The following is a 72,089-nucleotide window of genomic DNA, read 5'->3' on the forward strand; positions in this document are numbered from 1 at the left end:
GTTGTACTCCCCCTAGTATGTATGATGCATATTCTTAGCCCCCAAGTGCATAACTGTACATTTATCAACATTAAACCTAATTTAAACCTCAATTAGACAGAGCATTGAGGTTGGCTTGTAAGGTGGAGACATCCTGTAAGGAGATTATTCCACTGCATAGCTTAGTGTCATCTGTAAAGAATGAAATGGTACTTTTAATCCCAAAAAGTTGCAGTCATTTTTAAAAAGTTTCCTGCGGTAATTCGATGTGACTTAGAGTCCCATGAAAGTTGCAAGCAATTTGCACAACAATGGGGTCACAGTCCTGTGAACCAAGACTTAAGGTGCTCTGTTTCTAAAGCAAGTTAGTTTTCCTCTCTAAGATGGTCTGGTCCACCAGTGGTTGAGTTGCTGTTTGTGTTCCAGTAAATGCCAAACTCACCCAAAACATTCATTCTGATTCAGTCCTGAAAAGCTGGAAATGAACATCTGGGATGTTTGAGACAACTGAATTTGGTGCAAGAAGTGTTCTTCAAAGCTGCACAAAATGCATAATTATATGCGCACAACTTCTTATACACCAGTACAGGGCTGGTTTGTAACTGGGCAATGACATAGAAAGTGATTACAGCATGTGGGGGTTATGTAGTAGTGATTAATATTTTTTTTTTTAAATGGTGTGAATTTTCCCTTAATATTCCTACCAGACCACAAAGGATGGCCAGAAAAGTTCAGCTAGCTTTCAGCCCCCTTTCCTGTAGTATGCATCCCCCTTCCCATAGCGTGCAGCCTGCTTCCTGTAATGTGCACCCCTCCTTCCTGTACCATGCAGCCCCCCTTCCTGTAGCGTGCAGCCCCCCTTCCTGTAACGTGCAGCCCCCTTTCTGTAGCATGTAGCCCTCTTCCTGTAGCATACAGCCCCCTTTCTGTAGTATGCACCCCCATTCCCTGTAGTATGCAGCCCCCCTTCCTTTAGTGTGCACCCCCTTCCTGTAATGTGCGCCCCTCCTTCCTGTAGCGTGCATCCCCCTTCCTGTACCATGCAGCCCCCCTTCCTGTAGCGTGCAGCCCCCTTTCTGTAGCATGTAGCCCTCTTCCTGTAGCATACAGCCCCCTTTCTGTAGTATGCACCCCCCCTCCCTGTAGGATGCAGCCCCCTTCCTGTACCATGCAGCTCCCTTTCCTGTAGCGTGCATCCCTCCTTCCTGTTGTCTGCAGCCCCCTTCCTGTAGCATGCATCTCCCCTTCCTGTAGTGTGCAGATCCCTTCCTGTAGCATGCAACCCCCCTTCCTTTAGCATACAGCCCTCCTTCCTGTAGCATACAGCCCCCTTTCTGTAGTGTGCACCCCCCTTTCCTATAATGTGCACCCCTCTTTCCTGCACCGTACAGCCCTCCTTCCTGTACTGTGCATCCTCCCTTCCTGTAGCATACAGTCCCTTTCCTATAGTGTGCACCCCTCCTTCCTGTAGTATGCAGCCCCTTTTCTTATACAGTGCATATACTACATTCTGTAGTGTGCACACCCTTCTGTAGCCTGAAGCCCCCTGTCTATATTGTGCAGCCCCCTCCCCCCTTCCTGTAGCATGCAGCCCCCTTCCTGTAGTGTGCGCCCCTCCTTCCTGTATCTTGCAGCACCCTTCCTTTAGTGTGACCCCCTTCCTGTAATGTGCGCCCCTCCTTCCTGTAGCGTGCAGCCCCCCTTCCTATAGTGTGCAGCCCCTCTTCCTGTAGTGTGTACCCCCTTCCTGTAGCGTGGAGCCCCCTTCCTGTTGCGTGCAGCCCCCCTTTCTGTAGCGTGTACCCCCTTCCTGTAATGTGCGCCCCTCCTTCCTGTAGCATGCAGCCCCTTCCTGTAGCATGCACCCCCTTCCTATACCATGCAGCCCCCCTTCCTGTACCATGCAGCTCCCTTTTCTGTAGCGTGCCTCCCTCCCTCCTGTTGTCTGCAGCCCCTGTCCTGTACCATGCACCCCTCCTTCCTGTAGTATGCAGCCCCTTTTCCTATACAGTGCAGCCGCCCCCCCCCCCATTCTGTAGTGTGTACACCCTTCTGTAGCCTGAAGCCCCCCTGCCTATATTGTGAAGCCCCCTCCCCCTTCCTGTAGCATGCAGCCCTCTTCCTGTAGTGTGCGCCCCTCCTTCCTGTATCGTGCAGCCCCCTTCCTTTAGTGTGCACCTCCTTCCTTTAATGTGCGCCCCTCCTTCCTGTAGCGTGCAGCCCCCCTTCCTATAGCATTCAGCCCCCCTTCCTGTAGTGTGCACCCCCTTCCTGTAGCATGCAGTCCCCCTTCCTGTAGCATACACCCCCTTTCTGTAATGTGCGGCCCTCCTTCCTGTACCATGCAGCCCCCCCTTCCTGTAGCGTGCAGCCCCCTCTTCCTGTAGCATGCACCCCCCTTCCTGTAGTATGCACCCCCTTCCTGTTGCGTGCACCCCCCTTCCTATACCATGCAGCCCCCCTTCCTGTACCATGCAGCTCCCTTTCCTGTAGCGTGCCTCCCTCCTTCCTGTTGTCTGCAGCCCCCTTCCTGTAGCATGAATCTCCCCTTCCTGTAGCATGCAGTCCCTTTCCTATAGTGTGCACCCCCCTTTCCTGTAAAGTACACCCCTCCTTACTGCACCAAAAAGCACTCCTTTCTGTAACCTCCCTTCCTGTAGCATGCAGCCCTGTCCTGTACCATGCACCACTCCTTCCTGTAATATGCAGCCCCTTTTCCTATACAGTGCAGCTGCCCCCCCATTCTGTAGTGTGCACACCCTTCTGTAGCCTGAATCCCCCCTGCCTATATTGTGCAGCCCCCTCCCCCCTTCCTGTAGCATGCAGCCCCCTTCCTGTATTGTGCGCCCCTCCTTCCTGTATCGTGCAGCTCCCTTCCTTTAGTGTGCACCCCCTTCCTGTAATGTGCGCCCCTCCTTCCTGTAGCATGCAGCCCCCCTTCCTATAGCATGCAGCCCCCTTCCTGTAGTGTGCACCCCCTTCCTGTAGCGTGGAGCCCCCTTCCTGTTGCGTGCAGCCCCCCTTTCTGTAGCGTGCACCCCCTTCCTGTAATGTGCGCCCCTCCTTCCTGTACCGTGCAGCCCCCCTTCCCGTAGCGTGCAGCCCCCCTTCCTGTAGCATGCACCCCCCTTCCAGTAGTATGCACCCCCTTCCTGTAGCGTGCACCCCCTTCCTATACCATGCAGCCCCCCCTTCCTGTACCATGCAGCTCCCTTTTCTGTAGCGTGCCTCCCTCCCTCCTGTTGTCTGCAGCCCTCTTCCTGTAGCATGAATCTCCCCTTCCTGTAGCATACAGTCCCTTTCCTATAGTGTGCACCCCCCTTTCCTGTAAAGTGCACCCCTCCTTACTGCACCAAAAAGCACTCCTTTCTGTAACCTCCCTTCCTGTAGCATGCAGCCCCTGTCCTGTACCATGCACCCCTCCTTCCTGTAGTATGCAGCCCCTTTTCCTATACAGTGCAGCCGCCCCCCCCCCCATTCTGTAGTGTGCACACCCTTCTGTAGCCTGAAGCCCCCCTGCCTATATTGTGAAGCCCCCTCCCCCTTCCTGTAGCATGCAGCCCCCTTCCTGTAGTGTGCGCCCCTCCTTCCTGTATCGTGCAGCCCCCTTCCTTTAGTGTGCACCTCCTTCCTTTAATGTGCGCCCCTCCTTCCTGTAGCGTGCAGCCCCCCTTCCTATAGCGTTCAGCTCCCCTTCCTGTAGTGTGCACCCCCTTCCTGTAGCGTGGAGCCCCCCTTCCTGTAGCATGCAGTCCCCCTTCCTGTAGCATGCACCCCCTTCCTGTAGCGTGCACCCCCTTCCTGTAATGTGCAGCCCTACTTCCTGTACCATGCAGCCCCCCTTCCTGTAGCGTGCAGCCCCCTCTTCCTGTAGCATGCACCCCCCTTCCTGTAGTATGCACCCCCTTCCTGTTGCGTGCACCCCCCTTCCTATACCATGCAGCTCCCTTTCCTGTAGCGTACCTCCCTCCTTCCTGTTGTCTGCAGCCCCCTTCCTGTAGCATGAATCTCCCCTTCCTGTAGCATACAGTCCCTTTCCTATAGTGTGCACCCCCTTTCCTGTAAAGTGCACCCCTCCTTACTGCACCAAAAAGCACTCCTTTCTGTAACCTCCCTTCCTGTAGCATGCAGCCCCTGTCCTGTACCGTGCACCCCCCCTTCCTGTAGTATGCAGCCCCTTTTCCTATACAGTGCATCTGTCCCCCCCCCCCATTCTGTAGTGTGCACACCCTTCTGTAGCCTGAAGCCCCCTGCCTATTTTGGGCAGCCCCCTCCCCCCTTCCTGTAGCATGCAGCCCCCTTCCTGTAGTGTGTGCCCCTCCTTCCTCTATCGTACAGCCCCCTTCCTTTAGTGTGCACCCCCTTCCTGTAATGTGCGCCCCTCCTTCCTGTAGCGTGCAGCCCCCTTCCTGTAGTGTGCACCCCCTTCCTGTAGTGTGGAGCCCCCCTTCCTGTAGCATGCAGCCCCCCTTTCTGTAGCGTGCACCCCCTTCCTGTAATGTGCACCCCCCTTCCTGTACCATGCAGCCCCCCTTCCTGTAGCGTGCAGCCCCCCTTCCTGTAGCATGCACCCCCCTTCCTGTAGTATGCACCCCCCTTCCTTTAGCGTGCACCCCCCTTCCTATACCATGCAGCCCCCCTTCCTGTAGCATGCCTCCCTCCTTCCTGTTGTCTGCAGCCCCCTTCCTGTAGCATGAATCTCCCCTTCCTGTAGTGTGCAGATCCCTACCTGTAGCATGCAACCCCCCTTCCTTTAGCATGCAGCCCTCCTTCCTGTAGCATACAGCCCCCTTTCTGTAGTGTGCACCCGTCTTTCCTGCACCGTACAGCCCTCCTTCCTGTACTGTGCATCCTCCCTTCTTGAAAAAAACAATGCAGCGCTAAACATAAAGGTCAGGATTGGGTAATCCACACATATGTGACTATCAACCGTGCAGCGTGATAGTGTAATAACCAAATATAGAAAAATAAAAACAATATTGTGGTAAGTCCATGTCCATATAAATGTCCAATTACGTGAACATTCTGGTCATATAAATGTCCAACAAAAGTGAACGGTATAGGTGTTGGATGGGTGAAAGGTTTCTCAGGGGTGCTAAGTGGTTCACAGAGGTGGTGTTCCAGTACTCAGTATCCACAGAAAAAGATATATGGAGCAAATACGCTTACCGGAACAGATGGACACGTTTGCCGTACGGCTAGGTGTCATACAGGCTTATGGATCAATTGATCCAGATAGGTGCTCAATAAAGAGGCTTATGTGGCAGGTTCCACTGGTTCCTTTGCGGCAATGGTAAACGGCCTGAGGACGGCAGATGTTCCAAGTCCAATTGTAGACACTTCTCCGACAGGTGTATATAAAGGAGATACACCCTTCACATAGCCACCATAGGGACATGAAAAAGGAAGAAAAGGCCCCACATAGTGCTTAAATCCGAGTAAAACAGGTTCCTTTCCTATAGTGTGCACCCCCCTTTCCTGTAAAGTGCACCCCTCCTTACTGCATCAAAAAGCACTCCTTTCTGTAACCTCCCTTCCTGTAGCCTGCAGCCCCTGTCCTGTACCGTGCACCCCTCCTTCCTGTAGCAGGCAGCCCCTTTTCCTATACAGTGCAGCCGCCCCCCCCCCCCCCCATTCTGTAGTGTGCACACCGTTCTGTAGCCTGAAGCCCCCCTGCCTATATTGTGCAGCCCCCTCCCCCCTTCCTGTAGTGTGCACCCCCTTCCTGTAATGTGTTCCCCTCCTTCCTGTACCGTGCAGCCCCCCTTCCTGTAATGTGTGCCCCTCCTTCCTGTACCGTGCAGCCCCCCTTCCTGTAATGTGTGCCCCTCCTTCCTGTACCGTGCAGCCCCCCTTCCTGTAATGTGTGCCCCTCCTTCCTGTACCGTGCAGCCCCCCTTCCTGTAATGTGTGCCCCTCCTTCCTGTACCGTGCAGCCCCCCTTCCTGTACCGTGCAGCCCCCCTTCCTGTAATGTGTGCCCCTCCTTCCTGTACCATGCAGCCCCCCTTCCTGTAATGTGCGCCCCTCCTTCCTGTACCGTGCAGCCCCCCTTCCTGTACCGTGCAGCCCCCCTTCCTGTAATGTGTGCCCCTCCTTCCTGTACCGTGCAGCCCCCCTTCCTGTAATGTGCGCCCCTCCTTCCTGTACCGTGCAGCCCCCCTTCCTGTACCAGACTAGGCTACATGACATATCTCACACTGAGACCTCCTGCTACAGCTCCTCCAAAATGTATATAACATTATTTTATTTTTGAAAAAAAGTGTACAATGAATCAAAAACAGAAACCAGTAAATTTAGTTTATATATTTCAGTCCAGGAATTAGATTGTGATCCTGGATGATTCCTGAACAGATATAGTGCCGTCCTTTTGGGAAGAAAAACAGATGAAATCATTGTCAAGGGGGGCTACTGTGATCTGTGAGCGGTAATAAAGACCGCAAAATGTACATTTATATATTACTTACGATGCATTTAACATGAAAAAATATGCTAGGTCTGCTTTAAGAACACAATGTAACATAGCAGCAATACATTTACAGGTGCCATGCTTTATATTTAACATGTTATAATAAATCATAAATCCGTTATTAAAAAAAAAAAATTATGTAATAAAGTTAATCCCCATTACAGATCACTGAGGATATTCAGTTTGAGTCTTGGTCTTGTATCCCATTGAAGTATTTGTTCTGATCGGGTGAAGTGTCTCCATGTATCATGTGAGATTTTTAGCTTGTCTTCTGTATTTAAAATACGTCCACATTAGTGGTTCATATTACAAAATATTGCTACATTCACTATAATATAACAGATGATGATTCATATCATTGTATATCATTGTTTGCTCTGTTGTCCCACCACCTCTCCTCTTGCATCAGCCACGTCTCTAGGCACACGAACCGTCAGCCCATCAATGGCTTTTGTCATACAGACCTGGCAGCCAAGACGAGACCTGTAAAGTTATAACACACACCACAGAATCAATTTTGGGGAAAACATTTTTTTTTTTTTATTCATTTGACCACCAATGTACGGAGCATTCTTCCCACTGGCCACCAATGTAAGGAGCATTCTTCCCACTGATCACCAATGTAAGGAGCATTCTTCCCACTGTTTACCAAGGATCATTCTTCCCACTGACCACCAATGTAAGGAACATTCTTCTCACTGACCACCAATGAAAGGAACATTCTTCTCACCAGTGGCGTTGCTAGGGGGTGGCTTTTGGGGCTATAGCCCCGAATCTGGGGCCCATTGCCCCGAGTCTCTGCAGGGGTCCCCAAGGGGAGGGGAGGCTCTCTGGGACCCTGATGTAAGTGGGGGGCTCTCTGGGGACCCTAATGCAAGGGGGAGGCTCTCTGGGGACCCTGATGCAAGGGGGAGGCTCTCTGGGGACTCTGATGTAAGGAGGAGGCTCTCTGGGGACCCTGATGCAAGGGGGAGGCTCTCTGGGGACCCTGATGTAAGGGGGGGCTCTCTGGTGACTCTGATGTAAGGGGGGCTCTCTGGGGATATATATACACACACGTATATTACTGTATATACATGTGTATGCCCGCTCAAGCGTATGACTTTCTTTACTACGTTGGTATGGGCTCTAGCCCCAGATCTTATGTAGACCTAGTAACACCCCTGCTTCTCACTGACCACCAATGTAAGGAGCATTCTTCCCACTGATCACCAATGTAAGGAGCATTCTTCCCACTGATCACCAATGTAAGGAACATTCTTCCCACTGATCACCAATGTAAGGAACATTCTTCCCACTGATCACCAATGTAATTTTCACAAAAAATAAATCCACAGAGGTGATCAAATACCACCAAAAAGCTCTATTTGTGGGGAAAAAAAAGGACACAAATTTTGTTTGGGTACAGCGTCGTACTTAAATTGTCAGATTTGTTAAATTGTTTAATTGTCAGTTAAAGTGATGCAGTGCAAGCCCATATACTCACCAATCGGACTCTGTCGCCTCCCTTCTCCTTAGGGAGGGGAACCTGGCAGGGATGTCCTTTGTCCCCGGCCCTATTTGCCCTCACCCTGGAACCCCTCGCTGCCCATATTAGGAGGGATCCTGAAACCAAAGGCATAAAGGTAGGCCCATTGGAAGAAAAATTGTCCTTATATGCGGATGACTCTTTGCTATACCTGGCTGATGCCTCAGCTTCCTTGAAAGCCGCCTTGGTCCAGTTTGATACCTTCAGCTGTTACTCTGGAATCCGTATCAACTGGGACAAATCGGTACTATTCCCGCTCCACCCGTCACTGCCCCGGGCTGACACTCATACTCCTCTTCGTTGGGTGGAGGAGTTTACATATTTAGGAGTTAAAGTTGGCCCCACGACGGGAGGCTACCTGGATAGGAATGTTCTCCCGGTGTTGGACCAATTAACTAAAAGATGCACTACCTGGTGCAGTCTCGCCCTCACTCCAGTGGGCAGGGGGAATGATATATCTGCCCAAACTACTATACTTTTTCCGACAAACCCCCACCCCTATTCCCCATTCCTTTTTCCGGAAACTTGACAGTATTGTGGCAAACTTTGTTTGGGGGGGCAGGCCCCCCGAGTGGCAAGGCGTACTTTTTAACGTCCCCTTTCCCGTGGGGGCTTGGTCCTTCCAAATTTCCTCATATACTACTGGGCGGCGGTTTTGGTGACGGTCAGGGGGTGGTTCTCCCAGCCTAGACAGAATCCGGCAGTCACCCTAGAGGCGTCAATCCTCAGATCATATGCAGCTCTTTCCAAACTGGTTTTCAGGGGCTGTAGGGTGCATCCCTGTGTAACGGGACCCATGAGGACTACTATAGGGGTGTGGCAGTCGCCCAGGGCAAAAGGAAGTAATCTGGACAGCTGTCTCCCCCCATACTCCGTTATGGGGCAACCCCCACTTCCTTAATTGGACACAGTGCCTGACCCTGCGGTCTGGGCTAAACGGGGAATACTGACACTGAAACAGGTGATGCCAGATATCGTGACAATCCAGGAATTGAGACGAACCTATGACCTCCCCCGCCCCTTCCAGTTCAGATACTGTCAACTCCGACATGCCCTTACCTCACAATTTCCTAACCCAGTCACCCTAGAGTCGGACTCGATTGAGAGACTCCTCATCTCGGGAGTGATGGGGAAACCTTTATCCTCCCTCTATTTATACCTCATGGTAGCTCATGATACAGACACCTCGGTCACTCTGGGAAAATGGAGGGAGGGCATTCCTAATCTGGATGAGGACATTTGGGAGGAAATTGTCTCAGCATATATTCCCTCTATGATTGCCTCTAGAGACCACTTCTTACAATTGAATAGGGCATACTATACCCCACAGAGACTTTTCAAAATATACCCCTCCCTCAGCCCGCTGTGTACAAGATGTTCCCTCGACCGAGGCTCGTTCTTCCATATGGTTTGGTCTTGCCATAAGATTCGCCCCTACTGGCAGTCAGTGGCGGAAGCCCTGACAGAGATATGTGGAACTGACATATCACTGGACCCCCTCCTTTTCCTGCTTAGCTACCTGGGTGACGTGGAGGGGGATAGGTATACCAAATTGTGCATGACCTTCACCCTTTTTTATGCTAGGCGAGAGATCCTCCTGAGATGGAGGAGAGTGGAACTTCCTACAAGATCCTCATGGCAAAACACAATACACAAGGTCCTACCACTCTACAAAATAACGTATGAAAGCAGAAACTGCCCAGCTAAATACGTCAAAATCTGGTCAAACTGGGTTGACGCATGCGGTTGGCATTTATTGGATGGTATAATAATGACTGATTACACTAAGAATCAGCGGAGGTTGACTGATCCTGGGCCTTCTTTCCCTCTCTCCCTCCTTTTCTCCCCCCCCCCCCCCCCGACTCACTCTAACCCCCTCCTTCCCTCCCCTCTTACTCCCCCGGATTTGGAGGATGGGGCCACAGTAGGGTAGCTGTTGGTATGTATTTTCCACAGTCTCCTCCTTGAATTATTAAATGACTTTAAAGAATGTACATTTATCTATATGAACCCTGAATACACTTTGTTTATTCATATACCAAATACTACCATGTGACGTGTAATGATGTGCAAATCTGTACTTAATATTCTGTAATTGCATTGTTGGTACATTTATTTTCTAAACAAAATAAAAACTTTTTTCTGTTAAAAAAAAAGTGATGCAGTGCCGTATCGCAAAAAAATGGCCCAGTCATTAAGGGGGAAAATCCTTCCGGGGCTGAAGTGGTTAATGAATTCTTGTTCTATGAGCTCCAATAGTCAGTGAAGACAGTGCAAGGCCTTGCATTTAGAACATTGCTGTTTATTACTCTTAAAGGGGACACGTTTCTGGTATCTATAGTACATTATCTCTCATTAGGATCAAAGGTATTATAGGCCGACCCGGGGGCCCTCTTTAAGCAGAAATATTCCCTTTATCCACCAATAGCTTCCTTAAGAGACTCATTTTGTTACTGTGTATATTGTTACCATTCACTAGTCATTACTAAGACCCCTTTCACACTGAGGCAGTTTTCAGGTGTTTTAGCGCTAGAAATAGCGCCTGAAAACTGCCTCTCATTCAGTGCAATGAGTGCTTTCACACTGGGGCTGTGCACTTGCAGGACGTTAGGAAAAGTCCTGCGAGCAGCATCTTTGAGGCGGGTTGGGAGCGCTGTAAATAGTGCTCCCAAAAGGCCCATGCCCATTGCAGTGAATGGGCAGCGCTTCCAAAACGCCTGAAAAGCGATTCGGAAGCGGCTGTAACCTGCTCTTGGCTGACGAATCTCCATTTAAATCTCTCCTCTTGAGTAAGTAAAATCTGAGAGAGTTAAAAACTACTTGCATTGTGTCTGAGTGTTATTTAAAAGGTATACACAATATGTCTGAACCTAGAGTGTCAGAAGGGCTGGAAAGTTTACAGGGTCAAAGCTGCACAGAAGAACATGCTGCTACAAGCAACTCCCTAGGGGGTAGTGCTACATAAGCAACATTCTTCCCACTAACCACCAATATAAGGAGCATTCTTCCCACTGACCACCAATGTAAGGAGCATTCTTCCCACTGACCACCAATATAAGGAGCATTCTTCCCACTGACCACCAATTTAAGGGAAAGGGGGGCTTCTTTGCTGACTAACATTATAAGGGTCCTTCTTCTGTAAGATGGGCACATCTTAACTGACCACTAATATAAGTGGGTACTTCATAATTGGTCCCCAATGTAAGGGGGCACTTCTCCACTGACAACCAATGTAAGGGGGTACTTCACTGATTACCAATATACTGTATAGGCACACTTCTCCACCAACCACCAAGGTAAGAGTACCCTTCTCCTCCCTTTTTCCAATGACCACCAATGTAGAAGGCATTTCACCACTGACTGCCCCCCCTCCTTTCCCCCCCATGTAAGGGGATATTTTTTTTATTGGCCACCAATGTAAGAGGGCCCTTCACCAATGACCACCAGTATAGAGGTATTCTTCTCCACTGACCATAAAGGTAGGAGGGCCCCCTCCTCTGAGCACAAATGTAAGAGGACACTACTGCACTGACCACCAATGTAAGAGGGATCCTTCTTCACTGACCACCAATGTAAGGGGACCCTTCTCCTATGACTACCAATGTAGTGGGGATCCTTCCTCACTGACCACCAACTTAGGGGATTCTTCTCCACTTACCACCAATGTAAGGGATCATGTCTCTGCTGACCACCGATAAAGGAGTCACTTCATCACTTACCACCAATGTAATAAAGCCTTTTTCCAATGACTATCAATGAAGAAGGCATTTTACCACTGACCCCTCCCAATGTAAGGGGACACTTTTCTATTGATCACCAATGTAAGTGGGCCCTATACTCATGACCCCCAGTATAGGGGGATTCTTCTCCACTGACCCTAAATGTATAGGGACCCTCCTCCATTGAGCACAAATATAAAAGGGCACTTCTGCACTGACCACCGGTGTAAGAGGGCATTTCTTCACTGACCACCAATAAAAAGGACCCCTTTCCACTGACCACCAATGTAAAGGGACTCTCCTTAACTGACCACAAATGTAATCTGGCACTTTAAAGACCCACAATGTAATGGGGCCCTTGTCTACTTACCACCAATGAAGGAGGCATGTTTCCACTGACCACCAATAAGTGGACCCTTCTTCACTGATCACCAACATAGGTCTTCTCCAATGACCACCAATGTAAGGGGCTCTACTCCGCTCACCACAAATGTGATCTGCCAATGACCACCAATGTAAAGAGACATTACAATATTCAATGTCCACATTTTTTTCTGGCCACTATTTGTTTAATTTTATGATTACAACTGAAAATGATAGAGTTGGGGGTTTTAACACATGACCCACAAAGATGTAAAATAAGCTAGGCCTACATTTGCACAGTGGATTGTCTTCATAGTAGAGGTTGCCTCCACTTAAGGCTCTGAAAAGGAAAATAGCAGAAGTGGTGCAGATAGTTACCTGTCTGTCAGTCCAAAAGCTAAATCCAGCATGTCCATCTCCTCATCTGATATGGGACTCAACTGGTCAAAATGCTTCTGGTCGAATATCAAGTGACAAGTAGAACAGGCGAGAGTTCCTTCGCAGGCCCCTTATGGAACAGAGCAGGAATCATCACTAGTTAATAAATTGGTAATTAAATGCAATAAAATAAAACATCTTGTGTTCTAGAGCAGGGGTCTCCAAACTTTCTAAACAAAGAGCCAGTTCACTGTCCTTCAGGCTTTAGGGGGGCCAGACTGTGGCCATTGGGCATAAACAATGCCCCATCATTGGTTTTAGTTGGAGGAATAGTGCCGCGCTGTTGGTATGAGTGAAAGGAATAATGTCCCATCTATTAACCCTATCAATATCGGATTGACATCGATGGTGTCAGTGGGAGGAATAGTGCTCCATCATTGGTGTTAGCTGGGGGAAAAGTGTCCCAAGGCCCAGGTAAATTAAAGCGAAGGGCCGAATCTGGCCCATGGGCTACAGTTTGGAGACCCCTGTTCTAGATGTGCAACCTGTGACCTCATTGTTGTAGTGAAGCCACAAGTGTCATCATGTCCTGTAGGCCTTTTGCTGCAAGTCAACTATTTGTTCAAACACAGCGGTTGGGCCACCGATGGCCTGATGCATTTTTTTTTTAATACCCCATTGTGCGATTTCCTACAGCTCTGTATAGCCACCCATAGGCATGGATAAGTGAAGACAGCTGTACACTGCTATGCAAGGCTGTTAGCTTAAAGTAGCGCACCGACGCAATGCCCCCAAGCGCAGGCACTTACTAAAGAGGGGTATTGTAATTACAAAATTTGTTGCCCACATATTGTAATTGCCCATTTTTTGCCCACATAATGTAATGGCCCATTTGTTGCCTACATATTGTAATTACCCATTTGTTGCCCTCCTGTCTTGATTACTCATTCTACGGTGAATGGATTCCCAATGTTCGCAAACACCACCCACCCTTTCCCCTTGCAAAACACCATTGTCCTGATGTTGAGGGACAAGGGCCTCTTCCCCACTTCAATGTGCCCCAAAAAAAAAAAAAGAGTGATGTAAGTAGTAAAATGAGGGCCCTATGGTGGAATCTGGAAGTCCCCTTTATAATCGGGGGAATATGTTATTCATTCCCTCCCAGGAGAATGAGTACAGGGGTATATTAGCATCCCCATACCAACTCCCATAAAGAGCTAAAAGTAAAATGAACACCAAGTTAAAAATCTAATGAAGTTTAATAATGTCCCCAGAAGTAACTCCATCCCAGCATTCAAGTAAAGTCTATCACGATGACTCGTTGCCCAACGTTCTGTCGTGTTGCACTCATGGTGATAAATAAAAATTGCCAGGTTTTGGTAGTTGAAATTTACTGTCAGGAACCCCAGGTAAGGTCATTGACCATATTACGGCAATGATGTCACCTGGGATTCCAGCAGTCTTTTCTGTAACCTGAAATCTGTCATTTAGTGGGCAGGAATGCAACAAGCAACCTGAATTCTGACACTGCTGACTTCAATAGGGTTCGGATTCGAGTGCAGTGTAAAAAATGACAAATTCCTAGGTTTGGTCATTTAAATTTACTGTCGTGAAACCCAGGAAAGGTCATTGATCAGAGGCCTCACCTGGGATTCCCCTCAGTAATCCCTCAGCCTGGAAGCCGTCATTTAGTGGCAGGAGTGCAGCATGCACAGCCCACTGGAATTCTGACACCATTGACTTCAATAGGGTTCAGATTCTAATGTGGTGTGTACCTCCCACTCATAAACTGACACTAATACCTAAAGCAGGGGTCTCCGAAATTTCTAACCGGGGGAGCTAGTTTACTGTCCTTGGGACTTTAGGGGGGGGTAGACTGTTGCCATTGGGAGTAGATAAGGCCCCGATGTAAGTGGGAGGAATTGTGCCCCATCACTGGTGTCAGTGGGAGGAATTGTTCCCCATCAATAGTGTCTTTGGACCCAATTGTTGCCCCCCATCGTTGGTGTCATTGGGAGAAATTGTTCCCCCATCGTTGGTGTCATTGAGAGGAGTTGTGCCCCATCATTGGTGTTAGTGGGAGGACTTGTGCCCCATCGTTGGTGTCATTGGGCCCAATTGTTGGTGTTATGGGGGAGGAATTATGTCCCATCATTGGTGTTATGGGGGAGGAATTGTACCCCATCATTGGTGTTATGGGGGAGGAATTGTACGACATCATTGGTGTTATGGGGGAGGAATTGTGTCCCCTTATTGGTGTTATGGGGGAGGAATTATGCCCCATTGTTGGTATCAGTGGAGGAAATAGTGCCCCAGGGGCCGAATAACAGCAAGCAAAGGGCCACATCTGGCCCCCCGGGGCGGTATGGAGACCACTGGACTATAGCGATGTTCAGATTCGAGTTTGATATTGTTGCTGGTTTTCAGCCTGTTCAGCTGAACTGCCACCAAATCAGCTCTAAAATTTTAGATTTCCCCTCACGTTCTGTCTTGGTAATCATAACCATCGGGAATAATACAGAAGGCAAATTTCCCAGCAGGGACATAGAAAGTAATCTAACCCTTCCACACTCTACAGGCCTCTGCATACACCATAAGAATATTCCTGTGTCTTACCAAATCCATCAATGTTCAAATTGTGACGGATGACCACTTCTAATAGACTCTCCCCTTCCTTCACTGTTGCTGTCAGAGTTTCTCCATTGCGATTTATGAAATTCACCGTTAAATTCTCATTTGTGGATCTACATGTCAAACATAGAAAAGAGTTCCAGACTACCCATTCATTGAACAGAATTTCAGGATTATAAACATGAATAATCATAAATATACTGTATACTGATCGCTATAGATATATACTGATTGTTATTGATATATACTGATTACTATAAATATATACTGATCGATTGTTATAAATATATACTGATACTGTTCTACTGTAGACATATACTGATCGCTATAGAAATATATTGATCGCTATAGATCTATAGTGCCTTGCAACAGTATTCACCCCCCTTGGCAATTTTCGTGTTTTGTTGCCTCACAACCTGGAATTAACATGGATTGTTTGAGGATTTGCATCATTTAATTTACAGAACATGCCCACAACTTTGAGCCTGGTTTCACACATGTGCGGTGCGAATTGAAGCTCAGGTTTCACTGGGGAGATAACAATCTCCTGTTCAACGGATTCATTGCGTTTTTGCTCAGGATTAGAGAGCAGGGAGAGGGGGAGGGAGGGGGGGGAGAGGGGGAGGTGTAGTGAGGAGAAAGAGAAAATCCTTGTTCAGAACGCAATGCATCTGCGAATCAGATGCGTTCCCATAGGAGATAATAGGCTTGTAGTTCGCACCGCAATGCCCAAAAAACGCACACGTTTTTTGTGCAATGCGCAGTGCGAATGCAACGCACATATGTGAACCAGATACATTCATATGAATGTATTTTAAAATGTCCTGCGAATTAGATGCGGTGTAAGCCACATCTAATTCGCATAGGTGTGAACCCGGGCTGAAGATTTTTTTTTTTTTATTGTGAAGCAAACAACAAATAGGACAAAATAACAGAAAACGTCAATGTGCATAACTATTCACCCCCTAAAGTCAATACTTTGTAGAGCCACCTTTTGTGGATATCACAGCTCCAAGTCCCTTTGGATAAGTCTCTATGATCTTGCCACATCTTACCACTGGGATTTTTGCCCATTCCTCTTTGTAAAACTGCTCCAGCTCCTTCAGGTTGGATGGTTTGCGCTTGTGAACAGCAATCTTTAAGTCTGACCACAGATTATCTATTGGATGGAGTTCTGGGCTTTGACTAGGCTATTCCAACATATTTACCCGTTAAACATTTTCCCCTTAAACCACTCAAGTGTTGCTTTAGAAGTGTGTTTGGGGTCATTGTCCTGCTGGAAGGTGAACCTCCGTCCTAGCCTCAAATCACACACAGAGTGGTACAGGTTTTGCTCAAGAATATCCCTGTATTTATCACCATCCATCTTTCCCTCAACTCTGACCGGTTTCCCAGTCCCGACTGCTGAAAAACACCCCCACAGCATGATGCTGCCACCACCATGTTTCACTGTGGGTATGGTGTTCTTTGGGTGGTGTGATGTGTTGGGTTGGGGCCAGACATAGCGTTTTCTTTGATGGCCAAAAAATTAATTTTTTTGTCTCATCAGACCAGAGCACCTTCTTCCATACATTTTGGGAGTCTCCCACGTGCCTTTTCACAAACTCAAAACGTGCCATTTTGTTTTTTGCTGAAAGTAATGTCTTTCTTCTGGCCACTCTGCCATAAAGCCCAACTCTATGGAGCGTACGGCTTATTGTGGTCCTATGTACAGATACTCCAGTCTCTGCTGTGGAACTCTGCAGCTCCTCCAGGGTTACCTTAGGTCTCTGTGCTGCCTCTCTAATTAATGCCCTCCTTGCCCGGTCTGTGAGTTTTGGTGTGCGGCCGTCTCTTGGCAGGTTTGCTGTTGTGCCATGTTCTTTCCATTTTGTTATGATAGATTTGATGGTGCTCCTAGGGATCATCAACAATTTGGACATTTTTTTAACCTAACCCCGACTTATACTTCTCAACAACATTGTCCCCTACTTGTTTGGAGAGTTCCTTGGTCTTCATGGCAGTGTTTGGTTAGTGGTGCCTCTTGCTGCAGCCTCTGGGGCCTTTCAAAAAGGTGTGTCTATGTAATGACAGATCATGTGACACTTGGATTGAACACAGGTGGACATCATTTCACTAATTATGTGACTTCTGAAGGTAATTGGTTGCACCAGAGCTTTTTATGGGCTTCATAACAAAGGGGGTGAATACATACGCACATGCCAATTATCAGTTTTTTATTTCTGAAAAATAGTTTTATGTATATATTTTTCTAATTTTACTTCACCAACTTAGACTCTTATGTTCTGATCCATCACATATAATTCAGATTAAAAAAAAAAACATTGAACTAAAGGCTGTAATGTAACAAAATAGGTATAAAGCCAAGGGGGGTGAATACTTTTGCAAGGCACTGTATACTGATCGTTATAGATACATCCTGATTGTTATAGATTCATACTGATTGTTATAGATATATATTGATCACTATAGATATATACTGATCGCTATAGATATATAATGATTGATATACTGCAGATATATACTGATCATTATAATTATATACTGATGGCTATATACTGTATACTGATTGTTATAGATAGTTACTGATCGCTAAAGATATAAAGTGCTGTGCAAAAGTTTTAGGCAGGTGTGAAGAAATGCTGTGAAGTAAGAATGCTTTAAAAAAAATCTCAATTTTAATTGTTTATTTTGATCAATTTATAAAATGCAAAGTGAGCGAACAAATGAAAAATCAAATCAATATTTGGTGTGACCACCCTTTGGCTTAAAACCAGCATCAGTTCTTACACTTGTACAAAAGTCAGGGATTTTTTGGAATTAGGGTCAGGTGTGATTATTCAATTATACCAAGCAGGTGCTAATGATCATCAATTTCATATGTAGGCTGTTTAGTCATTAACTGAAACAGAAACAGCTGTGTAGGAGGCTTAAAACTGGGTGAGGAGCAGCCAAACTCTGCTACTAAGGTGAGGTTGTAGAAGACGTTTTTGTCACAGGTCATACACCATGGCAAGACTGAGCACAGCAACAGGATAAAAGGTAGTTACAGTGCATCCGGAAAGTATTCACGGCGCTTCACTTTTTCCACATTTTGTTATGCACAGCCTTATTCCAAAATGCATTACATTCATTATTTTCCTCAAAATTCTACAAACAGTACCCCATAATGATAACGTGAAAAAAGTTTGAAATCTTTGGAAATTTATTAAAAATAAAAAACAAATAAAATCCCATGTACAGAAGTATTCACAGCCTTTCCTCGATATTTTGTTGAAGCTCCTTTGGCACCAATTACAGCCTCAAGTCTTTTTGAGTATGATGCTACAAACTTGGCACAACTATTTTTGGGCAGTTTCTCCCATTTTTCTTTGCAGGAACTCTCAAGCTCCACCAGGTTGGATGGGGAGCGTCGGTGCACAGCCATTTTCAGATCTCTCCAGAGATGTTCAATCAGGTTCAAGTCTGGGCTCTGGCTGGGCCATTTAAGGACATTCACAGAGTTGTTCTGTAGCCACTCCTTTGTTATCTTGGCTGTGTGCTTAGGGTCGTTGTTTTGCTGGAAGATGAACCTTCGCCCCAGTCTGAGGTCCAGAGCGCTCTGGAGCAGGTTTTCCATCAAGGATGTCTCTGTACATTGCTGCATTCACCTTTCTCTCGATCCTGACTAGTCTCCCAGTTCCTGCTGCTGAAAAACATCCCCACAGCATGATGCTGCCACCACCATGCTTCACTGTAGGGATGGTATTGGCCAGGTGATGAGCGGTGCCTGGTTTCCTCCAGACATGACACTTGCCGTTCAGGCCAAAGAGTTCAATCTTTGTTTCATCAGACCAGAGAATTTTGTTTCTCATGGTCTGAGAGTCCTTCAGGTGCCTTTTGTAAAACTCCAGGCGGGCTGTCATGTGCCTTTTACTGAGGAGTGGCTTCCGTCTGGCCACTCTACCATACAGGCCATGCTCTGACATGCACTGTTATCTGTGGGACCTTATATAGACAGGTGTGTGCCTTTCCAAATCATGTCCAATCAATTGAATTTACCACAGGTGGACTCCAATCAAGTTGTAGAAACATCTCAAGGATGATCAGTGGAAACAGGAGGAACCTGAGCTCAATCCTGAGTGTCATGGCAAAGGCTGTGACTACTTCTGTACATGGGATTTTTTTGTTTTTTATTTTTAATAAATTTGCAAAGATTTCAAACAAACTTCTTTCACGTTGTCATTATGGGGTATTATTTGCAGAGTTAATTTTTAGGAAAATAACGAATTTAATCCATTTTGGAATAAGGCTCTAACATAACAAATTGTGGAACAAGTGAAGCGCTGTGAATACTTTCCAGATGCACTGTATACGGCATCAGCAAGGTCTCTCCCAGGCAAAGATTTCAAAGCAGACTAGGGTTCAAGATGTGCCGTTCAAGCTCGTTTGAAGAAGCACAAAGAAACAGGCAATGTTGAGGAGTGTAGACAGTGGTCAGCCAAGAAAAGAGAGCGGAATTCCAGCCATTTCTGTGTTTATTAAAAGTCAGCAGTGTATCTGACCATTAATAATGAAATACTCACCTGTCCCACAATCCAGCGATGCAGCCACCTGGAACCTCGCCTCTCCCCGGTGCCATCACTAGTGTGGGCACCCGGCTGTAACAGCTTGCGGCTTCAGAGCGGGGGTGCGCACATTGCCTGCGCATCCTGAATGGCTGGGCAATCTTCTGGGACCTGTGACATGTCCCAGAAGATTGCAGGGAGGGAGGGGGAGAGGAGAAATTCAGTGGGAGCTGGGTACCTTTTAAAAGTAGGTACCCCGTCCTCGCTTCGGCAGGACATATACTAAAAAAAAAAAAAAAAAAAAAAAAAAAAAAAAAAAAGTAGGTACCCCCCCAAACAAAATGGCATGCCAAATGTGGCATGTCAGGGGGTCAGGAGTCCTTAAAGCGGAAGTTCCACTTTTGGGTGGAACTCCACTTCAATGTAGCAGATGAAAGGCACAATCATGCTTCCTTCCCTTCCACATTGGAAGATGCCCAGCAGTGCCATCAGCACAGACCTGGGGGAAACCAGTGGGAAAGCAGTGGCGTCACTAGGGTTGGTGTCACCCGGTGCGGAAAAAAAAAAAAATCGGTGTCACCCCCCTCCACCAACTATAGTTCGCCCTCAGTACAGACCCCCCTCTCTCAGTATAGACCCCCCCCCCCACTAAGCACAGATCTTCCTCCCGCAGTATAGATCCCCCTCCCTCAGTACAGACTAGAGGTGCGCATCTTCACTGGTCTCACAATTCGATTGAAATGCGATTATCCGGTCAACGATTCGATTTGATTCGATTCCACGATGCATCACGATTACCGACGATCTTCCACTTCTGCTTGGGCCTCCTAGGTGGCCCTTCCCCCCTGCAATATTCTGGGACACATCACAGGTCCCAAAAGATTGCCCGGCTGTGCAGGACAGCGCAGTGAGACATGCGCACCCGGCTGTGAAGCTGCAAGCTGTCACAGCCAGATGCCCACAGTAGTATTGCCAGCGCCGTGGACAGGTGGGGGAGAGAAGGGAGGGTTCAGGTGGCCACCTCGCTGGATTGTGGGACAGGTGAGTGTCTTTCTATTAAAAGAAGATACACTTTTTTTTTTGTAGCTGCTGACTTTTAATAAACAAAAAAATTTACTGGAACTTTGAATTAAAAATAACCTCACTCCCTTAACCACTTCAGCCCCCGGAAGATTTGGCTGCTGAATGACCAGGCCATTTTTTGCGCTTCGGCACTGCGTTGCTTTAGCTGACAATTGCGCGGTCGTGCGACGTTGTACCCAAACAAAATTGACGTCCTTTTTTCCCCACAAATAGAGCTTTCTTTAGGTGGTATTTGAACACCTCTGCGGTTTTTATTTTTTGCGCTATAAACACAAAAATGCAACAATTTTGAAAAAAACAATATTTTTTACTTTTTGCTATAATAAATATCTCCATTTTTTTCAAGGAGGACAAAAGGGATCACTGGTGCTCAATTAGGGGAGATGGGGGTCCTGGCGCTTAGTGGGGGGAGATGGGGGAGATTAGTGGGGAGAGATGGGGGGGTCCTGGGGCCTAGTGGGGAGAGATAGGAGGCTCAAGTGATTAGTGATGGGAGATAGGGGTCCTGGTGCCTAATGGGGGCAGTTTGGGGGCACTGCCAGTCAGTGGGGGAGGGGGGGGGCACTGGTGCTCCTTAATCCATATGGAATCCTGTAGAAGAATCATCCCCCTCTCACTTTTCTTGTCTGCTGATTTTTCTCATCTGAAGGGATGCCAGTGCAGTGATAGCTCAGACGATCTCACAAAAGAAAACTTCCTCTGCCCACTTCTCTGCCAGGCTCTGACTGATGACATCATCTATTGCAGAACCCAGCAGAGGAAGTTTCCTTTTCTGCCAGTTTTTGATTACTTCGCTGAGCTATCACTGCATGCAGTGGCATAGCGTGGGGGGTGCAGGGGGTGCCGTGGCCCCGGGCGCGACATTTAGGGGGGCGCCAGTATGTGTCACTGGCTGCCTCCTCCTAATTTTAAATTTCTGTGTCCCCCGCGCTCCGGCCGTCATGTTCAGTGTCCGGCGCCCTGTGATTTGGCGCATGGGGGTCATGTGAGGCGTAGGGCTGGCCTGTCCGCGATCGCTCCTGAAGTCCCGCCTCTGCACATGACCTCCATACGCCCTATCACTACTGCGCAATGTAAGAAAGCAGCTGCTGTCTTCTCCTCCTATCCTCTGGACTGATGCAGATCAGCCAGACACGAAGGTGAGTGAGACTCCCTCGTGACAGTCATGTTACTGGACCCGGGGGGGGGGGGATAGAGAGAGAGAGAAGGTCATTTAGTGTAGTATGGTGGTCAGTTAGTGTAGTATGTGGTCAGTTAGTGTAGTATGGTGGTCAGTGTAGTGTAGTATTGTGGTCAGTGTAGTATAGTGGTCAGTGTAGTATGGTGGTCAGTGTAGTATGGTGGTCAGTGTAGTATAGTGGTCAGTGTAGTATGGTGGTCAGTGTAGTATGGTGGTCAGTATAGTGGTCAGTGTAGTATGGTGGTCAGTGTAGTGTAGTATGGTGGTCAGTGTAGTATAGTGGTCAGTGTAGTATAGTGGTCAGTGTAGTATGGTGGTCAGTGTAGTATAGTGGTCAGTGTAGTATAGTGGTCAGTGTAGTATGGTGGTCAGTATAGTATAGTGGTCAGTATAGTATAGTGGTCAGTGTAGTGTAGTATGGTGGTCAGTGTAGTATGGTGGTCAGTGTAGTATAGTGGTCAGTGTAGTATGGTGGTCAGTGTAGTATGGTATGGTGGTCAGTGTAGTATAGTGGTCAGTATAGTATGGTGGTCAGTGTAGTATGGTATGGTGGTCAGTGTGGTCGACAGTGTAGTACAGTGGTCAGTTAGTGTAGTATGTGGTCAGTTAGTGTAGTATGTGGTCAGTTAGTGTAGTATGGTGGTCAGTTAGTGTAGTATGGTGGTCAGTTAGTGTAGTATGTGGTCAGTTAGTGTAGTATGTGGTCAGTTAGTGTAGTATGGTGGTCAGTTAGTGTGTTATGGTGGTCAGTTAGTGTGGTATGGTGGTCAGTGCACTGTGGTATGGTGGTCCGTGTAGTGTAGTATGTGGTCAGTTATTATAGTATGTGGTCAGTTATTATAGTATGTGGTCAGTGTAGTGTAGTATGGTGGTCAGTTAGTGTAGTATGTGGTCAGTTAGTGTAGTGGTCAGTGTAGTGGACAGTGTAGTTTGGTGGTCAGTGTAGTATGTGGTCAGTTAGTGTAGTGTGTGGTCAGTTAGTGTAGTATTGTGGTCAGTTAGTGTAGTATGGTGTCACTTAGTGTAGTATGGTGGTCAGTGTAGTGTAGTATAGTGGTCAGTGTAGTATGGTGGTCAGTATAGTATGGTGGTCAGTGTAGTATGGTATGGTGGTCAGTGTAGTATAGTGGTCAGTATAGTGTAGTATGGTGGTCAGTGTAGTATGGTATGGTGGTCAGTGTAGTATAGTGGTCAGTATAGTATGGTGGTCAGTGTGGTCGACAGTGTAGTACAGTGGTCAGTTAGTGTAGTATGTGGTCAGTTAGTGTAGTATGGTGGTCAGTGTAGTGTAGTATGGTGGTCAGTTAGTGTAGTATGTGGTCAGTTAGTGTAGTGGTCAGTGTAGTATGGTGGTCAGTGTAGTGGACAGTGTAGTTTGGTGGTCAGTTAGTGTAGTATGTGGTCAGTTAGTGTAGTATGTGGTCAGTTAGTGTAGTGTGTGGTCAGTTAGTGAAGTATGGTGGTCAGTTAGTGTAGTATGGTGGTCAGTTAGTTTAGTAGGGTGGTCAGTTAGTTTAGTATGGTGGTCAGTGTAGTGTAGTATAGTGGTCAGTGTAGTATGGTGGTCAGTGTAGTGTAGTATGGTGGTCAGTGTAGTGTAGTATGGTGGTCAGTGTAGTGTAGTATGTGGTCAGTTAGTGTAGTGGTCAGTGTAGTATGGTGGTCAGTTAGTGTAGTGTGTGGTCAGTTAGTGTAGTATGGTGGTCAGTGTAGTGTAGTATGGTGGTCAGTGTAGTGTAGTATGGTGGTCAGTGTAGTATGGTGGTCAGTGTAGTATGATGGTCAGTGTAGTGTAGTATAGTGGTCACTGTAGTATGGTGGTCAGTGTAGTATGGTGGTCAGTGTAGTGTAGTATGGTGGTCAGTGTAGTGGTCAGTGTAGTATGGTGGTCAGTGTAGTGTAGTATAGGGTCAGTGTAGTATGGTGGTCAGTGTAGTGTAGTATGGTGATCATTGTAGTATGGTGGTCAGTGTAGTATGGTGGTCAGTTAGTGTAGTATGGTGGTCAGTTAGTGTAGTATGGTGGTCGGTTAGTGTAGTGGTCAGTGTAGTATGGTGGTCAGTGTAGTGGACAGTGTAGTATGGTGGTCAGTTAGTGTAGTATGTGGTCAGTTAGTGTAGTGTGTGGTCAGTTAGTGTAGTATGTGGTCAGTTAGTGTAGTGTGTGGTCAGTTAGTGTAGTATGGTGGTCAGTGTAGTGTAGTATGGTGGTCAGTGTAGTGTAGTATGGTGGTCAGTGTAGTGTAGTATGGTGGTCAGTGTAGTATGATGGTCAGTGTAGTGTAGTATAGTGGTCACTGTAGTATGGTGGTCAGTGTAGTATGGTGGTCAGTGTAGTGTAGTATGGTGGTCAGTGTAGTGTAGTATGGTGGTCAGTATAGTGGTCAGTGTAGTATAGTGGTCAGTGTAGTGTAGTATAGTGGTCAGTGTAGTATGGTGGTCAGTGTAGTGTAGTATGGTGATCAGTGTAGTATGGTGGTCAGTGTAGTGTAGTATGGTGGTCAGTTAGTGTAGTATGGTGGTCAGTTAGTGTAGTATGTGGTCGGTTAGTGTAGTGGTCAGTGTAGTATGGTGGTCAGTGTAGTGGACAGTGTAGTATGGTGGTCAGTTAGTGTAGTATGTGGTCAGTTAGTGTAGTATGGTGGTCAGTTAGTGTAGTATGTGGTCAGTTAGTGTAGTATGTGGTCAGTTAGTGTAGTGGTCAGTGTAGTATGGTGGTCAGTGTAGTGGACAGTGTAGTATGGTGGTCAGTTAGTGTAGTATGGTGTCAGTTAGTGTAGTATGGTGGTCAGTGTAGTGTAGTATGGTGGTCAGTGTAGTGTAGTATGGTGGTCAGTGTAGTATGGTGGTCAGTGTAGTGTAGTATCGTGGTCAGTGTAGTGTAGTATGGTGGTCAGTGTAGTATAGTGGTCAGTGTAGTATGGTGGTCAGTGTAGTATGATGGTCAGTGTAGTGTAGTATAGTGGTCACTGTAGTATGGTGGTCAGTGTAGTATGGTGGTCAGTGTAGTGTAGTATGGTGGTCAGTGTAGTGTAGTATGGTGGTCAGTATAGTGGTCAGTGTAGTATGGTGGTCAGTGTAGTGTAGTATGGTGGTCAGTGTAGTGGTCAGTGTAGTATGGTGGTCAGTGTAGTGTAGTATGGTGATCAGTGTAGTATGGTGGTCAGTGTAGTGTAGTATGGTGGTCAGTTAGTGTAGTATGGTGGTCAGTTAGTGTAGTATGTGGTCGGTTAGTGCAGTGGTCAGTGTAGTATGGTGGTCAGTGTAGTGGACAGTGTAGTATGGTGGTCAGTTAGTGTAGTATGGTGGTCAGTTAGTGTAGTATGGTGGTCAGTTAGTGTAATATGGTGGTCAGTTAGTGTAATATGGTGTCAGTTAGTGTAGTATGGTGGTCAGTGTAGTGTAGTATAGTGGTCAGTGTAGTATGGTGGTCAGTGTAGTGTAGTATGGTGGTCAGTGTAGTGTAGTATAGTGGTCACTGTAGTATGGTGGTCAGTGTAGTATGGTGGTCAGTGTAGTGTAGTATGGTGGTCAGTGTAGTGTAGTATGGTGGTCAGTGTAGTATGGTGGTCAGTGTAGTGTAGTATAGTGGTCAGTGTAGTATGGTGGTCAGTGTAGTGTAGTATAGTGGTCAGTGTAGTATGGTGGTCAGTGTAGTGTAGTATGGTGGTCAGTGTAGTGTAGTATAGTGGTCACTGTAGTATGGTGGTCAGTGTAGTATGGTGGTCAGTGTAGTGTAGTATGGTGGTCAGTGTAGTGAAGTATGGTGGTCAGTGTAGTATGGTGGTCAGTGTAGTGTAGTATAGTGGTCAGTGTAGTATGGTGGTCAGTATAGTGGTCAGTGTAGTATGGTGGTCAGTGTAGTGTAGTATAGTGGTCAGTATAGTATGGTGGTCAGTGTAGTGTAGCATGGTGGTCAGTGTAGTGGACAGTGTAGTATAGTGGTCAGTATAGTGGTCAGTGTAGTGTAGTGGATAGTATAGTGGTCAGTGTAGTGGTCAGTATAGTGTAGTGGTCAGTGTAGTGTGTAATGGTCAGTAAAGGAATCAGGTTGGTCATTGTTGAAATCAAGTAGATTAGTGTAGTGGTCAGTATAGGAATCAGGTAGGTCAGTACTATTGTATTTGAAGTGACTTGGGGAGTGTTAAAAGTCCGCAGGTTAGGGGGGCGCAAATTACTTGCCTTGCCCCGGGTGCTGACAACCCACGCTACGCCACTGACTGCATGGGCTTCCCCAGCATCCATCCAGACATGCCGTCACTTCTAGTGGCTCCTCAGTTTGCCTTTATTACTAGACATGGGAAATAAGAAAAATACTGCGCTGCCACTATACAAAAAAACCCCCAAAGAGCAGCAGTTTAACTGTGGGATACACACCAAAAAATATCAAATATATAGAAAAAAACTGTGCTATACCATAGATTGAATGTGAATATACATGAATGAATCGTACATGTCATGAGATAATAAAATATGATTCTAAAAAATTCCTCTCATGAAATACCAACACTAAAGAAATCCAAAAAAAAAGTGTAATGATCAAATAAATCATAAAGGATCAGTGACAAACAATGCAAATAAGGCTGTGAATCAATATATGCATATCAGAGTTCATAAGTGATCTTGACTGAAGAAAATCAGAAACCTCGAGTGAAAGTGAGAAGAGTCCCAAAGAAAAGCCCCTCAATACTCTACGGAGGACTTGATTGTGAAAACTACGTTGAAACACCGCTCTCAGTGATCCTTCACCACATAGATTTTACGCTTACCGAAAAGCAAGCAGTAAAGGCTTGTATGCAGACCCAAACCAGGGATATCCAGCTGGCAGTATGACTTGTCTGTGTGCAGCGTAACTGCGGGAGTGCAACAAGAGATCCACCCACTCGAGCTCAGAGGCATACAAACAAAGGAGAAATGGCCATAGTGTAAATCTGATAGGACATTTATTAAAAAAGGTAGAAAACTTACATAAAACAGGATAAAAAGAGCAATTCGCCGGCCAGCATAGCGAGCACCCGTTCACAATAGGATCCCGATGACGTCAGAGCGTCAGCCTCCTGACGTACGTTTCATCCACAAATGGCGTCGTCCATTTGTGGATGAAACGTATGTCGGGAGGCTGACGCTCTGACGTCATCGCGATCCTATTGTGAACGGGCGCTCGCTATGCCGGCCGGCAAATTGCTCTTTTTATCCTGTTTTATGTAAGATTTCTACCTTTTTTAATAAATGTCCTATCAGATTTACACTATGGCCATTTCTCCTTTGTTTGTATGCCTCTGAACTCGAGTGGGTGGATCTCTTGTTGCACTCCCGCAGTTACGTTGCCTTTATTACTACTTGGACAAAACTCTTCCTCACCTCAGTCAGCAAATGCAGTTTGCTCAGAAGCTCCATTGAAAGCCACTTCATCCAGTGCCTGCACCAAGTCAGGAAGACCACAGGACGAAGAATGTGATGGACAGGCCTCCCTGTGCACCCATTGGCTGAGGAGGCAGCAGGAGGCGGTGCTGCTGGGTATCTCAAGTTCCCTCATTAGTCCCTCCCTACTGAGTCCTGACATCGCTCAGGAGTCCCGGTGTTCTGCCAAGAAAGTTCCCCTCAGCGGATAAGGACCCCCCTGTACTGCGCAGGCGCAGCGCTTGCGCAGTACGAGCCGGCGAAAATAGCCGAATCGTTGTAAATCAGCTGTACACAGCGCCTGTAAGAGGGCCCCTTTGCTCGCCACGCTTCGGGCACAGCCTCGCTTTGCTCGGCACTTTTTTATTCTGCCTCTAGGTCCACTTGGATGGTGGGGCTTGAACCAGGGCGCAGGCGCCGTGTACAGCTGACTGAAGGTTTTCAGCTTCGGCTATTTTCGGCGGTTCCTTAGTCGTTCGTACTGCGCAAGCGCTGCGCTTGCGCAGTACAGGGGGGTCCTTATCCGCCGGGGGAACTTTCTCGGCAAGACACTGGCCTGCTAGCCTAGTAAACTATGTGGGTGGGCTAGGAGGACGGGCTGCCTGTACCCCCTTATCAGCGGCCCTGAGCATAGGCACCTCTGATGTGACTGCCCGTGCCCGGCCTCTCTGCTCCCAAGTCTCACATCTCTCCTGACGTCAGCAGGGAATTCTCAGCCCCGCCCGCCTCTCTTTTGATTTTATAGTGACAGTCAGCGGGCGTGGCTGAGAATTCTCCGCTGACGTGAGAAGAACTGGAAGTGAGAGGAGAGAGGTGGGCATTGTACACGACAGGATACTCTCGGAGCGCTCTCCCGGGATTGGCGGGGCAATGACGTCACCAGCAATCAATTTCTACGGTCACATGCTTCGATGCTGCATCGGGGACACCCGAATTGCGATGCAGCGATTAATTTCAGCACCCCTAGTACAGACCCCCCCACGAGTATAGACCTCCCCCTCAGTACAGACCCCCATCCATAAGTATAGACCCACCCCTCAGTACAGATATCCCTCACTAAGTACAGACCCCCCCATCAGTATAGACACCCCCCTCAGTGCAGACCTCCCCATCATATAGAAACCCCCCTCAGTGCAGACCTCCCATCAGTATAGACCCCCTTAGTGCAGACCTCCCCCCATCAGTATATACACCCCCCATCTCAGTGCAGACCTCCCCCCATCAGTATACAACCCCCATCTCAGTTCAGACCCCCTCCATTAGTATAGACACCCCCCTCAGTGCAGACTCCCCCATCAGTATAGACCCCCTTAGTGCAGACCCCCCCATTTAGTAGAAACTCCCATCCTTAATGCAGACCTACCCATCAGTATAAACATCCCCTTAATGCAGACCCCCCTCAGTATAAACACCCCCCTCAATGCAGACCCCCCCTCAGTATAAACACCCCCCTCAATGCAGACCCCCCATCAGTATAGACACCCCCTCCCCCTCAGTGCAGACCCCCATCAGTATAGACACCCCCTCCCCCTCAGTGCAGACTCCCTCATCAGTATAGACACCCCCTCCCCCTCAGTGCAGACCCCCCATCAGTATAGACACCCCCTCCCCCTCAGTGCAGACTCCCTCATCAGTATAGACACCCCCTCCCCCTCAGTGCAGACCCCCCATCAGTATAGACACACCCTCCCCCTCAGTGCAGACTCCCCCATCAGTATAGACACCCCCTCCCCCTCAGTGCAGACCCCCCCATCAGTATAAACACCCCCCCTCAGTGCAGACCCCCCCATCAGTATAGACACCCCTCCCCCTCAGTGCAGATCCCCCCATCAGTATAGACACCCCCTCAGTGCAGATCCCCCATCAGTATAGACACTCCTCCCCCTCAGTGCAGACCCCCCCATCAGTATGCAGACCCCCCATCAGTATAGACACCCCCTCTGCCCTCCCATAGCGCCCCCCCATGTAAAGTGTACAGACCTCAGAACAGTCAGTTCGGACAGATACACAAAGCGGTGTCCCTTGGTCTCCTCCTCCTGTGTGGATGTGGGAGGAGGAGGAGGAGGCGGCTTCAGTCCGCTCCACTGAGGGACACAAGAGATCTGAGAGGAGCAGATTAGTGTAGGGCAGCGGGCAGTGTTAGCGGTGCCGCTACCCACGGGTATCACCCCTCTGGCGGGTGTCACCCGGGTGCGGACCGCACCCCCCCTAGCAACGCCTCTGGCCAGAAGTGGTCTTTATGGAAGAATTGCGGCCAAAAAGTCATACCTCTGATGTGGAAACAAGGCTAAGCGACTCAGGCTAAGGCTAAGGAAAACATAGGAACTGGGGTGCAGAAAAAATGGCAGCAAGCGCTCTGGACTGATGAGTCAAAATTTGAAACATTTGGCTGTAGCAGAAGGCAGTTTGAAGGCAGTTTGTTGGAGGAAGGGCTGGAGAGCAGTACAATAAGTGTCTGTGTACAATAAGTGTCTGCAGGCAACCGTGAAGCATGCTGGAGGTTCCTTGCAAGTTTGGGGTTGCATTTCTGCAAATAAAGTTGGAGATTTGGTCAGGATCAATGGTGTCCTCAATGCTGAGAAATACCGGCAGATACTTCTCCATCATGTCATACCATCAGGGAGGCGTGTGATTGGCCCCAAATTTACAGCCAATGTCATTAAGGAATATCTTCAGGGTAAAGAAGAGCAAGGAGTACTGGATTTGATGGTTTGGCCCCCACAGAGCCCTAATCTCGCCATCGTGGAGTCTGTCTGGGATTACATGAAGAGACAGAAGGATTTGAGGCAGCCAACATCCACAGAAGATCTGTGGACAGCTCTCCAAGATGTTTAGAACAACCTACCTGCCAAGTTCCTTCAAAAACTGTGTGCAAGTCTACCTAGAAGAATTGATGTTGGTTTGAAGGCAAAGGGGGCTCAACACCAAATATGGATTTTCTTTGGATTTCTCTTTTCTTCATTGACTTTCCATTTTGTTAATTGATAAAAATAAACCATTAACACTTCTATTTCTGAAAGCATTCCTAATTTACAGCATTTTTCAAACCTGCCTAAAACTTTTGCATAGTAGTATGTATAAAACACTATATTGTCCAAAGTATTGTGACGCCTGCCTTTACACGCACGTGAACTTTAATGGCATCCCAGTCTTCAATATTGAGTTGGCCCACCCTTTGCAGCTATAACAGCTTCAACTCTTCTGGGAAGGCCGTCCACAAGGTTTAGGAGTGTGTCTATGGGAATGTTTGACCATTCTTCCAGAAGCGCATTTGTGAGGTCAGGCGCTGATGTTGGACGAGAAGGCCTGGCTCGCAGTCTCCGCTCGAAATCATCCCAAAGGTGTTTTATCGGGTTGAGGTCAGGACTCAAACTTGCTCATCCATGTCTTTATGGACCTTGCTTTGTGCACTGGTGCGCAGTCATGTTGGAACAAGAAGGGGCCATCCCCAAACTGTTCCCACAAAGTTGGGAGCATGAAATTGTCCAAAATGTCTTGGTATGCTGACGCCTTAATGCCGCGTACACACGACCGGACTGGAGTCCGTCGAACAATTTGATCGTGTGTGGGCTCCAGCTGACTTTTTTTCCCCCAAAAGTTTGACGGACCTAGAAATGAATCATGTTTCAAATCTTTTCGAATGACTCGAGTCCGGTCGAAAAGTCCGCTCGTCTGTATGCTAGTCCGACGGACAAAAAACAATGCTAGGGCAGCTATTGGCTACTGGCTATAAACTTCCTTGTTTTAGTCCGGTCGTACGTCATCACGTACGAATCCATCTGACTTTGGTTGATCGTGCGTAGGCAAGTCCGTTCATTCGGAAAGTCCATCGTAAAGTCCGTCAAATAGTCCGCAGGACAAAGTCTGCCGTAAAGTCCGCTCGTGTGTACGCGGCATACGAGTTCCCTTCACTGGAACTTAGGGGCCAAGCCCAACCCCTGAAAAACAACCCCACATCACAATCCCCCCTCCACCAAATGATTTGAACCAGTGCACAAAGCAAGGTCCATAAAGACATGGATGAGTGAGTTTGGAGCGGAGGAACTTAAATGTCCTGACTTCAACCTGATAAAATAGAAAAAAAATGGAAAAGACGCTTCGCCTCCTAAGAGGTCTCCCGACGTTTGAGCTCTCTTCGGGTTTGACAGATCTTTTAAAGGGAAGGGCGGGGCCACCCGGGTACGTCACCCGGTGGCACCACCCCATGTGACGTCAACATGGGGACAAAGCACCCCCCCATGTTGAGGGCATGTGGCCTGGTGTAATTCGGGGGGGGGGGGGGGAGGCGCTCGCTCATCCGCCTCCCCCTTTTCCTGACCAGCCAGGCTGCCTGCTTGGATAAGGGTCTGATATGGATTTTGGGGGGAACCCTATGCCTTTTTTAAAAACATTTTTCTATAGCCGGGCATTCTTTTCTTTAACATTCATCTGTCAGTGGGGAAGCTCGCTGAAAGTTGATGACTCATGATTGTTAAAGACGCGGGCGGCCGGCTTCCCGGCCCGCTGCTTAACAACCAGCTATTTCTTCACGCAGAATTCGTTTTTCGACCGATCCGAATTCTAATCGTTCTGAAAAGTTGGAATTCATTACAAATTTAGTAAATGAAATAAATTTTAATGAAAACTTAAACGAAATCTAGCAAAAACTAAACGAATTCCGAAACCAAACTAAACGAATTCCATAACGAAACAAAATTAGAAACCTAACGAATCTATCTGAAATTAAGCAAAATACATTTTTCTGTTCTGCACATGTCTAATATTTTGTTTACGGATACAGTATACAGTGTGCACATTTGAGGTTGAGCTCAGTCGGGTTTTTATTTTTGAAAAAAAAAAAAAGGGGAAATTGGATATGATTTCCTTACCTGCGCAAAAGGTTATTTGTAGGGGCTGCACGTTGTGAAGGTGAAACCTTATATATGTGAAACATTTGTGATAAACCGTGCACCCTATATACACATCAACTATAAATGCAAAATCGTGAACAACCACTAGATGTCTCCAGTGGATGACATAGATTAATTAGCATGTGAAATCTTTAGGCAATATTCGCTCTAAAGTGCATAAGTGCAAACACATTATGTGTGACTACCACCAGCTATCTCCAGCGGTTATAAATGGGAATAGATAAGGTGTCCAAAAAACATATATAAAGAGTCTAAAAAACAAGTGTCCAAAAAATCAATCATATAAAAGGTGTCCATAAACTTCCATCAGAATGACTTTCAATGGTGCATAAGTTGCCTTATTCAGCAGAAAGTGACTATTAAGGCCCATACACACAATCAGACTTTTTTGACAACAAACATGCAAATTACCTGTTTTAAGGCAACATCCGACTGTGTGTACGCTCCATCGGACAAGCTTTTTCGGTTTTCATCGGACAAATGTTGGCTGTGCAAACAGACAAACTTGGCGGCGACAAAAGTCCTAGGTCGGCTAGTCCGATCGTGTGTACACAAATCCATCGGACTTTAGTCCAAAGTACAAACACGCATGCTCAGAACCAATGCAAAAGATCAGACAACAATACAGAAGTTGACCAAAAGGATGGCGGTAAAGAGCTGAAAAACCACGTGATTTGGTGAAAGTTGGCTGAAAAAGTCCTGCCGTGTGTATGCATACCAAATTCAAGGCCAACGCCCTTTGGACAAAAATCCACGGAAAAGTTTGTTTAAGTCCGATCGTGGGTACAAGGCTTAAGTCTTCCTCCACCAACACCTGTCACACAGCCTACTCACCACAATTACATGACTCCCATTACAGGAGTCACATACAGCGGATGATCTCTCAATAGACCCTGCAGCGGTTCAGTAGACAGAGAAAGTAGGTTAAACCTCCAGATGTCCGGTCATCAGCAAGGCATTAAAGGAAAGACATCCTTCCATAGTGAAATACATAGGATTTATTGTGTAAAATTAGCGCTACATACCCTGTTTCCCCGAAAATAAGACCTAGCGTGATTGTCGGTGATGGCTGCAATATAAGCCCTACCCCCTAAATAAGCCCTAGTTAAAGTCATTGTAGGTCTTATTTTCAGGGTAGGGCTTATTTTCGGGGAAACAGGGTAGGGCTTATTTGGGGAGTAGGGTTTATATTGCAGCCATCACCGACAATCATGCTAGGTCTTATTTTCGGGGAAACAGGGTAAGCACTTAGAACAAAAACTATTTAAAATGGTAAAAATATAAGCAGGGCGCTGACTGCGCTCCACCTGGGTTCCACTGACCTATCACACTCGACCACACCCAACGCGTTTCATCAGCACGTCTTTTATTTAAATTTTTTCTGATTCTCAAAGATTTCAAACAAACTTTTTTCACATTGTCATTATGGGGTATTGTTAATTTAATCAATTTTGGAATAAGGCTGTAACACAACAAAATGTGGAAAAAGTGAAGTGCTGTGAATACTTTCCGGATCCACCTGTGTATAGTTATGAGTCTATATCTATAACGATCAGTATATATCTATAACGATCAATATAGATCTATAGCGATCAGTATAGATCTATAGCGATCAGTATAAATCTATAGCGATCAGTATAGATCTAAAGTGATCAGTATAAATCTATAACGATCACAAAGTCATTTGGAGTGATGAGACCAAAATTGAGCTTTTTGGCCACAACCATAAACACTACATTTGGAGAGGAGTCAACAAGGCCTATGATGAAAGGTACACAATTCCTACTGTGAAACACGGAGGTGGATCGCTGATGTTTTGGGGGTGTGTGAGCTACAAAAGGCACAGGAAATTTGGTCACAATTGATGGCAAGATGAATGCAGTAGGTTATCAAAAAATACTGGAGGAACATTTTTGCATTCATCAGCCAGGAAGCTGCACATGGGACGTACTTGGACATTCCAACATGACAATGATCCAAAACGTAAGGCCAAGTTGACCTGTCATTGGCTACAGCAGAATAAAGTGAAGGTTCTGGAGTGGCCATCTCAGTCTCCTGACCTCAATATCATTGAACCACTCTGGGGAGATTTCAAACGTGCCGTTCAGGCAAGACAGCCCAAGAATTTACAGGAACTGGAGGCTTTTTGCCAAGAGGAATGGGCAGCTTTACAATCTGAGAAGATAAAGAGCCTCATCCACAAAAACCACAAAAGACCTCAAGCTGTCATTGATGTTAAAGGGGGCAATACACGGTATTAAGAACTGGGGTATGTAAACTTTTGATCAGGGTCATTTGGGTAGTTTCTGTTGTCATTATGATTTAAAAAGAGCAAACACAGTTGATTGATAAATGGCTTCAGCCAAAGACTAACCATGAGTGAAAGAAAAGTTTTTGTGTTATCATTCATATTCTCTGAAAAATGGGCAAGAAATCATAAATTCTGTCAGGGTATGTAAACTTATGAGCACAGCTGTATCTATAACGATCAGTATATATCTATAACGATCAGTATATGTTTATAGCGTTCAATATATATATCTATATTCCTTGGACTTCATGGCTTGGTTGGTCCTCGGACATGCACTGTTAACTGTGGGACTTTATATAGACAGGTGTGTGCCTTTCCAAATCATGTCGACCCAACTGAATTTACCGCAGGTGGACTCCAAACCAGTTGTAGAAACATCTCAAGGATGATCAGTGGAAACAGTGGGAACCTGAGCTCAATTTTGTATGTCTTGGCAAAGGCTGTGAATACTTATGTACAAATGTGATTTTTTCATTTTTTGATTTTTAATAAATTTGCAAAGATTTTAAACAAACTTCTTTCACGTTGTCATTATGGAGTATTGTTTGTAGAATTTTGAGGAAAATAAAGAATGTAATCCATTTTGGAATAAGGTTGTAACCTAACAAAATATGCCAAAAGTGAAGCGCTTTCCAGATGCACTGTGTATGTGTATATTATATATATATATATATATATATATATATATATATATATATATATATATATATATATATATAGTACTAAGGGAAGATAAAATGTATCTTTAGTTATTGAACCCTCCGCAATCTTGCACACTGTAAGGGAGTTTTTGAAGGTCACTGATCGGTCTGCTGAGCCGGCCTTGGACATCATCCTAGAAACGTTCCTCTAGTGACCTTGGTGTGTTATTATTAAAGCTGGCTTCTTTTAATCTTCAGAAGATTTGCTGAACTACTGAGAATCTTTTTTCACTTTACTACGACTCTACAATGTATACATATTTAAAGAGAGGAGTTCTATTTGTCCCAACCCCGGACCCAAAGCCAAATTCTGCCAGCAAACTTTAACCTCGTACAAGACTAGAACAAATATTTATTGAGTAGAGGCCATGGTTTCTGACGTCACAGATGTCAAGAGTTGGGTTTGACCAGGCAGGATTCAGTGGTAGTTTTGTATTTTTTTTTTTTTTTGGTTAACCAATTTAAAGAATTGTTAACCACCTCAGCTCTGGAAGGTTTTAACCCCCCCCCCCCCCATTCATGACCAGGGCATTTTTTTTTTTTTGCTATTTGGCACTGCACTACTTTAACTGGCAATTGAGCAGTCATGCAATGCTTTACCCAAATGAAATTGACATAATTTTTTTCAAATAAATTAAATACAGCTTTCTTTTATTGGTATTTGATCACCAGTTTTTATTTTTTTTGCTATATAAATGAAAAAAAGACCGCAATATTTGACGGAAAAAAACAATATTTTATACTTTCTATTATAAAACATATCCAATAAAATCAAATTTTTTTCATAAATTTAGGCCAAAATGTATTCTGCTGCATGTCTTTGGTTAATAAGTGTTTATTAATTGGTTTGTGTGAAAGTCATAGCGTCCACAAACTATGGGATATATTTGAAAATTGATCAATCCTGATGTACCGACAGCCTCATCTCTTTTTTTGAGGCTCTTAAATTGCCAGGACAGTACAAATATCCCCCAAATGACCCCTTTTTGATAAGCAGACAGTCTGAGACATTTAGTAAGAGGCATGGTGAGTTTTTTGAAGTTGCAGTTTTTGTCATAATTTGAAAAATGAAAAAAAAAAATTACTTTTTTTTTTTTTTTTTTTTACATGCTGTCACCAGTGCAATACAGGGTCATCATATGACATATTGTCACCACTCAGGGATACTGACTGGTGTCAATATGTAAAAAATGAAATGTAAAAAACAATATTTAATTTATTCATTACTCTTCTTACAATACTTCAATACAATACTGACTGGTGTCAATATGTAAAAAATAAAATAAAAAAAAACATTATTTAATTTCTTCGTTACTCTTCTTACAAAACTGACTGGTGACCAGTATGTTAAAAGAAAAAAAAAAAAAAAAAAATGTCGAGCCAATATGGTGAGCCAAGTTAACGAAAAAAGCTACATTTTGGTCTCATCTGACCACCACACTTTCTCCCAGTCCTTCTCTGATCTTATTTAGATGTTCATTGGCATGACTGTACATGTACCTTCTTAAGGAGAAGGGACTCGCTGTGTTTGGAGGAAGAAAAATGCTGACTATGACCCTAAGAACACCATCCCTACAGTCAAGCACGAAGGTGAAAATACGATGCTTTGGGGCCATTTCTTTACTAAAGGGACAGGCCAACTTTGCCGCATTGAGGGGTCAATGAACGGGGCCATGTATTGTAAAATCCTGGAGGAGAACCTTCTTCCCTCAGCCAGAACACTGAAGATGGGTCATGGATGGGTCTTCCAGCATGACAATGACCCAAAACATACCACCAAGTCAACAAAGGAGTGGCTCAAAAAGAAGCACATTAGGTCATGGAGTGGCCTAGCCAGTCTCCAGAACTTAATCTTATAGAAAATTTATGGAGGGAGCTGAAACTTTGAGTTGCCAAGCGACAGTCAAGAAACCTTAAGGATTTAGAGAAGATCTGTAAAGAAGAGTGGACCAAAATCCCTCCTGAGATGTGTGCAAACCTGGTAACCAACCACAGAAAGCGTTTTACCACTGTGATTGCCAACAAGGGTTTCTCCACCAAGTACTAAGTCATGTTTTGCTTGGGGATCAAATACTTATTTTATTCACTGAACTGCAACTCAATTTATAACATTTGTATCATGTGTTTTTTTTCTGGATTTTTGGTTGATATTCTGTCTCTATCATTTAAAATACACCTATGATAAAAATTATAAACACTTTGTTTGTAAGTGGGCAAACTTACAGAATCTGCAGGGGACCAAATCATTATTTTCCCCACTATATTACATTTTTGGTTTTGGTATTAATATCGCTTTAAGTTTTCCTCGTTAAAAAAAGTTTTGGACAGACACTTTTAAGGCTTGATTCACAACTATAGGCACGGCCAAGTGCGGGTGCATTCCCACAAATTGCATGTAGGACAAATCCATTTCAATGCAGAGAAGAAGTTCATGACTATAAATGTGCTGCACTGAACCACATGGTGCTGGTTTGGCGTGAGAAAACGCGCATATTTGTAGTTGCATGGGGATGCTATTAACAATTTACGGCACCTCCGTGCATCTGCTAAAGAACCGTATATACACTCCGTATATACCCTATATACACTCACCGGCCACTTTTAAGCATGGGGTGCACCTGTTCATTTGCTTGGTAACACAAATTGCTAATCAGCCGATCATATGGCAGCAACTCAATACATTTAGGCATCTAGACGTATTGAAGATGACTTGCTGAAGTTCAAACCGAGCATCAGAATGGGGAAGAAAGGGGATTTAAGTGACATTGAACGTGGCATGGTTGTTAGTGCCAGACAGGCTGGTCTGAGTATTTAAAAAACTGCTGATCTGCTGGGATTTTCAAGCAAAACCATCTCTCGGGTTTACAGAGAACGGTCCGAAAAAGAGAAAATATCCAGTGAGCGGCAGTTGAGTGGTGGAAAATGCTTTGTTGCTGTCAGATGAGAATGGGCAGACCGGTTCAAGATGATAGAAAGGCAACAGTAACTCATATAACCTCTCGTTACAACCAAGGTATGCAGAATACCATCTCTGAACTCACAACACATCGAACCTTGAAGCAGATGGCCTACAGCAGCAGAAGACCACACCGGGTGCCACTCCTGTCAGCGAAGAACAGGAAACTGAGGCTACAATTCACACAGGATCACCAAAATTGCACAACAGAAAATTGGAAAAACGTTGCCTAGTCTGATGAGTCTGGATTTCAGCTGTGATATTCAGATGGTCGGGTCAGAATTTGGCGCATGGATTCATCCTGTCTTGTATCACCGGTTCAGGCTGGTGGTGGGGGTGTAATGGTGGGGGGGATATTATCTTGGCACACTTTGGGCCCCTTAGTACCAATTGAGCATGGTCTAAACGCCACGGCCTACCTGAGTATTGTTGCTGACCAAGCCCATCCCTTTATGACTACAGTGTCCCCATCTTCTGATGGCTCCTTCCAGCAGGATAATGCACCATGTCACAAAGCTCCAATCATCTCACCACTGGACAATGAGGTCGCTGTACTCCAACGGCCTCCAAACTCACCACATCTCATCCCAATAGAGCACCTTTGGGATGGAACGTGAGATTGGCATCATGGATGTGCAGCCAACAAATCTGCAGCAACTGCGTGATGAAATCATGTCACTATGGAGCAAAAACTCTGAGGAACGTTTCCACGAAGAATGAAGGCAAAGGGTTGTCCAACCCGGTACTAGCAAAGTGCACCCAATCAAGTGGCCGTTGAGTGTAGGTCTGTGTGTGTTGGGAAACCTTATGATTTTGCGCATGTGCCCATCATGCAAAAATCTGGACCTAGCCTTACTGGTTGGTATACGCTTTGGTATATATGGTTGGTTGGTATACTGGTTGTTATACGCTTTGGAAAGAGTAGGGAAAGAGTAGGGAAGGGTTAGCTGGATGCAGCTTCTAATGCACATTGTGAGAAGCTCACAGTGTGCAGTGAAATGAGAGTAGGCTATTTTTAGTATGGAAAGGAAGACTGGAGTTCTGCTTTCAAGTTACTCTTCATTTGCAAATATTAGGACAAGCGGCATATTTTTACTTCCTAGAATGTAATTTCAAGATAACGAAGTTATGATTTCTGAGCTTTGAAAAAGCCAAAACCTTGGAAGCGAGAGATTACTCAGAGCAGAGTGCAGGAACATAGCGGTCTGCTGCACTTGTTGGTGGACAGAGAAGATTTCTCTAATCAGCTGAGAGGATGTCAAACTTTCTTATGAAGAATGACATAATGAGACAGCTATCATTTATGGCCAGGTCACGCGGCACTCCTGTGCATTTCCTGCGCGTTCCCCTGCGGTGTGATTTTGCCACCCATTCATCTGAATGGGCTGCAAAAGGCACCGGAACGCACAAAAAGTAGTGCATGAAAAACACGCCACACCAAAATCGCAAAGTACTGCAGTACTATGCAATCTGCTGCCTGCAAACACACTGCATTTGGGGTGCCGTTAATGTATTGGCATTCACAGCAGATTGCAAAAGCATTGGGTTTTGAACGCACTGTGCAGGAAAGGCGCACGTGACTTGTTATTCCCGCACCACGTTCTGGGGTACACTGGCCTTTAAAGAGGAATTTTACCACCTCTCCCCCCTTTTCCCCCCCTCCAACACCTGTATAGTCAGAAGGCTGATGATCCAGCAGTGTTCTCAACCACTGTGCACTGGCCAGCTGCTGGACTGCAGCTTCTCTCCTCCTGGGCCTTCAGCCAGCTGCAGAACCTCCCACAGTGTCTCCCAGCTCTCATAGTGCCCCCCAACCTACCATAATTGCTCACTGTGCTCCCCAGTGCCTCCTGGCCTGCTTTAGAGCCTCCAGCCCCCTCAAGGTGCCCCCAACCTCCTACAGTGTCCCATAGTGCCTCCTAGCCCATGCAGTGCACTCCCATCTCCCACATTGCCCCTGAAAAGACCCTAAGGAGAGACCGTAGCCCTTTCCAGAAACCTAAGCTCCTAAAGGTCTCTCAGGTCTCCGACATTGCCCCTGCAAAGACCCCAGTTATCCTAGAGAGACATCAAATCCCTCCATAAACATAATCTCCTAAAGGGCTAACAAGTCTCTTACAGTTCCCTCAGCTTCCAAGAGAGACGTCAGCCCCTTTCTGTAACCCTAATCTCCTACAGGGCTCTCAAGTCTCCCAAAAGGCCCCTGCACATCCCCCAGCATCCTAGAGAGACCTTAGCCCCCTCCATAAACCTAATCTGCTAAAAGGCTATCAAGTCTCCCACAGTTCCTCTGCAAAGACCCAAGCTTCCTAGAGCAACCCCAACTCCCTCCATAAACAATCTCTTAAAGGGCTATCAAGTCTCCCACAGTTCCCCCCAGCTTCATAGAGAGACCTCAGCCCCTTTCCGTAACCTTAATCTCCTACAGGGCTATCAAGTCTCCCAAAGTGCCCCTGCAAAGCCCCCAGCGTCCTAGAGAGACCCTAGCCCCCTCCATAAACCTAATCTTCTAAAGGGCTATCAAGTCCCCCACATTTCCCCTGCAAAGACCCCAGCTTCCCAAAGAGACCCCAACTCCCTCCATAAACCTAATCTTCTAAAGGGCTATCAAGTCTCCCACATTTCCCCTGCAAAGACCCCAGATCCCAAAGAGACCCCAACTTCCTCAATAAACCTAATTTCCTAAAGAGCTATCAACTCTCCCACATTGCCCCTGCAAAAACCCTATCTTCCTAGAGAGACCCCAGCCCCTTCCAGAGACCTAATCTCCTAAAGGGCTATCAAGTCTACTGAAGGCTGGAGAAGAAATGGTTCAAGAGGGCAGTATTTTCAATATGAAACTGAGATCAAGAACATTGGAATGTGACCTCAACCTAGCAGGAGGAAAGTTCAAAACTAACCTTAGAAAATATTATTTTGCCAGAAAGTAGTTTTCTTGGAACAGACTTTCAGCACAGGTAGGAGGTAGGACTTTGGTGTGAGTTGCTGATTACAGACAAGGCTATCGTCCGGTGGCCATTCCATTAGGTTACCAGAAAAAAAAGCATACATAAAAGGAAGGAGTGCCAGTCCAAATTCATTTATTGGTATTGTTCTAAAAACATGCTTTGACCCCCGAAACGCGTAGGTCTCTCTTTTTTTCTTTTTTTTTTAGTACAATATCAATAAATTAATTTGGATTCTTTAATCTTTTGGTCTAGTGCTCCTTCCTTTTATGCATGTTTTTTTTATTTTTTTCAAGCAGAGGTAGTGCGTCAGTCAATAGTAAGGGTTTATTCATAAAAAAATAAAAATTAAAAAAAAAAAAAATCACTGGATGAATGTCACACACATTCTTGAAAACTGCACAAATTTTGTTTGTCGTTTCTGTAATATTATTATCCCTATGATTGTCAGCTCGATCTAGTGACCAAAAGGTGGCGTATTTTCCCATAGAAGTATTTCAGAAAACGTATACTCTCTTTTGGCCACTAGGTGGAGCACACGATAAAAGGAATTAATCTATTACAGAAACTACGGCAGCCTGCATGAATGTGTGTGATATTTGTCCAATGAAGGTTTTATAAATAGACCCTCTTAGTGAATTTAAACCTGCTTGGAATAAACCTAGATCTATCAGACAAAAAAGGTAAAAAAAATAAAAATAAAATCATAATGACCCCTTGGTCTTTTTCTGCTGTTGCTCTTCTATGTACAATGTTTTGCATACCACAACACAGTTAATGTTTAGGTTCTGTTTGATCGATGACAGTGACGCAGCATTGCCTTGACTTTACTGCATAATCTTTGAACCGTGTTAACCCTTTCATATGCAGAAAGATATATTATAGTGTGTGTGTGTATATATATATATCCCTCCCTGGTGTCATGTGACTCGTTAGAGTTACAAGGTCTCAGGTGCTTACCTAATAGTTTCTTGACATGGCACCTCATAGCAAAGAACTCTCTGAGGATCTGAAAAAAAGAATTGTTGCTCTACATAAAGATGGCCTAGGCTATAAGAAGATTGCCAAGACCCTGAAACTGAGCTGCAGCACGGTGGCCAAGACCATACAGTGGTTTAACAGGACAGGTTCCACTCAGAACAGGCCTCGTTATAGTCGACCAAAGAAGTTGAGGTCACGTGCTCAGCGTCATATCCAGAGGTTGTCTTTGGGAAATAGACGTATGAGTGCTGCCGGCATTGCTGCAGAGGTTGAAGGGGTGGGGGGGTCAGCCTGTCAGTGCTCAGACCGTACGCCGCACACTGCATCTAATTGGTCTGCATGGCTGTCGACCCAGAAGGAAGCCTCTTCTAAAGATGATGCACAAGAAAGCCCACAAACAGTTTGCTGAAGACAAGCAGACTAAGGACATGGATTACTGGAACCATGTCCTGTGGTCTGATGAGACCAAGATAAACTTATTTGGTTCAGATGGTGACAAGCGTGTGTGGCGGCAACCAGGTGAGGAGTACAAAGACAAGTGTGTCTTGTCTACAGTCAAGCATGGTGGTGGGAGTGTCATGGTCTGGGGCTGCATGAGTGCTGCCGGCACTGGGGAGCTACAGTTCATTGAGGGAACCATGAATGTCAGTATGTACTGTGATATACTGAAGCAGAGCATGATCCTCTCCCTTCAGAGACTGGGCCGCAGGGCAGTATTCCAACGTGTTAACGACCCCAAAGACACCTCCAAGATCACTACTGCCTTGCTAAGGAAGCTGGGGGGGGGGGGGGGGTAAAGGTGATGGACTGGCCAAGCATGTCTCCAGACCTAAACCCTATTGAGCATCTGTGGGACATCCTCAAACGGAAGGTGGAGAAGCGCAAGGTCTCCAACATCCACCAGCTCTGTGATGTCATCATGGAGGAGGGGAAGAGGACTTCAGTGACAACCTGTGAAGCTCTTGTGACCTCCATGCCCAAGAGGGTTAAGGCAGTGCTGGAAAATAATGGTGGCCACACAAAATATTGACACTTTGGGCCCAATTTGGACATTTTCACTTAGGGGTGTACTCACTTTTGTTGCCAGCGGTTTAGACATTAATGGCTGTGTGTTGAGTTATTTTGAGGGGACAGCAAATTTACACTGTTATACAAGCTGTACACTCACTACTTTACATTGTAGCAAAGTGTCATTTCTTCAGTGTTGTCACATGAAAAGATAGAAGGAAATATTTACAAAAATGTGAGGGGTGTACTCACTTCTGTGAGATACTGTGTGTACACACACACACACACACAACACATACATGAACTTTAATGGCATCCCAGTCTTAGTCCGTAGGGTTCAATATTGAGTTGGCCCACCCTTTGTAGCTATAACAGCTTCAACTCTTCTGGGAAGGCTGTCCACAAGGTTTAGGAGTGTGTCTATGGGAATGTTTGACCATTCTTCCAGAAGTGCATTTGTGAGGTCAGGCACTGATGTTGGATGAGAAGGACTAGCTCGCAGTCTCCGCTCTAATTTATCCAAAAGGTGTTCAATCGGGTTGAGGTCAGGACTCTGTGCAGGCCAGTCAAGTTCCTCCACCCCAAAATCACATATCCTTGTCTTTATGGACCTTGATACCTTGCTTTGTGCACTGGTCCAAATAATTTGATGGAGGGGGATTATGGTGTGAGGTTATTTTTGGGCTTGGCCCCCTTAGTTTCAGTGAAGGGAACTCTTAAGGCGTCACCATACCAAGACATTTTGGACAATTTCATGCTCCCAACTTTGTGGCAACAGTTTGGGGATGACCCCTTCCTGTTTCAACATGACTGCGCACCAGTGCACAAAGCAAGGTCCATAAAAGGCATAGATGAGCGATTTTGAGGTGGAGGAACTTGACTGGCCTGCACAGAGTCCTGTCCTCAACCCAACAGAACACCTTGCTCAACCCACCTAGGACATCAGTGCCCACCAGTGTCGCCTATCAGTGCCCATTAGCGCAGCCTCATCAGTGCACATCAGCGAAGGAGAAAAATTACCTGTTTGCAAAATTTTATACCCCGTACATGGATACCCTCCCGGCATTTGAGGTCCGCGATATAGCCGTCTTTCGGCTATAGCAAGGACGTCAAGTGGTTAAATTCTTTTCATTCATTTAACACCATTTTTTTAATAACCCAACTCTTTGAATTTAGCACTGCTTTATTATCATTTAAAATATCGGCTTTTATTTATGTAAAACCTTTATCACAAAAAAAAAAAACTAACTGATTATAAAGTGTAAGCTGGAGTTTGGTTTCAGTTTGTTAGTGTATTTAAATCTGCTAACCCATCTAACACTCCCCTCCCCCCAGACTAACAATTCTACTGTCTGCTGTGCCCCCTGTGCTTGTTCCTCCAGAGTGGGGGCGCTCTAATACAGGAGATGTGTCACTGGCTAATTCTCCAGGTGAAAACAGAGGGAAAAAAGTCTAAAAAAAAAGAAAACGAATGCAGCCGCCACATCTAATGATTGGTAATCTGCAATATATTCCATCTTTGGTGTTGGGTTTAACACCGCCTTAACTTGATTTAGCTTGTCCCATTGGAGTCAATGGGATCGCAACACTTGGCTCGCAGTTTAAAAAAAAAACATTTTGGCAAAAAAAAAATCCAAAAAATGAACAGGTGATACACTGCTGCCTCCTGAACAGCCTGGTAGAAACCACCACTTTTTTTAACCTGGCCTTAGGGCTCATTCACACTTGACGGCAGCCCTTGCCACCCCTCTGAAATGCAATCCACGGTGGTCTATGCATTGGTACAAGAAAAAAAAACGTTATATTGTGAGATGAATATTTCTGAATTTCTCTTACCCCGAGCTGGATTTGGCGTCTCGGCGTCTGGCAGAGAATGAGAAGCTTCTGATGCAGTTCGTAGACAATTTCGGGACCGTGGAATAATTCCTAGGACACACCTTGACGTGAAGACCACCGAGGAGCATCCGTAGAAGTTTCGGAGTGTGGCAAGCCATGTTCTGAAAGCAGAAGCTCCAGCTACACGGTTAGCTTTGTGTCTGCAACTAAGTGGAATTCAAGATATAAGGAGAGCAAGCCCTATGAAAACAGAACCGTCCCACTGCAACCCGCCCACACTCACCAATATCTATGCAAATCACCCTGAGAAGACACGGCCAGACCCTGACTTTTCAACTTTGGTTGGAACTGCATAGGTTTTATATATGTAAGCAGCAACAAATTATGCTTTTGCTTTGGCGTAGCTTGCTAGCTGTTTATCACTACTGAGTTCATTTATATTATTATTTTGAGGAGAGTTTTACAAAAAAAATTACTTTAACGTCACTCTGCTTAAAAAATTAAATAAAAAAGCAGGCTGCAAAAAAAGAGACTTAATAGTTAGATAGTTCTGGTTGAAAAAAGACACTAGTTGATCCAGTTCAACAAAAAAAAAAAAAACAACATACTTGGGCAGGATGTGAATACAAACTTCTTTGTCTTCAAAAACCATGCACATAAAGTTCCGGAAACAAGGGAATTAATCTTGTACAGTATGTCATTCCCACTTTGAGACTATAACCTTATTGAACACCTTGGGATGAATTAAAATACCAACTGTTGTCAGGTCTTCTCATCCAACCTCAGTACCTGACTTCACAAGTACTCTTTTGGCTGAGTAGGCACCAATTTCCCCAGACACTCCTAAACTTTGTGGAAAATCTTTCTAGATAACCAACCTCAGTACCTGACCTCAACCTTATCGAACACCTCAGGATGAATTGAAATGCCAACTGTTTCCAGGTCTTCTCATCCAACCTCCATACCTGACCTCAACCTTACCAAACACCTTGTAATGAACTGAAATGCCAACTGTTTCTAGGTATTGTCATCCAACCTCAGTACCTGATTTGACAAGTGCTGTTTTGCCTGCGTGGGCGTCATCTTTCCCAAACACTCCTAAACATTGTGGAAAGTCTTCCTAGGAGACCAACCTTCAGTGCCTGACCTCAACCTTATTGAACAACATGGGATGAACTGAAATGCCAACTGTTGTCTTTAGTGAAGGCAACCTCAGTATCTGACCTTAACTTTATTGAACATTCCAGGATGAACTGAAATGCCAACTGTTGTTGCCAGGTCTTCTCATCCAACCTCAGTACCTAACCCCCAACTTTATTGAACACCTCGAGGTGAATTGAAACACCAATTGTTGTCAGGTCTTCTCATCCAACCTCAGTACCTGACTTCACAAGTACTCTTTTGGCTGAGTAGGCACCAATTTCCCCAGACACTCCTAAACTTTGTGGAAAATCTTTCTAGATAACCAACCTCAGTACCTGACCTCAACCTTATCGAACACCTCAGGATGAATTGAAATGCCAACTGTTTCCAGGTCTTCTCATCCAACCTTCCTACCTGAACTCAACCTCATGAAACATCCCAGGATGAATTCAAATGCAAACTGTTGCCAGGTCTTCTCATCCAAGCTCAGTACCGGACCTCAACACCTTATGGAACACCTCAGGATGAATTGAAGCACCAACTGTGACCAGGTCTTCTCATCCAACCTCAGTACCTGTACTCAACCTCAACAAACATCCCAGGATGAATTCAAATGCCAACTGTTGCTAGATCTTCACATCCAACCTCAGTACTTGACTTTGTAACTGCCTTTTCAGGTAAGTAGGCACCAATTTTCCCAGACACTCCTAAATTTTGAGGAAAGTCTTCCTATAGGTTGGATGAGCAGACCTGGCAACAGCTGGCATTTCAATTCATCTCAAGGTGTTCAATAAGGTTGGGGTCATGTATTGAGATTGGATGAGAAGACCTGGCAACAGTTGGCATTTCAATTCATCCTGGGATGTTCAATAAGGTTCAGGCCAGGAACTGAGGTTGGGCTTCTAGGAAGACTTTCCACAAAGTTTAGGAGTGTTTGGGGAAAGCAGTGCCTACTCAGCCAAAAGAGTGCTTGTGAAGTCAGGGACTGAGGTTGGATGAGAAGAACTAGCAATAGTTGGTATTCAATTCATCCTGAGGTGTTCGATAAGGTTGAGGTCAAGTAGTGATGGTAATTCCAATAGTTCCAATGTCGTCCCCTCTTTGAGACTATAATAACCTCCGGTCTTCTCGAAAGACTTTCCACAAAGGAGTTTTTGGTAAAATTGGCGCCCACTCAGCCAAAAAAGCACTTGTCAAGTTAGTTACTGAAGTTGGATTAAAAGACCTGGCAAAAGTTGGCATTTCAATTTATCCCGAGATGTTCGATTAGGTTGATGTCAAGTACTGAGGTTGGATGAGAATACCTGGCAACAGTTGGCATTTCAATTCATCCTGGGATGTCCAGTAAGGTTCAGGTCAGGCACTAAGGTTGGTCTTCTAGGAAGACTGTCAGGAAAGGTTACACCCGCTGGTAATACTATCTGACATTTGGCGTGCAGTACTGAGGTCCACCAGCAGGTGTCTCCTGGCAGTTTGGAACTGTCAGGAGAGCTTTCCCCTTCTGGTGTTATGTGATCTTTGGCCCACAGAACTGGCGTCCACCAGCGGTTGGATCCTGGCAGTATGGAGACGATATCACCTCCTGCAGTTAGGCATCACCTGAGCCTGATTGCAGGAAATGGTATAAATACCCGGCAAAGCTCACACATCCTTGCCTTGGTATTGTCCATGTGCCCTGACCTGAAACCTGATTCTGTCCCTCATCTCTGTATTCCTGTTCGCTTACCCGGCAGTCTGATCCCTTCCACCTTCTCCCTGTCTGTCTTGCTCCTTGCCCCCCATCTGCTGATCTCTTTTATGACCCTGGCCTGGCTAAGACGATTCTGGTATCCCCTTTTGCTGTATATGCTTGTTAGTTTGTTGTCACTGTTTGGTTGTTTACACTGTTTGGTATTGGTGGTGCGTTTATATTTGTATGCTTTATATTAATAAATGACTTACTTTTTCACCTACCTACATTTGGTTCACTCTGTCACAGTCACTCAGCTCTGATCACATCTGATTTATGACAAAGACTTTCCACAAAGTTTAAAAGTTTTTGGGGAGAGCGGTGCCTACTCAGCCAAAAGAGCGCTTGTGAAGTCAGGGTCCGAGGTTGGATGAGAAGAACTGGCAACAGTTGGTATTCATTTCATCTTGAGGTGTTCGATAAAGTTGAAGTCAGGTAGTGATGGTAATTCCAATAGTTCCAATGTCGTCCCCACTTTGAGACTAAACTACTATAATAACATCCAGTCTTCTAGGAAGACTTTCCACAAAGGAGTGTTTGGGAAAATTGGTGCCCACTCGGCCAAAAAAGCACTTGTCAAGTCAGTTACTGAGGTTGGAATAAAAGACCTGGAAACAGATGGCATTTCAATTTATCCGAGGTGTTCAATAAGGTTGATGTCAGGTACTGAGGTTGGGTGAGAATACCTGGCAGCAGTTGGCATTTCAATTCATCCCGAAGTGTTTAATAAGGTTGAGGTCAGGTACTTAGGTTGCCTTCCATAAAGGCAACAGCTACCACTTCCGTTCATCCCAAAGAGTTCCATAAGGTTGAGGTCAGGTACTAAGGTTGGAGGTTTAAACCTGGTAAAAGTTGGTATTTCATCTCATCCTGAGGTGTTTGATAAGGTTGGGGTCAGATACCAAGGTTGGATGAGAAGATCTAACAACAGTTGGCATTTCAATTCATCCCGAGCTGATCAATAAGGTAGAGGTCAGATACTGAGGTTGGATAATTAGACTTTGCAGCAGTCTGCTTTTCAATTCATCCCGAGGTGTTCAATAGGGTTGAGGTCAGGTACTGAGATTGGATGAGAAGACCTGGCAACAGTTCGCATTTTAATTCATCCTGAGGAGGTCAATAAGGTTGTGGTCAGGTACTGTGTTTGGACAAGAAGACCTGGCAACAGTTGGCATTTCAATTCAACCTGAGGTGTTCGATAAGGTTGAGGTCAGGTACTGATTTGAATTCCAATAGTTCTCTATTGAGAATTTCTTGCAAAAAAGTACACGAAATGAGACGATGAAGTCATACAGCGTACATTGACTAGGTTAACATCAACAGGAAGTTTATGGAAGGCAATCAAGAAAGTAGGAAGTAAAGAAAGATAAATTATGTACTGTATATGGGAAAAAATTGTACATGCAGTATTATCATTGAGGGTCCAGCAACTTCATACAAAGGGTAAAGGAAGAAAGATGGTCATTCTAGAAATGTCACTTTTTTTTCCTTCAGGGGTAAAGATTAGGTAGAAAGTGGAAAGAGTAACTAAACAGGAAAAAAGCAACTGGCAAAACAAGAAGTTCCAGTCAACAATAGAGGGCGTTGTAAATACATCTCATCATTATTTTTACTGTGCAGTTGGGGTTATTCAGCCACAAGGACCAAAATAGTGCAAATCTTTTGTTCTCTACATTTTTTGATGCTAATAGTTTTTCCATTTTACATTGGTGGTTTAAGTCTCTAAGGGTGTCAGCTAAAGTGGATTGTAAAATGGAATTCCATAATAAGATTGAGTTTACCTCCCAAAAGTAGATGGAGATCTGGTATTAGGGGGTAGACGCTCAATATCTAGATACAGTAATGCAAGGGTAGGATCCGGTAATATCAGGTTACCTATAACAGTGGAGGCCAGGGAGAATACAGAATTCCATTAGGAATGGAGAGATATGCAATGCTATAGTATATGGTAAAGGGATTCAGTTTCTCCACCTAGCCACCAACACCTAGGAGATTGTTTCGGGTAAAATTTCCTATTGTTTGGTACAGTGGGAGGTTTTATATGTAGTTGAGAATGCGGTATTCCAGCTATACTCAGTAAAGTGGCCTCCTAGGTAATGATGTTAGATAAGAAGACCTGACCCCAGAGGTATTCAGTGAGGTTAAGGTCAGATAGTGATGTTGGATGAGAAGACTTAATCCCAGGAATGTTCAGTGGGGTTGAGGTCCAGTACTGATGTTGGTTAGGAATACCTGATCTCAGAGGTGTTCAGTAGGGCTGAGGTTAGGACCTGATCCCAGAAATGTTCAGTGGGGTTGGGGTCAGGTATTGTTGTTAGATTGTAAAACAAAGGGCAATATCCAATAAAATATACACTATATGGTCAAATTCCCTGTACACGCACATGAACTTTAATGGCATCAGTAGGGTTCAATATTGAGTTGGCCCACCCTTTGCACCTATAACAGCTTCAACTCTTCTGGGAAGGCTGTCCACAAGGTTTAGGAGTATATTTATGGAAATGTTTGACCATTCTTCCAGAAGCGCATTTGTGATGTCAGGCACTGATGTGGACGAGAAGGCCTGGCTCGCAGTCTCCTCTCTAATTCATCCCAAAGGTGTTCTATCGGGTTGAGGTCAGGACTCTGTGCAGGCCAGTAAAGTTCCTCCACCCCAAACTCGCTTATACATGTCTTTATGGACCTTGCTTTGTGCACTGGCCCAAATCATTTGGTGGAGGGGGGATTATGGTGTGGGGTTGTTTTTAAGGGGTTGGGCTTGGCTCCTTAGTTCCAGTGAAGGGAACTCTTAAGCCATCAGCATATTAAGACATTTTGAACAATTTCATGCTCCCAACTTTGTGGGAACAGTTTGGGGATGGCCCCTTCCTGTTCCAACATGACTGCGCACCATTGCACAAAGCAAGGTCCATAAAGAAATGGATGAGTGAGTTTGGGGTGGAGGAACTCGACTGGCCTGCACAGAGTCCTGACCTCAACCCGATAAAACACCTTTGGGATAAATTAGAGCAGAGACTGCGAGTCAGGCCTTCTCGTCTGTCATCAGTGCCTTACCTCACAAATGCACTTTTGGAAGAATGGTCAAACGTTCCCATAGACACACTTCTAAACCTTGTGGACAGCCTTCCCAGAAGAGCTGAAGCTGTTATAGCTGCAAAGGGTGGGCCAACTCAATATTGGTACTTTTCACAATATAGTGTATATCTGTAGGGAATGTATGCCATCATTATACTTATATATGATTATTATTATTATAGATGGGCCCAAAGATATGAAGAAGTGGTTTTACCAAGTTTCTGTCATTAGCAGTGGTGGCTCGTGGTTTTTTGTTTGGGGGGGGTGGCAAACAAGCACCCTCCCCCTCCACGGCACCTCAAAGATCCCCCACCCGCTCGCTGTCTGCCGGTCGGTCCACTTACCCCATCTAGGCGGCAGGTATCTGGCAATGGCGGAAATCAAGGAGCAGCGGGGATCGGGGCACCGGGTAGTGGCTCATGTGTCCTCTCCTCCTCGCTTCTGCCTTGCGTTTCATCCCCTCCTCCTAGGCATCCAATAGGATCGCCTGTCCTTTCAGCCAATCGGGTGATGGGTATCAGACCCACTTCTCGATTGGCCAGGAGGAGGATCAGTGTTGCAACAGTGAATCATCATTCGCTGTTGTAACACCTGGGTGGGCTTGTAATGCAGTGCTCTGCGCCACAAGCCTACCCTATTTTGAAGCCTCTTCTCAGGTGCTTCAAAAAAACACCCCGTGCTGTAATTCAGGCCCCCGATGTCCTGAAAGAGGCCGGACGCATGAATAGGGGGTGGAGGTGGCGATGGATAGAGCATTGCTAGAAGGTGGAGGGCGTCCATGGATAGAGGGGGGCGGCACTCGGGTGCCCCTAATGGACGGGGCGCCACTGGTCAGTAGGCTAAAGACATGTAATGCATTGTAATTAAGATTGTTCCTTTTGTCTTTAGAGGGCTGGTAAAAAGGTGGAGGCCAGGTAGTAGAAAGTGAATGTCCATGCTTTGATATGCTAAGTTGGGGAGTGTTTATCCAAATGTCCAGATGTGATGGCAGGTAGACAAGACTAAGGCCCCATTCACACCTGAGCGTAGCGTTTTTGAGTGTGTTTCCAGCGCTTTGTCATGCGTATTTGCACATTTCCATGCAGCGTTTTCCGGCGTTTTTGAGCTTTGGCGTTTTTTTTTTATTAGCCAATAGGAAAATTGATAATCTGTTTCATCATTTGTTGCTGTGTTTTTAGATTTTGTCATCTGCTTCCTGCTCCAAAAGTGCCCAAATCTGCCCAATTCCAGCGACAAAAAAGGGTCCAGAACTTGTTTGAGCTTCAGGCGTAGGGCTTCAGGTGACTTGGAGTGGAGATGTGAACGATCTCCATAGAAAATTATGGATTTTTTTCCCCTCAAGCGTTTTGTAGCTTGAGGCTTCAAGCTACAAAACGCTCAGGTTTGAATGGGGCCTGAAACTGGCCATAGATGGGTAGAATTTCGAATAAAAATTCTTAGGAAAAAATAAAAGAAAGTTAGTTCGTTTTTCTAATCAATAGTGGGGTCAAATCGATGTTCGTTATTGACCGACGTAATAAGAAAATTCGGAAGAGCAAGATGGAAATTTTTTTCTCAAACACATTTCTAACAGTGTATGCGGTTTTCATTTGGTAAAGCCCATTCACTCCAAAATCAAATGGTAAAAGCAAAACTAAATCTTTTCAACGAAACTCAAATGTTCTAAGAATTTTCATATGAATTTTCTGAAGAATTTTCATTCGAAATTCCATCTATCTATGGCCAGCTTTAATGAATTCATGCTTGCAGCGGGTGTCACGTCACTGAAAAGTAGATCCTAACCACTTCCCCTGGTTGGCGTTCATATGGGGTCGAGGACTTGAAGTAACGATATCTGAATGATGGGTGCAGCTGTAGGAACCATCCATATGTTTTTTTTTCAGCAGGCGATTCCCTCACATGTAAAAGCCATCATAGCAGCTGTGGGTTTTTTTTAGTCCGCAGTGGTGCAAAAAACCTAAAACGGAAAAAAGGTAAGGGTGTACTTTTAGTCGTCCCCCCCCCCAAGGAGTAGGACCTCTACCCTGAATCTCCTGCCAGAGACTAAGTTTTACAATAGTCTGCCTAGCCAGAATGAGGTCAGGCAGACCCCGTTCCTCTAAGTCAGCTGAAGCCAACCATTGAATACTTGGTCAAGGGGCTCTTGCGAAGAAAGACCCCCCAGGGGCAGGGGAGGAAGGAACCTGAGGGCCACACATCCTCCCTCTAGATGTCAGGGCAGGCCCGAGGACTCACACCCTTCATCCAGTGAAAACACACACAAAAGTAAAAAAAATAAAAAATAAGTAGAAAGTAAAAAAGTGGCCATGCACTGGCCGGGCCCTGAGGCCTGGTAGATGAAAAATTGCCCCCGGACTTAGCCAAAAGGCATAGCCCTAAAAGGCGTAGAGCAAAAGGAAAGCAATTTGGTGACTGTGACCATGTGTCTGTTCACACCGTGGGATCCCACACCTAAGTGTTACTAAGTGCACCCCTAGGGCGACCACTCCCAGGGGGCACAGGCACCGCGGACCTTCTGCCTTCCGAGCCCATGGCCAGACAAGGTAGAACATTCAAACCAGGAGGCACTGGGCTCTTCCAGCTTTCCCGGGGGGGGATTACTCTCGTGCCCCAACTGCCTGTTGGCACCCCGGTTTCTGTCCCAGCTGGTACTAACCTTCCAAGCCCCCATCACTCTAGAAGAGATTCATAGCCACCATTCCAAGCTTGGCCAGGCTAGAATGACAGCACAGAACCTCCACTAGATCACTGATAAGAACAGATACTACACTTGATCTTAGCCAAAAACCCACAGCTGTTTAGCTGCTTGATTGCTTTTTTAGCCGCTTGATTGCGAGCCGGGAGAAGCACCAGAGGGCGGTGGCAGGGGGACGTACCCTCCCACCACCCTCCGGTGCTCCTCCCGAATCATCCGGGTGATTGGGGAGCCTGGAGAATGAATCTGCCAGCGGTTTACCATAGAGCTGGCCGAGGATCGGATGGTCTCTGGCCAGCTCTATGACCCTCGGAGGCCAGAGGCGACATCATAAAGTCGCTTCCAGCGCCAGATGTAAACACTATCTTTTTTTGTTTGCTGGGAAGCCCGAGATCGATTTTTTTTTATCTCAGGCTCTCCAGCATAGAGGAGAGATGTGGGAACTTCACACAAACCTCAGATCTCTCCGTAAAGAGGACCTGTCATGCCTTATTCCTTATAAAAAGGGATGTTTACATTGCTTGTAATAGGAATAAAAGTGATCAAAAAATAAAAAAATTAAGGGAAAGTATAAAAATAAAAAATAAATTTTTTAAAGGGCCCCCATCCCCTTGTGCTCTCACGCATACGTAGGTCACACCCATACATGTAAACGGCATTCCTTTTATTTCCTCTTCAATCTGCGTTGCTGTTGTTTTTGGTAAAATGCAAAATGGCAACCTGAAAGCGTTCTGTACACAGATGGTATACAGAACGCCCCCTAAATATGTAACTTCCTGCTTGTGTGATTGGCTCGCTGATTTTCCCAGAAGTCTGCACTAAGATACAAGTCAGATTTTGGGCATCCCCTGCAACATAAATGTCATTTTTTTGGTGAGATCCTCCCAAAGGGAAATCACATCTAAAGGGATGCAGGCCCTGCCTCTTTCCTCATTAGAGCCCTGCAGGTGCAGCAGCTGATTGATAATTATAAAGTCACTCCCATTATATCCACTTGGACACAGAGAAACAAACAGCTATTCCTTCAGAATAACACAAGGTAGGAATCTGCAACACATTTAGTAAAATCCCTGCAATGTACACAGATCACCCAGAGGGGGATGTTTTTTTTTTTTCCTTAACAAAGTGGAGTTACTCTTTAACCACTTCCCGCCCGGCCTATAGCAGAATAACGGCTGGGCGGGTGTTCAGTTATCCTGACTGGGTATCATATGACATCCATCAGGATAACAGCCGCCACGCCACCAGGGCATGCATCGCGGCAATCGGTGGTGTGGTGTGTCACTATACCATACCGCTACACCGATCCCGGTAAAGAGCCTCTGACGGAGGCTCTTTACCACGTGATCAGCCGTGTCCAATCACAGCTGATCACGATGTAAACAGGAAGAGCCATTGATCAGCTTTTCCTCACTCGCGTCTGACAGACGCGAGTAGTGGAGAGCCGATCGGCTGCTCTCCTGATGGGGGGGTCTGTGCTGATCGTTTATCAGCGCAGCCCCCCCTCGGATGCCCACCCAGGACGCCACCAGGACCACCAGGAATGGCCACCACACTGGACCACCAGGTATGCCAACCTAGACCTCCAGGGATATGCAAATGAGTGCCCAGGCAGCTGCCAATCAGTGTCAATTAAAAATGCCTGCCAGTGGCAGTTCCACCAGTGATGCCTAACAGTGCAGTCCATCAGTGCCAACCATCAGTGCCGCCTATCAGTGCCACCCATAAGCACCCATCAGTGCAGCCTTTCAGTGCCCAGTGTCACCTATGAGTGCCCATCACTGCCACCTATCAATGCCCATCAGTGCTGCATATTGCCCATCAGTGCCGCCTATCAATGGCCATCAGTGCTGCATATCAGTGTCACCCACCAGTGCTGGCTATCAGTGCCCATCAGTGCCATCTCATTGGTGCCACCTCATCAGTGCCACCTTATCAGTGCAGCTTATCAGTGAAGGAGGAAACTTACTTATTTACAAGATTTTATAACAGAAACAAAGAAAAACTTTAATTTTTTTCAAATTTTTCTGTCTTTCTTTATTCGTTTAGCAAAAAATAAAAACCGCAGAGGTGATCAAATACCACCAAAAGAAAGCTCTATTTGTGGGAACAAAATGATAAAAATGTAGTTTGGGTACAGTGTAGCATGACCGCACAATTGTCATTTAAGAAGTGACAGCGCTGAAAGCTGAAAATTGGCCTGGGCAGGAAGTAAGTGTAAGTGCACGGTATTGAAGCCGTTAAACTGCCTGTGGATTATGCCAAATCAGCAAGTGACCATGCAGTCACAGATCGAGTCTAAGGAGGTATGTCAATGCATGTAGGAATTTTTAGTCATTTGTGACCTTGGCTTAAAAAGTTTAGGAACCCCTGCCCTATTGACCGCCAATGTTCTCATGAGACACGTGACATGCGTCATATTAAATTGTTCATGCAAACTTGGGGACAACAGGAGTCTGTAATTGGATATAAAGGATGCATCTTTGCTGTAATTGTGTGCACACAAGGATAAGAATTACAACCGAAAAAAATCCACTGTGCGTGTCATACAATCCGAGATAGAACCTTGAGCCTGGCAGTAAAGATTATTCATTGAATGTATTTTCAAGGGCTTCGTGTTTTCTGATTATTATCTTTTCTGCAAGAGCTTAAGCCTTGGTCTGTGTCATATCACAGTGACCTCCAGCACAGCGCCCACATGCACCAAATCCAATACATTGCAGCGAAATTAAAGAGATATTTTCAAACGAAAACTCAACTTTTATTTAACCATTTGCCTCCAGGGACTATTTTTTTTTTTGCTCTGTCCTATGGGGGGGGGGGGGGGGGGGGGTGGTTGGAGAAGTTTAGCAAAAGACATCTGGGCAGGGCTGACACCACTCAGCCCACAACAGGACTTAGGAACTGAGTGCAGTTTTGGCGAATCAGCAGGTTTGTTTCATACCCAGCAATAGGAGTTTCGCTTTTGCTGAGATCCACCTTTGTTGACAAGAGTAATTGCACACTAAGAAGAACCAGTGTAGAGGCCCCAAGTATGTAAAGCACAAATCCAAGTTAAAAAAATAAAAATAAATTGCCCAGCAGTAGTAAAAATAAAAAAGCCACGGCCCGGCACTGTCCCCCGCAGTAAGTCTGGGTTGAATGAGGGTGGCCGATGCTGAAGTTTAGCACAAGCTATTAGAGAAAACATGAAGTGTTTGCCCTTCTATTTAATACATGCGGTCACCCCTTTCCTCCTGAGCCAGGGCATATTTATGGGTGCATGGTCATGCTGGCCTGCACACATGGTCAGTTTACCCAACATTGGCACTGTATGTCCAATAATTTTGCTATGAGCAAGCATTTGGCATTGCAGAATCGAGACTGACCAGAGAGGGGCCACATATGGCCAGCTTAAACACCTATTGCAATATATGGGAACCTGTTTTAAAGCTAAAGCTTGCTAGGGGTATGCAAGGGAGTATAACAGTGTGCAGAGGGTTAAAGCCCAAGTTTAGTCAAAGTTAAAAAAAAAAAAAAATATCAGCACAAGGGACATCAGTATGATGTGTCCCTTGTGCTGATGGCTTCTGCTTTCATTGAAATCCTCGGTCTTCCAATCAGGTCTTCTCATCCAACTTCAGTACCTGACCTCAACCCTACTGAGCACCGTTGGAATCAGATCTTCTCACCCAACATCAGGGCCTGACCTCACCCCTAATGAACATCTTTGGGATCAAGTCTTCTCAACCAGCATCAGTACCTGACCTTATCTTTGGGATGAGGACTTCTGATCTAACTTCAGTACCTGACTTCAAACCTACTAAAAACCTCTGGGATCAGCTCTTCTCATCCAACATCAGTACCTGATCTCAACCCTACTGAACACCTTTTGGGATTAGGTCTTCTCATCCAACATCAGGACCAGACCTGATTCCTACTGAACATCTTTGGGATGAGGACTTCTGATCTAACTTCAGTACCTGACTTCAGTCCTACTGAACACCTTTGGGATCAGCTCTTCTCATCCAACATCAGTACCTGACCTCTACCTTACTGAACACCTTTGGGATCAGGTCTTCTCATCCAACATCAGAAGTAAATGGAAAGAAAGAAGGCGCACCAGCCTAGTGCATTATCCCACATTTATTTATTGCATAAAAAATGATAAAAAAACTACTCACAAACGTAAGAACATAGGTTTGCTCATACAAGCCACTTGCCCATAGCTTCTCAGAGGCTCCTCAGAGGCTCTGAGGAAGGAGAGTCCTTCAAAATGCGTCAGCCAGCAGGCGCCCCTGCATGGTCTCCCCCGCAATCTGGAGACTGTTCGTTCCAGAACTGTATAGCTACAGACAAGTGGCTTGTATGGACTAACCTATGCTCTTACGTTTGTGAGTAGTTTTTTTATTTTATTATTCAATAAATATATGTGGAATAATGCTCTAGTCTGGTGTGCCCCCTTTCTAGTGAGACTAAGGACACCCTCAGTCCTAGAGGGCAGCAAGGCCTGAAGCAATACCCCCTATGAAGTTGACCACCACTCTTATAGGTGCCGGACTACCATACTCATGCGCAACAGTATTTCTTCCGTTTTGCCTCCAACATCAGTAACTGACCTCATTCCAACTATACACCTTTGGGATCAGGCCTGCTCATTCAACATCAGGACCTGACCTCAACCCTACTGAACACCTTTGGGATCATGCCTTCGCATCCAACATCAGTACCTGACCTCAACCTTACCGATTACCATTAAGATCAGGCCTTCTCAATCCAACATCAGGACTTGACCTCATTCCTACTGAACATCTTTAGGACCAGGCCTGCTCATCCAACATCATTACCTGACCTCAACCCTACTGAACACCTTTGGGATCAGGTCTTCTCATCCAATATCATTACCTGACCTCAACCCTACTGAACACCTTTCGGATCAAGTCTTCTGATCCAGCATCAGCACCTGACCAAACAAATGGCACAGATTCCCACAGATAAACTCCAAAGTCAAGCCATCCCAGAAGAGTGGAGGCTGTTCAAGCCACAAAGAGGGGATAAATAACTATACTTACATTTTTTTCAATAAATACAAGGCATTATGTCACCACCCCTCGTCCAATCAGAGAATGCTTTATATGCATTAAAAGCATACAAGGCTTACTATAACTGGTGGCAATGCCATGTGAGCAACCCCCTGTGGTCAGTGTAGAGGATACAGCACAGGATCTTGGGGCTTGGGGATTACTGTAACAGCACCAACTACAGTGATTGTCAGCTCCCACAGCAATCCCTCAGGTACGAGATATACATACCGTACTTGCATTGACCCAAGCTAAACCAACGTAAACTTGCAATGCAAAGAACTCCTGGAGTTCAGCTTAAAAAAAATAAATAAAAAGTATGTAGTTTACCAGTATGAAACAGCCCCATGCACACTTGGAGTAAAGAAGAGAGGGTTAAAAAATAAATAAAATTGCAGGATTTTCTCAAAAAATTATGGAGTCTTAGTCTGTATGTACAGCATGGTGTGCAAGTCCACAAAGAAAAAGTTAATGTGTAAATGGATATGTATCTTCAACCTCTGATCTGTATAAAAATTTACGGACATACAATATTTAAACAAATGGTGTATTGAATGTAGTAGCAGTTTGTCTGGCCTGAGAAGCTTACAGATGAACAAAAAAATATGACCATATATAGCCAGAGACAGAAATGACATCTGACCGTTCTCATACTAAATTCACTGAGCTACACAATATGGCGAAAAGTAGGAAGACCTCCCCATAAACCTTGGGAGTTCAGGTGTTAATCCTACAGCATACAAAGACATTTTAGACAACTGTGCTCTTCCAACCTTGTGATAACAGTTTGGTAAAGGCCCTTTTCTGTTCCACCAGGATTGTGCCCCTGTGTACATAGCAAGCTCCATAAAGACATGGTTTGATGAATTTGGAGAGACAGAACTCAAGTGCCCTGCACAGAGCCCTGACCTCAACCCTACTGAACACCTTTGGGGCGAACTGATATGCTGATTGTGAGCCAGGTCTTCTCATTGAACATCCATACCTTACCTCAATCATGCTGAACACCTTTGGGATCAGTTGGAACTTTGATTGCAACCAAGGTCTTCTCATCCAACAACAGTACCTTACCTCAACCCTACTGAATACCTTTTGGGATCAGGTCTTCTCATCCAATATTAGTACCTGGCCATAACCTTACTGAACGCCTTTGAGATCAGATCTGCTCACGTAATATCAGTACTTGACCTCAACCCGACTGAACATCTTTGGGATCAGGTCTTCTCATCCAACATCAGTATCTGACCTCAACCTTACTGAACACCTTTGGGATCAGTTGTTCTTATCCAACAACGGTACCTGGCCTTAACCCTACTGAGCATCATTGGGATCAGGTCTTCTCATCCAATATCAGTACCTGACCTCCACTTTACAGAACACCTTTGGGATCAGGTCTTCTCATCCAACATCAGTACCTGACCTCATCTCTACTAAACACCTGTGGGATGAGGTGGAAAGTTGATTGCAACCCAGGTCTTCTTGTCCAAAATCTGTACTTGAACTCAACCCTACTGAACACACATGGGATGAGGTGGAAAGTTGATTGCAACCCAGGTATTCTCTTCCAAAATCTGTACTTGAAGTCAACCCTACTGAACACCTTTGGGATGCCAATTGCATGCCAGTGCTTCTCATCCAACATCAGTAGCTGAGCTCACAAATGTTTTTTTTTGGCTGAAAGGGCACTATAGATGTGATGGTCCACAAACATTTGATCACATAGTGTATACTATTTTAGTGCACCACCACTTTAAACCCAACTTCTCCCATAAAAATTGGTTTCAAAAACATCTAAAAGTCCGATTACCTTCAAAAATGGAGCGCGAGTGCAAATTAGTCACTACAGGAACAGTTTGAACAGTTTGGTGTGGAGAATTCGGCACAGAACCCTGACCTCAACCCTACTGAAGACCTTCGGGAGGAATCAGAATGTCGTTTGTGAGCCAGGTCTTCTTATCCTTCAGTATGATTTATTTATTTATTTTTTTTCATTTTATCTCCTTCCTGTAGTGAAATATAGCTTTTATTACTCCCTGTGACAGAAGCACCAGATCTGTAAAACTACACATAGGAGTCTATGTATAAAAAGTTCTCTGTGCAGCTACGTCAGACATTTGAATTAGACAAAAAGTAGCGTATTTTCTTCAATATGTACAATTATTACTTCATGAGCACCACCTAGCAGCCATTACATCCCCCCCCCCCCCCTCAAAAATACTTCAATAAGGCAAAAAATATGTTTTGTGGCCATTAGATGGTGCTAAGGAACCACACATACTAGAGGTATTATGGCCAATTTCATCCTCGTTTGTCACAACTGCACAAGGGTCTTTTTGACACATAGACCCCATAGTGTGTGGACGGCTCCTTGGGGTGAAGGCATTGCTGGGAAAGAAACCCATGTATGGAATGGTGTCTTTATTCAACCTTACCAACTATATAACTATGTATGCATGGAGGAACAGAGAGTCCTATAGTTCAGTAAAATGGGACTTATATTACCAGTTCAATGCAGTCATTTTTCACAGACCAACAAATACTAACATAACTTTCCAAAGTGATAAAACACAGGGAAAAAGTAAAATGTTCGGCAGAGATGTACGGAACATACACTATATTACCAAAAGTATTGGGACGCCTGCCTTTACACAGACTTTAACCACTTCAATACCGGGCCAATTCTGACACTTTGCTCCTATATGTAAAAATCATAATTTTTTTGCTAGAAAATTACATAGAACCCCCAAACATTATATATGTTTTTTTTAGCAAAGACCCTAGAGAATACAATGGCGGTTGTTGCAACTTTTTATCTCACACAGTATTTGCGCAGGAATTTTTCGAACGCGTTTTTTTGGGAAAAAAACTGTTTTGTGTTTAAAAAAAAAAACAAAAAACAGTAAAGTTAGCCCAATGTTTTTGCATTTTGTGAAAGATGAAGTTATGCCGAGTAAATAGATACCTAACATGTCACGCTTCAAAATTGCACACGCTCGTGGAATGGCGCCAATGTTCGGTACTTAAAAATCCCCATAGGCGACGCTTGAAATTTTTTTACTGGTTACATGTTTTGAGTTACAGAGGAGGTCTAGGGCCAAAATTATTGCTCTCGCTCCAATGTTCGCGGCGATACCTCACATGTATGGTTTGAACACCGTTTTCATATGTGGGCGGGACTTACGTATTCGTTCGCTTCTGTGTGCGAGCACACGGGGACAGCGGCGCTTTAAAATTTTTTTTTTTTTCTATTGTTAATTATATTTTATTTTTTTTATTTTGACACTTTTTTGAAAAAAAAAAAAAAAATTGATCACTTTTATTCCTATTACAAGGAATGTAAACATCCCTTGTAATAGCAATATGACATGTCAGGTGCTCTTAATAGTGAGATATGGGGTCAATAAGACCCCATATCTCACCACTAGGCTGGGAAGCCTGAAATAAAAAAAATTTCAGCCGAAGCGGCGCCGTTTTTTTGAATGGAGAGGCTGGGCGTGACGTCATAACATCGCGCCCGGCCTCCGACGATCATAGAGACTCCGGGGACCATCTGGTCCGCCGGAAATCTCTATGATCGACATCCGGCGCCGGCGGATCCACTCTCCGCCTCACCGATCGTAACGGTGAGTCGGAGCAAGCAGCGGCGGGAGGGGGGGGGGGGATGTCCCCTCTCGCCTTCCATAGGAACGATCAAGCGGCGGAACGGCCGCTATGATCATTCCTATGGTGTAGAGATTCGCCGGCTGAAACCGGCAATATCTGAATGATGTCTGTAACTACAGGCATCATTCAGATATACGTGCTCAAAGCCCAGGATGTCATATGGCTGGAAGTGGTTAATGGCATCCCAGTCTTAGTCCGTAGGGTTCAATATTGAGTTGGCCCACCCTTTGCAGCTATGACAGTTTCAACTCTTCTGGGAAGGCCGTCCACAAGGTTTAGGAGTGTGTCTATGGGAATGTTAGACCATTCTTCCAGAAGAGCATTTGTGAGGTCAGGCACTGATGATAGACAAGAAGGCCTGGCTTGCAGTCTGCACTCTAATTCATCCCAAAGGTGTTCTATCGGGTTGCGATCAGGACTCTGTGCAGGCCAGTCAAGTTCTTCCATCCCAAACTCGCTCATCCATTTCTTTATGGACCATGCTTTGTGCACTGGTCCAAATCATTTGGTGGAGGGAGGATTATGATTTGAAGTTGTTTTTCAGGGGTTGGGCTTGGCCCCTTAGTTCCAGTAAAGGGAACTCCTAAGGCGTCAGCATACCAAGATCTTATGGACAAATTCATCCTCCCAACTTCGGTGTTCTATCGGGTTGAGGTCGGGACTCTGTGCAGGCCAGTCAAGTTCCTCTTCAAGCTCCATTGAGCTTTTTTAAACATAAGCGTTTTTTCTTTTTTCTCACAAACCCCCCCCCTAGATTGTTTTGTTTTATACAGCGGTTAAGCAAATACTAACAGCTGGAACAAAAGTTTTTGTGCTTTTTCAAGATTCTTTGAGCTTTTTTGAGCTCTTTGGGGCACTAGCTCCTCTCAAAAACGCCTGTAAAAGCCGCTTCTTTGAGCTGCAGCGTGCATGAGCCCTTAAGGACCTTGCTTTGTGCACTGGTCCAAATCATTTGGTGGAGAGGGGATTATGGTGTGGGGTTGTTTTTCAGGGGTTGGGCTTGGCCCCTTAGTTCCAGTGAAGGGAACTCTTAAGGCGTCAGCATACCAAGACATTTTGGACAATTTCATGCTCCCAACTTTGTGGGAACAGTTTGGGGATGGCCCCTTCCTGTTCCAACATGACTGCCCACCAGTGCACAAAGCAAGGGCCATAAAGGCATGGATGAGTGAGTTTTGGGTAGAGGAACTTGACTGGCCTCTCTTTATGGAGACAACAGAGCTACAATGTCTCACTTGTCCTCCAATGCAGCTATTCAAATTATTCTGATTCATTTTTTATAATTTTTTTTTTTTTTTATATTGCCATCACACACAAGGGGGCTAATAAGCCCACTATGTGATAGCATGGACAGGTACTCTTCATGAAGACAATGGGGGTCCTCCAATGCAGCTATTCAAACACAGATTGTGATTACCGGTAAATCAAAACCAATATGTATTATTCGAAACACCCATGCATTGATTTTGTATGTGCGAAAAAAATGGCTTCAAAAAGGCACATCAGATTCAAATGATCTTTATTGGCACTGGAAGAATAGAACACGGTCAGATCGCAATGAAGAAAAAAAAAAAAAAAAAAAACCTAAAACATCACAAAACATATTTTAAACAGGCAATCGGCACTTTAGTTTAGTTAGAAAAGAGCTAAATAAAAAAAAAAAAAAAAAAAAGAGGGAAGTGTCCCGTATGAGCTGTTATAATTCTCGTCAATATAATTTACAGCAATAGACTATAGTTTAGAAATAAAATATTAACACTTTTAAACTTGGGGAAAAAAAAAATCTTAAAGCCATAAATGATGGCGTTAATGAGTAAATACCAGTCAAATAAAAAAAGACTAGAAATAGGACTAATACTGATAAGCTCGTCGAGCGTTACTTTTATTTCAAAATACCTTTTTTTTTTATAATACAGTATACATTTTTTTATTTTTCTTCCTGAAGGCAGTATGCCTTTTTTCCTCTCTAATAATTACTAAACTGTGCATAGCTAGAAAAAAACAAATACTTATAGCATCAAATGTCAAAGAAAATATATATAATACTGGTGGAGGGAGGACAGGGGATGCCAGCATGGGACTCTAACCACCAAGGTTTGAAATACGCTATCCAGCAGCAATGGAGATTTTATTTAGGTTGGTTCCCCCGATGACCATCAGCAGCAAAAGCTCACACAACTAATGGGATTAACGTTTGCTGGGTCCAGCTTACTTGCCTCTAATTCTTATTATACTACATCTGGAGTGCCGTTGAGGATGCCACCATCATTTAGCTTTGACAAAATTGAGGCAAGAGAAAATAAAAAAGGTAGCCAATGTTTTTTGGAGTCCAAACAATGTTTGACCACTAATTCTCCACCACAAACTATGAAGGACTTAAGATGATCTTCTCAGTGAAGGCCATTGCTGATTTTTGGTGGGGGGCCCAATCTGTGGTAGAGCTGCCAAGGTTTAGCCATCAAGCTCAACCGGACATCAAGCTGGACATCTTAAGGGTCCATCTTCACTGATTGTTGGTAAAAATTGAGAAAACAGGAAGATAAAGTTTGGCCAAGTGTTTCGGGAATCAAAAGGTGGCCATCATATTTTGGAGGCCGAACAATATTTATCTTCCTGTTTCAATTTTTTCAACAATAAATGATGGACCCTTAAAACAATTGGCTGGCAGTATATTTGTTTATTTTCCCAGTAGTTGTCATTGTCAGTTTTTGCAGAGGGGACCAATCTGTGGTAGAGCTAGCAAGGTTTAGTCATCAAGCTCAACCAATGCATTTATTGTTGATAAAATTGATATAGAAGGTAGGTAGCCAAAGCTTTTCAGGGACCAACAATGTTTGACCTGCACTGAGATCCAAGAGGAATTGACAAAAAAGCACCAGTCTTTCTCCTTAAGAGTCTATCAGCAAGGGACATTGACAAAAAGAGCACCAGCCAGTTGTCTTAAGAATCCACCATTTATTGTTGAGACAACAGGAAGACAGGAGGTGGCCAAAGCTCTTTTGGGGACCAAGCAATGTTTAGCCCCTGAAATGCATTGGTTATTTCTTGTCTTCTTCTTGTCTCAAGTTTATCATCCACAAAACGATGATGGACTCTTAAGATGATCATTTCATTAGAGGCCATTACCAATTTTTGGAGGGGGGGGGGTCAATCTATGGTAGAGCTGCCAAGGTTTAGTCATCAAGTTCAACCAATGCATTTATTGTTGATAAAATCGGAACACAAGAAGAGAACAGGTAGCCAATGCATTTCGGGGGCCAAAAAATATTTGACCTCAGGGAAAATCCTTAAGGGCCCCATTGTCATTGATTGTTGTTAAAAATTGAGACAACGGGAAGATAAAAGGTGGCCAAATGGATCAAACACTGTTCAGCCCATAAAACATGATGGCCACCTTTTATCTACCTGTTGTCTTTATTTTATCAATAAATAATAGACTCTCTAGACGACTGGCTGGCACTCTTTATGTCAATTTTCCTTAGATGTTCTCAGTAGAGGTCCGTTTCTGGAGTGGGGGGTGGGAATCCGTGGTAGAGCTGCCAAGGTTTCCAAGGTTTAGTCATCAAGCTCAACCAATGCATTTATTGTTTATAAAATTGGGACAACACATTTCAGGGTCCAAACAATGTATGACCTCCACTGAGAGCATCCAAGGGAAATCAACAAGAGTGCCAGCTGAATGTCTTAAGATTCTTGATAAAACTGAGACAGCAGGAAAATTAAAAAGGGTGGTCAAGTGTTTTGGGGATCAAACATTGTTCAGCCCCCAAAACACGTTGGATACCTTTTATTTCCCATTGTGTCAATTATATCAACAATCAATGATGGTGGACTCTTAAGATGACCATATTGTGGTCTTTTTTGTTAATTTCCCTGGGATCCTCTCAGTAGAGGCCATTGAAGGTTTTACAAGGGGGGCCTACTCTGTGATGGAGCTGCCAAAGCTTAGTCATCAAGCTCAACCATTGCATTCATTGTTGATAAAATTGGGACAACAGGAAGATAAAAAAGGTGTCCAAAGCATTTCTGTGGCCAAACAATAATTGACCCCCTCAAAACTAGGCGGTTACCTTTTATCTTCCTATTGAGATGATCAACTGGCGCTCTCTGTCGATTTCCGTTGGATCGTTTCAGTAAAAGCCATTGCCCGTGGGTAAGCAGGGCTCAATCTGTGGTACAGATGCCGAGGTTCGGTCATCAAGCTCAAACAATGGTCCCTGACTGAAAGACGAGATCTGAGTCTAGCACTTTAGATCCACCTTTACTTGAGCTTTGATTTTCTGGCTCAGCTGGTGAGAGTTCAGTAATGATAGGGGATGGCTCAACCTCATCTATTGAAAAATTCTCTTGTACTCTTTTCACGGAATACAAGGTGTTCTGTGATTAGATGTGAGGAGATTGTGGTGTTTATTGCCCCTTTCCCCCCTGTCATCCATTCACAGAATGCCTTGTATTCTCTGAAACACAAAACGTTTTCCAAATGAATGAGCTGGAAAGAGAGTGACCCCCCCCCCCCCCCTCCCCCAATCACCACTGTATGAGCAGAGCAACTCACAGCAGCTGAGCCAAAAATCAAAGCTAAAAGTGGCATCCGGTATAATACAAATAAGGTTTCTAGCATCCCCAATGGCCCTCCAGACATAGTATACCAAGAATTAGAAGTAGCCAAGTTGGACACAATAGTTTTTTTTTTTTTTTCTTCCCTGGAGTTCCACCTAAAAGACAGGTTCAATTTAGAATAAAAACTCCCCAGCCCCGCTCCACCCACTCTGACCCCCTTTTCTATTCTAAGATCCTCCCACTCATCTTACCTCCCTTTGATGGCCTGAAGCTTCCCATGCAGTAACTTCCCAAAGATTTTAATGGAACCAACGATATGTGACTGGGCTATTCAAGTCTGAGACGTTACTGCCCAGCAACAACAAAAGATGTCTGCACCGAGGCTGTAACATCAAGGTAGACCACTGCCATCGGAAAAGAATAAGTTGGCATGTGGGTGGGCGGTGGTATAGCTTAGACTAGCTTAAGGGGCTAGGTAGTTGTTCTGTTAAAGTGAACCTGTCCTGTAAAGTGATAACGACACTTTGCCCATTAAGGTGCTCAAACCTAGAGACTGAACTCTAGACCTGAGCATTACATCATGGGAGGCAGTCAATGCTCCCCCATATCCGGAATCACTGGATATTTTTCAGTGGCAGCCATGGAAGAAGGATCGCTGTAGAGATGAATAGGGGTGGGTTGGGGAGACTTTGGATGGGCAAGGTGACAGGGTCTCTTAAGGACACATTCACACCACAACGCATGCCACATATATACATTTGGGGCCAAAAAGGGCCCCTTATTCAAGGCAACATAGTGGTCACCCTGTGTGGCCCTGAAACGTCAGCTTTACTGTATTTAGAGCTTAACTCCAGGAATCAGACAAACGCTACCCTTGCAATTTGGTGTACTTACCTTACTTTTGGCTCTGGCAGGCTGCCTCAATCCATGTGATCGGTCCAGTGTTGTTGTCCCTCTAAGGAGCTCTCTCTCTGCTCACATCCTCAATTACAATGCAGGGTAAATAGACCTGCACTGCAAGTGATGATGCCAAGGGACCACCTACAGTCTTGAGCTTGAGGGCAATGCTGGAGCTTGCCAGAGTCAGGCATAAGGTAAGTACTACACCACATCCCTACACCTCTAGAATAAACAAACATTTAACCCTTCCGATATAGGGTGGGGGCCCTCTGCAAGGATAGATCTAATTCCTGAAATTCCCAAATAAGGAATTATGATCTCTAAATCGAGTGACAGTGCCTCTTCATCACTTTATTAATATGTGAGAACGTGCGCACTCAAGGGTGTGAATGGGCCCCACTAAGGAAAATTAAGACTTGAAGGGCCACTCTTTACAAGCAAGTGCAAGGACCTCATTTTTTGTGTTGACCAATATTTATTAAAAGGTGAAACGGAATGCGACACTTTGCGTTCTTTGATGCCACCTGCGTTTCAGTATGAATGGGCCTCAAGGAAAGCAACAAAAAAAAAAGGAAGGAGAGAGTTTCAACCCTTTAAAAGCAAGTGAGAGGACCTGTTCTTTGTGTGTTGACCGGAAATTTTGGGGACCTAAAACGGAATGCTTTGATTCGAACGGCATTACGGTGTGAATGGGCCCCAAGGAAAGAAAAAAATAAAATAAAGGATGGAAGGAGAGCGTTACTACCCCTTACAAGCAAGTGCAAGGACCTCATTTTTGTGTCAACATCCAATTTTGGGCAGGGGAAACGGAATATGCCTCAACTAACAAAGATTGGTTCCTTGACACCAAGTGCGTAACAGTGTGAATGAGCCCCAAGGACAAAAAAAAAAAAAAAAAAAAAAAAAAGGATGGAATGAGATCATTTCCACCCATTTCAAGCAAATCGAAGGACCTATTCTATGTGTGATGACCGCCAATTTTCAGATTGTTAAAGAGAATATGCCTTAACTAGCAAAGGTGGGTACCTTGACGCCAACTGCATTACAGTGTGAATGAGCCCCAAGGACAGAAAATAAGATGATGGAAGGAGATCATTACCACCCTTTTCTAGCAAATCTAAGGACTAATTCTGTGTGTGATGCCAATTTTCGGATTTTTAAAGAGAATGTGCCTCAACTAGCAAAGGTGCATGTCTTGATGTAAACTGCGTTATCCTGTGAATTGTGAATGTGTCCCAAGAAGAAAAAAAATAAAAAAATAGAGAGGGTTACAAGTGCAAGGACCTTATTTTTCCATTGGCATCCAATCGTTGGAAAGTGAAACAGAATGTGCCTCAACTAGCAAAAGTGGGTGCCTCAACGCCAACTGCATTGCAGTGTGAATGAGCCCCGAGGAAAGAAGTCACCCTTTTCAAGCAAATCTAAGGACCTGTTCTGTGTGTGCTGACCAGCCCCAAAGAAAAAAAAAGAAGAAGATGGAAGGAGAGCATTACTACTCTTTTCTAAGGATCTATTTGGAGTGTACTGACCGTCAATTTCCAGCTTGTTAAAAGGGAATGCGTCTCAACTAGCAAAGGTGGGTGCCTTGACGTGAACTGTGTTATCACTTGAATGAGCCCCAAGGAAGGAAAAGGGGGGGGGGGGGGGGGGAAAGGGTTGAAGGAGAGCATTACAACCCTTTACAAGCAAGCGCAAGGACCTAATTTTTGTGTTGCCATCCAATTGTCAGAAGGTAAAATGCAATATGGCACAACTCGTAAACATGCGTGCCTTGACACCAACTGCATTCTGGTGTGAACGGCCCCCAATCAAGAAGGCAAAGGAGCATTTTATCCCTGCCGTATGGCAACGTAAGGCACACAATAAGCCGTCTTAGGCACAACTGGTCATCAGATAGGCAAGGGGTATAAACCTTTAAATAGCTGCTTCTAGTTATTTCTCAATAGAACGTTAAAATTTTTTTTTTTTTAGAAAACGTATATATAACTGATTATATAATATCGCTTCTCTATCTTCTACACATGTAACAAAACCCGTTCCAAGTATTCCCATATACAAAGGATGGAAGAAAACCAATGGAATGTACGGCAAAATGTCAGCTCATCTCACCAGAGACGATGCAGTTCCATTAATCCAGTGCAAGCAATAGACAAAAATCATTTCCTAAAATTCTGCCAATATAAACACATAAGGCATTTAAATCTCCATTGTTATAATGATCGAAAACTGGGGGGGGGATAAGGCATTTTAATCTTCAAAACTGCTGGAGAAACATAAAGCGTTTTTTCTGTAGCTGCCGGTTTAATGTCCTCAGACCAGAAAACATGACTTGGATGGGACATTGGCCAGGCTACAGACCTTACTGATTGTACGGCTTCGGACTCTGACCCATAGTGGTACAGAAGTTCCAGTTGAGCCAATGGAAAGGAAGGAGGCAACATTTTGTTTTTATTACATGTACAAGGTATACGTGCGTTACAGGGCTTCAAATTCGTCTATGCGTTGCTTGGTGTTGCCTTGGCGGATCTGGCGGAGGGTCTTGTACTTGTCCCTGCCGGCGAGCACGTTTTCGGTGTGCAATATGTCATTGACGGTCTTCTTGGTCTCGTCTCTCGCGACGGCTAGTTCTGAGCTCAAGAGCTAGGTAGAAACCATAAAAACAAAAATTCATTTTTACCCAGATGGTGCTATATTATAATATATATACAAACACTCTACACAGTGGGTACAATAAGTATTGAACACATCGCCATTTTTCTAGGTAAATATATTTCTAAAGGTGCTATTGACAAAAAATTCTCACCGCATTTCGGTAACAGCCCATACATACAAAGACCCCAGAACAAATAAGTTCAGAAATGAAGTTCTGAGTTATAAAATGGAATGACACAGGGAGAAGTATTGAACATGATAACTGAAATGTATTTAATACTTGGTACAAAATCCTTTGTTGGTAATGACAGCTTCAAGATGCCTCCTGTATGGAGAAACTAGTCACTTGCGTTCAGGTGTGATTTTCTTCCGCACAGTCTTCAAATCTTGAGGGTTCTGTGGGCCTCTTCTATGGACTCTGATCTTTGGTTCTTTCCATAGATCTTCTATCGGATTCAAGTCAGGTGATTGGCTGGGCCATTCTAGCAGCTTTATTTTCTCTTTGAATCCAATTGAGAGTTTCCTTGGCTTTGTGTTTGGGATCATTGTCTTGCTGAAATGTCCTCCCTCGTTTCATCTTCATCATCCTGGTAGATGGCAGCAGATCTTTATCAAGAATGTTTTGGTACATTTTTCCATTCATACTTCCTTCATTGATATGAAGTTTGCCAGTACCGTATGCTGAAAAACAGTCCCACACCATGATGTTCCCACCTCCAAAATTCACTGTTGGTATGGGGGGTGTTTTTTGGGGTGATGTGCCATTTGACCTCCAAACATGGTGTGTATTAAGGCATCCAAAGAGTTCAATATTGGTCTCATCTGACCAGACTATATTCTCCCGGTATTTCACAGGCCTGTCTAAATGTTGTGCAGCAAACGTTAAACGAGCTTCAACATGCTTTTTCTTCAGCAATGGAGTGTTGCGTGGTGAGCGTGCATACAGGCCATGATGGTTAAATGCATTACTTATTGAAAGAATTCTACCTGCTAATTTCAGGTCTTTCTGAAGCTCTACACAAGTGGTCCTTGGCTCTTGGACAACTCTTCTGATAATTCTTTTCACTCCTCTGTCAGAAATCTTGCGAGGAGCACCTGGTCATGGCCGGTTTATGGTGATATAATGTTCTTTACACTTCCGGATTATGACCCCCAACAGTGCTCACTGGAACATTCAGAAGTTTAGAAATCCTTCTGTACCCAATGCTATCAGTATGTTTTGCAACAATAAGGTTGCAAAGGTCTTGAGAGAGCTCTTTGCTTTTACCCAGCATGAGATGTTTCTTGTGTGACACCTTGGTAATGAGACACCTTCTTATAGACCATCAGTTGAGACTGAACCAGCTGATATTAATTTGCACTGACAAGGGGCAAGGATTGCTTTCTAATAACTGATAGATTTCAGCTGGTGTCTTGGCTTTCCATGCCTTTTTGCACCTCCCTTTTTTCATGTGTTCAATACTTTTTTTCCTGTGTGATTCAATTTTATTATAATAATATAATTATGTATTTGTATGTATGGATTGCATAGAAGCTTTAGAAATAAATTTACCAAGAAAAATGGTGATGTATTCAATACACACACACACATATACATATACACACACACATACACAGAGAGAGAGAGAGAGAGAGAGATCTCTCTATATCTCTCTCTTTATATCTATATACCCCTCTCTCTCTATACCC

The 72,089-nt window shown here is 44.9% G+C and overlaps 2 protein-coding genes across 2 annotated transcripts in view; both read right to left on the reverse strand.

Moving 5' to 3' along the window:
* Positions 1-6,192: 6,192 nt before the first annotated feature.
* On the reverse strand, positions 6,193-45,187 carry LOC141108701 (adrenodoxin-like). Its single transcript, XM_073600570.1, has 4 exons — positions 44,924-45,187; positions 15,052-15,179; positions 12,436-12,565; positions 6,193-6,930 (listed from the first exon to the last, which is right to left on the reverse strand). The coding sequence occupies exons 1-4, from the start codon at positions 45,079-45,081 to the stop codon at positions 6,813-6,815; spliced, it is 534 nt and encodes a 177-aa protein (XP_073456671.1). The 5' UTR covers positions 45,082-45,187; the 3' UTR covers positions 6,193-6,812.
* A 24,217-nt stretch (positions 45,188-69,404) lies between these two features.
* The window catches only part of LOC141108702 (moesin), a 96,159-nt gene continuing 93,474 nt past the window's right edge, over positions 69,405-72,089 (reverse strand). The window contains exon 13 of the mRNA XM_073600571.1: positions 69,405-70,388. Coding sequence (XP_073456672.1) covers positions 70,224-70,388 — 165 coding nt within the window. The 3' untranslated portion in view covers positions 69,405-70,223. The remainder of the gene's footprint in view (positions 70,389-72,089) is intronic.

Source organism: Aquarana catesbeiana, linkage group LG09 (assembly GCF_042186555.1).
Source record: "Aquarana catesbeiana isolate 2022-GZ linkage group LG09, ASM4218655v1, whole genome shotgun sequence".
NCBI classification, from domain to species: Eukaryota; Metazoa; Chordata; class Amphibia; order Anura; family Ranidae; genus Aquarana; species Aquarana catesbeiana.

Excerpts from the sequence above, each read along its gene's own strand:
- LOC141108701 (XM_073600570.1), bottom strand. The coding sequence starts at position 45,081 with ATGGCTTGCCACACTCCGAAACTTCTACGGATGCTCCTCGGTGGTCTT. Across the intron at positions 15,180-44,923 it reads GACGCCAAATCCAGCTCGGG|ATCCACAAATGAGAATTTAA; the intron begins GTAAGAGAAATT and ends TTTGACATGTAG. Across the intron at positions 6,931-12,435 it reads GCTTTTGGACTGACAGACAG|GTCTCGTCTTGGCTGCCAGG; the intron begins GTAACTATCTGC and ends ATAACTTTACAG.